The sequence below is a fragment of the Amblyomma maculatum genome, chromosome 6, assembly GCF_055883805.1.
Source record: "Amblyomma maculatum isolate TAMU_Amacu chromosome 6, ASM5588380v1, whole genome shotgun sequence".
NCBI classification, from domain to species: Eukaryota; Metazoa; Arthropoda; class Arachnida; order Ixodida; family Ixodidae; genus Amblyomma; species Amblyomma maculatum.
In genome coordinates, this window is record NC_139349.1 from 12,505,559 (window position 1) to 12,566,506 (window position 60,948).

Sequence of the window (60,948 nt, forward strand, 5' to 3'; positions counted from 1 at the left end):
GAAAGTATAGACATTATTGATATAGTGCACGCATGAGGTGTAAATAAGTCGCTGCTTCGTTTCTATATAGGCTTTGTAATTTGCGCTTTTCGTGAGTCAGTTAAATTTGAAAATTCAATCTCAAAGAATGTAGGTTTACTTATCTCAAGACGCTCCTGTTCATTTTTCATTACCATTTAAACGCAGTCTACCGTTGTCGTAGAAAATAAAGAGTTGGATTATTTCTGCCGTAATTATTATTTTCAGGCACCAAAATGACGTTAGTGAAGACAGAGAGCAATGGAACTGTTAAAATATTACTGAGATGCACTCAAGTCTGCTTAGGTGCAGGTGGGAAAACATTGCGAATTCCGTGCCTATTTCTGTCATGACGTCTGCATTTCGTCGCTCACTTGCCGTTTCTAATGGTAGAATTCGGAGGAATTCAAATTTTGAGGGTTACGGGACATGTTGGAGATGGCCCACCCAAATTTGAGAGTCGTTATTAAGTTTGCCACACAATAATTAGGTCAGGTATCAATTTTGGTAAATTCACAAATAATGCGGCGCGACTGACGAGGACAAAGAAGAGGAGGACTAGCACCTCCTGTCGTTTGTGTGCCTTTGTTCTCGTCCGTCGCGCCGTATTGTACCAACTAGCCTAAACAAGAGTTCTACTTAAAAAAAAAAAAAAAGCAAATGTTAAAATTTGGTCGAAATCCGATTTCGGGGGTCCAGGGGTGTCAGATGTTGGGTGTGCCCCATCTATGTTTGAAGGTCACCACTCAACTGGCCATACACGAATTTCTGCCGATGTCAAATTTCGTAGATTCAGGCGGAAAAATTTTGGGGATGGCCCAGTGAAATCTTGGAGGTCACTACTGGCCATACTCGAATTAAGTAAGGCATCAGTTTTGGTGCAATTCTGACATGGACAAATTTTGGGGGTGGAGAGGTGCACTTTTCGTGGTGATCCGTTCAATTTTGTAGGTCGCCAGAGAGTTGGTCATGCCCTATTTAGACTGGATATCAAATTTGGTGCTATTAAATACAACTGATGACTGGCAGTTCATGCGGAAATTTTTGTCGGCACTTTTGCCGACACGGACTGTTTACTGACTGTCTACGCCACCCGTGAGCCAAGAGAGGCTTTCGCCTTTAAAAAAGAGCAATGCGACGAGCTAAAACAGCGCAACGCTAGATGTGCGGCGTAAATATTTTTAAGGCAAAGCAGGCTGGAATACTAATCAATGTCTCCTACCAGAGGAGAGGGCGGGGACAAGATACCTTCATCATACTAATTTCTTTTTGTAGAAAAGCTTGTCATAAGGCAGGTTTAGCATTTGTCTGGGCTACATATAAATTAGTCCAACTCTTCGTGAGACTATAGGAAAGCGCTAGTAATATTGAAACAAAGTAATTACTGTGCAGGGTGCTTCAAAATGAGCTTTACAACTTTAGTCACGTAGAAATAGGGATATGTAGAAGTGTACAGCTTCAGGCATAAAGTAGCTTTTTTTTTGTTGTCGTTTTTCAGTTTAGTTAGCTGAAATTCACCGCGACAGTTCAAAAGTTGATATTTGGTGTGATTTTCTTGACGACGGTGGGATGGGTCCACTTTTCTTCGCAGAGGCGCGAGTAACTTCGACTCCTTAGCTGGACGTGCTGCAACTGCATGTTTACATTGCCACAGACCCAAGAACTGCAACCTGGCTTCATGTTCCAGCATGCCAGTGCTCCTCCTCACTAGGCCTTGACGCCTTGGACGAAGCATTTCCAAAATGCTGGATTGGTAGAGGAGGACCCATTACTTGACCTTCCGCGTCTCCAGACGTAACCCAGTATTATTTTAGAGCTTTGTAAGAATAAGATCTGTCAGGCACCGGTGCGGGGCCTGCAGGAACTGTGAGAGTTGACGACGATATGATGCGCAGGGACCAAAATATCGCTTAGACACCCTGCGTGCTGCAGATGGGGCACACATCGAACTCTGTTAAACTGCTAGCAAAAGTTTAGGTGTCTGTGAATATATGCTGCAAGTCGCACGACCTTTCTACTTATCCCCATTTGTGAAATATTAATGATAAAAGTTCTAAAGGTCATTATGGGAGAAAACTATTCTTCATAGGGGCGTTTATCGTAGAATTCACAGTACAATAATTTTCGACAACATATAGCTTTACAGGAGTGGGAAGAAAAACAAGCGCAAGCTAACCATGGGAACCGCACGCATGAGCTCGGCACAAGGCGAACGGAGGCCACGGGTTCGGCTTCCATCGGCATAGTTCCACACTTATTCCACAGATTTTTTTTCTAATAAGTTGAACTTCATTCGTGCAGTATTTAATAAACCACAATTATGTTAGCCTGAGTCAGCGTTAGTGCCACCATCAGAAGTAAAAGCTGCCGCGTCTTGGAGTGTCAATTTCGTCTCGAAGAAGCCCCCAGAAAATACGTCCAAAGCGAATTAATGAGTAAGGTCGATGTTTGTCAGGAAAAGGGTCTTCACAAGCCCAGTAATTTCGGTGGAGTACAAATTATATGGACGGCGCGCTAACGCGAAGAGACATATTTACTTGCCACATAGCGCTAAACAGACGGACACAGCGAGACAAACAGAACGGGCGCTAACTTACAACATGGCATATATGTTTCACTCCGGTGCAACATGCGTGCACTGTGTGCGCTGAGGTAAAATGACAACCAAACGCCCGAGCCACAAGGACCACAGTCATTTCGCGGAAGTTGTCCGCGTTTATCCTAATTTTTTTAGAAATCGCGTCCGCACACAACACACGAGGTAGAGTCCTTAATGCAGGTATGCGCTTAAGAGACAACAGAGAAATGTCAAAATCATACATCCGTCGGCCAAGCATCGTGGCCGGTTCATAGTATGGTAAACAGCGGGTGTTTCGCAGTATTTTGGCTTTTTCTTTGCGGTTTCCGGTGCATAGCCCGCTCATCTTTGAGGTTGTAATCACCCGGCCAAGAACAGGTTGACTCGGAGACATGTAGTGAGATAGAGCATGGGCCATTTCGCTTCCTTCAATTCACAAATGACTGGAGTCCTATTACAGCAGGACGAGCTGGTTTTGGTGCTGGTGAAAGCAAATGTTCAGCTGATGAGAGTGAATACGCGTTCGTGAAGGAGGGTTGGAATTTTATCGAACGCAGAAATGTGCCCGGTATGGCCACCTTCTGTGCTAAGGAAGGACGTTTCGAACAAAGGGAAGACATCGAGTCATAAGGAGTATTTTACATCAAGTTAGCACGCGCAAAGCGAGAACATGTACGAGTGCGACCTTTCTTCCTTCGCTCACCCGAGTATGTTGCTAGGCGTGAAGTGCCGAAATAGCTTCGCTTTTGGTATGTTGAACAAGTAGCTTGCAGCCTGCAAGCAAAGAAATTTTCAAACTTACCGTGAGGTGTGAACGTGGCCGCGCTTAAACGGAATTACTAGACAGTGGATGATACTAACCCCAGGAAAGTATATATTTAGTTTAACAACGATACGCACACTTTGTAAAAATACAAACAAAGTCAAACAAATAAAAAACAAAGCTGAGCCCACATTTCAAGTTTGCATCCTTTTCAAAGTGTTGTCCCCCGATTGGTGGAAACGTCACTCGCTGTCACAACCGAAATGACATCAGCTTTTAGCATTTCCACCAGTCAGGTGAGGGCAAAAACGACCCTACTCAAAACGACGCAAACTCAGAATACGGACACTGGTTAAGTATGAAAAACAGTAGTTAATCCCCCACCATGTCACCACGTCATGTTTTATCTCCACCGGTGCAACTGCAGTAAGTATATAAGCAGAGGACAGGTGTTCGCTGTCACAGCGCACCCAAGCATTAGGGAGTACCTACTAGATCTGGCTAGATCGGCAATACTATCCGTATACTAATGCGTATTAAAATTATAGCGTTAAGTCTTCTGTTTAGCGGAGAGCGCGGCGATGTGCCGAGAAAATCTTGATTGGTCGAAAAGTTTTGACAAGTGGTGCGGTAGAATGACTTGCGCTGAAAAGAAATTTTGCGTAGGGTGAGATCGGCATAGAACCCGGGAAACTTGCATTCCGAGTTGACAGGTTATCCCTATGCCGCGTAGGCACGTTAATATGGCTTGGCTAAAGGGTATTACGTTCGTATCGAATGATTAAAGCGGCAGTTCATATTTATCATATTTTTCACATAACATGGTAGTAGTTAACTACCATTTACGAATAAATATGTGCGATATTATTAGAAGCAGTAAGCTGGGGAGTAGTAAGCGCCACTGTGCAAGCGTGTACCAACAAATCACTAAACTGCGGGAAATTTAAACCAATAACTCACGTTATCATTGGGATGCATGGAAGCGCCTTCTCCCAAGTAGACAGCTAAGTGCGAAACGGTGAGAGCCGAAAGCTTAAATGATCACTGGCATGCTTAGAAGCGTGGCATGAGTGCATGTCATGAGCGATGAGTGTATTGAACGCAGATATGCAATAGGAGGCGCTTACGGGAGCCATTATTGACGCCGTTAATTGTGTCATACCTTTAAAGGGGGAGCTTCAGGGCTGCCAAATATTAACGCAAAAGCGTTACAGGTGCAGTTGTCACCGGTTTCGGTGTTGTCAACAAAATGTCCTGAAAATGCCTCTGGGAGGTGGTATTTGACAGATGACAAGGCAGGACACGGATTGACCGGCGATTTGTCACGAGACCACAACACATGGTCGAGTTGGAATGAACTGCCAACCCGCGTAGCTCCTTTGAAATGGCAAGGTGAGAAGAGAACTGAGCCGTCCTGGACGGTGGACAGTGTGCAACTGTCTCTTATTTTGAGAAGTTTTTCCTCCTTGCAAACAAGTGCAACGTAGGCAGTACGTGTTACGACACTCCATACGTATCATCGCTTCTAAGTACGGAAAGCTAGTTGGTAAAAATCGTCGGAAGTTCCGGAATATAACTCCATCTATGCCGCTAGCACGAAATGCTTCAAGATGACCTGAAGTCTTCTGTCCGCTAGTCCTCATTTTAGCCGCTCCGAGTTTTTGAAGCCGAGTTTAATGACGGACACACCGCATTGCTCAGCTCCTGAGCAACGAGATAGTTTCCCTAGAGTGAGAGGAGGGAAGTAGGCTGACCCCGTCTAGGCTAGAACCGTCGTGCTCGTCGTATGGTTGGCAGACGTAAGCTTCCAGGACGGCGGCCAGCGGGAAGCAGAAGGTGAGCAGCAGGGGCAAGAAGGCGCACGTGGCCCACATGAGACCCGCGTTCCTGCACACGTCCACAAGGATTTGCTCCAAATGTCACGCTGTCGACAGGCATGGAAGCAACGAACGTCGTCGTTGCAAGACTCTTTCGCGAGTCTACGATGCCGCAAGAGCAACGTGGTGCTATTGTATCAAGAAAGCAGATAAATGCTTACAAAGGCGGACGGATGTAGTGACACTGGCGAACCTTGTGAAGCCTTACGTGGCTTTATTCTTCGTAACATAGAGCGACAACAAAACTCTGATAATAGAACTTGACCCGATGGCAACTAATTCCTCAAATGACCAAATGTATCCCAATGGTAGAAATGTCCACCGAAAACCGTTTTTAAATCAATCGATTCACCAGCGCTATTCAGCATACCGCGTGATAACTAATGCATTTCTCACTAATCTTATTTTGCCCCTCCTTGCGCCTGGTAAAATCGCTCGATCATTGCGAATTGCTTGCCTTAACCTGGCGCTGCCATCCCTGACTACTGCACCTGCAGTTCTCTTGCAGCCCTTTCCGTTACCGTAACAGGCCAACCGTCATCTTCTCTTCTATTGCACGTAGACCATTAACACCAGGCCTTAACACAACCCATATAGCTCTCTGCAAAGTCTTTCGAACTGTGGCTTACGCTGAACTGCTGGGGGCAGTACTCTTGGCGAGTCGCCCGCGAAGATGCCAAAGAAACTATTAAACATCGTCTTAATTAGATCACCAATGGCACACATTGAATTACAATTTATTTCTTCAGAAAATGCAGAATGCAGATAATCCGTACTAGTTGGCTATCATTCCACGGCTGACAGCAACCTGAGTAGCCCATGCAATGACACGGGTTTGAACTTCCAGGTCTGAGCTCACCAACACGGTCTCCTTGTAGAGTAGGAACTTGTATTAAAGATTCCGGGGGCAGCTCAACTTTACAATTCCACAATATGGGATCATAAGTGGATATTTCATCACATGGTGTACATCCGGGTCGTAATCGCCGGGGTAGAATTTTGACAACAGGTAAGGAGTCAAAAAGGATCGCATCTAGAGTCGGCTCCAGGTGGACTCCTGCCCCTTATCTAAAGCTTCGTCTGAAGGGGGGAATATCCTCCTTTCAAGCTTAAAATAATTAGCAATGTCGTGAATGATGCTAGGCCATCCTTCGAGAAACTCTCACTAACTAAAGCGTCCCCTTCTTGGCTGACGAATCCTCGAGCTTTGATGTGTGCTCTTCGATCGTTACCAGCCACATAGGCGTGATTAGAAACGTAGAAGTTATACATTTAGGGAGTTGTAAAACGTACGAGAGAAACTTTAGACTCCCCTACAGTATATTTCCTGCATTTATCAGAGGTGAAAGTGCCAACATTTGTGTGATTTCTGAGGCATTCGCTCGAAATATGCCGAAGAGAAACTTCAGTGGCTAAGACAACGATCGTTACAAAGATCGGCAGAGCGTTTGGGAGGCAGGTCTCACGAAATGAGCACGATTCCGCCCATGTTGCAGGCGGTGTTCCTCTGGGTTGGTCTGACGTAGGAGCGGTAGTTGGAGACACCCAGGATGAAGCCGAATATGAGGCCCGCCACGATGGTAGCCACCGACACCACCGACACCATTAGGAAGGCCGCTCTGCAAGGAGGTAACACTTCAAGTGGGAATGGACACACCAAGCTCTGTGCCGCAGCCATGTATCAAATCCAGCAGTTCATCTGTTAATCAAAGCTTCATACTTTGCAGGACTCAAACGAATAGAGAAACACATTGAAAGTTCATACAATTCAGCGTGCAAAAGGGGGAATAAGCAGCCTCTTGCTCTGCTTCAAGCAACGGAGTTATCAAAGGAGTGTTATAGGCGGCTTTAGGGCCGGTGGTCACTCTGAATATTTTTCAGGAACAAAAATTTACTGAGGTCCAAAAAACTCTAACTGAATTCACGAAATTGTAGCGCGGCCTTCTCAGAAACCATCGCCGTGCAACTTATTGCTATGGCGGTCAACGTACGGATGTCAAATTTTGCCCTGGCTAGTGGAAAGTTCCGCTTCAGTTAGCGTCAAAGAAGTACTCCGGAGACATCAGTGCCTGACAGCAGTCGAGTAACCAGAGTGTATGTGCGCGTATAACAGAAAATGAGAAACAACGAGTGGCTGTTGCAGAGGATATGCAAAACGAACTTTGAGCCGAATTTTAAAGCGAAAAAAAAAAAAAAAAGTCGAGATCATTGTGGAATCTACACTACAGAAATGTGAAAGCCGAAGCGTTGCTGCCTCACACGGTGCATCACGTTTGCCCTCATTATCCTTACCAGCTAAATGCCCCGTAATTATCATTGCTACAGTCATCGCGGTTATCACTAATTGCAGCGTCATTGTCATCGCTACTATCATCCCCACGATAGACCAGGAGAATTACGATGTGCGTTTCACGATCCCGGGAATGGCTCAGCTGGTTGAAGTGCTCAACTGGGGATCCGAGGGATGGATGTTCGATTCTCGTCGTTGTCCACTTCTCCTCTTTGTCTCGTCTTTTTGCGCAATATACATTACTGTCCATCATAGCTATAGTGTGTCGGAAGTGTGGGACAGAATTGTGGTCGACAGTATGAGCCGTTAAAGGCTTTCGCCTAATATTGCCTTAGTCGAAGAGCCAAACAGAGCATACAACGGCGGAGTGAATGTCATGCCACAGAGCCTCACAAATGAAAAAAAAAAAAAAAGAAGAAAGCGGAGCGTTAGAGTGAAACCTTGGCTAAACCCTCCCGCTCGAGGAGAGAGCGGAGCTTGCAATGGTTGCTATGGCAACAGAGCGGCCATCATATGGCGGGGTACGTAAATACTTCTATAACTTGGGTAGAAACGGCGACGGAGAAGCCGCGAAGGCTCAGCTGCTTGCAAGTAGTAACTACGTTTGATCCGAGCAGAATGGTAGCTCAATGTAAAACCTCAATGTACTCCTCATGTAAACCCGCCCTCCTGTTGTCTTTGAGGTATTGGAAATAAATAAATAAATGCATGGCGCTGATAAAACGAGGGTTCTGCTTGTGTGTTCACATCATATCAGTTGCCTGTTAACGTTCCCAGGACCAAAGTTGGAAAGTCACGCATGCCGCGAGAGGCTGCTAGTTCAGGCAAGGTCCCACAACAAAATCAAGACACAGCCTGCCGCGCTGTTCCAAAGACAAGACGGTATCTTACGATTCTCGAGCATTCGGAATGTCAGCGGGAATGGATTGTGTGTCTGTTCCCTCGTTGCGTACAAACAGTATCTATAAATATGCTTCTACCAGCGCTGCCGTCCTTGTTGCTTGCATCTGCCAGGTCGACCTTACCTGCCCGGGAACGCGACCGAACCGAAGGCCGGAAGCAGATCAGTGCGCCAGTGTGCAAGTTAGCACGGTGACGCCAAAACGAGCCTGTCACTGTAGACCTACCAAATGTTATGCCGAGCAGGTTTCATTGAATAAAGCGCTAAGCTGACAAGCTTAGCTCTAATAACCCAGTCTAAATAAAAACTGGAGAACTGTGTCAAAAAACGACAAAATATTCTGTAGTTCTGTCGTAAACGTCAGATTTTTCTGTAGTTCTGTAGCACTTTTCTGTAGTTCTATAGTTTTTCTGTTGTATATTTTTGTTGTCTGTAGTTCTGTATCACTTTTTCGTTGTAACTACAGAAATTTCTGATGTCACCACAGAACGTTCTGTTGTCACAACAGGTTTCTCGTAAAAACCCGCATAGAAATTTTGTTGTAACAACAGATAATTTTCTGTACATTTTTCGACATTCCCTTTCGCTTAGTTTTGATTTCTAGTAATTTGCATTTCGCGCAAATATAGTCTGTCGCGGCCTACGCCAAAAACAAGCCAAGGCCCAATGGCAGATGACTAAAAGAAAACAAAAATACATCAGACTATTTGGTCCCCCAATGCATTTTTGTAACCACGGTGACTACCTGTAAATTCTCAGGGACTGAGGATTCACGATGCTTCCATCGTGGTTCAGCATGTGAACAGTCCTGGCCAGATGCAAGGTCTGAAATAGTTTACAAAAGAATGTCAGAATTATTGTCACAATTACGGGTCAAGTGTTTATAGTGATTGTGTCCGGACGCAGCACTAGCTTAAATAATGATTAGGTTACTGAGGCGCTGAATCATTGGTATTTTACGGTGTAACTGCAGACTCTCAAAACGATGTAAGTAGATAGTGTAATGCCATCCCATGCACAAGTAATACCTCAATACAAGCCTTACCGCTTCACATACAACAACACATTTCAGTAATTAGTCATACTTTCAAAACTACTAAGTAAAGCTTCCAGTTTTGTCTTCACATCGCTGACCCAAAATAAATGCTTTCCTCGACAACTGACGATCGGGTCAGTCCTTCTCTATAAATATATTTTGGCGTGGTATAGTTGGTTCGTAAAGGCAATGTACAGGGCCGTCCGCTCTTAGCTTGAACACGGTTGCTGTCTTCGAAGCGCCATTGCGCCAAAAGCGGCCGCATATCGAAGTGATGCAAGCACAGAAGGACCTGGAGACGGTGCTTCGCAAGGCCTTCCACCTATAGCTTCAATGTGCAGCAGGGCTCACCGCGACCGTGTTCAAACCAATTGAGTGGACGATCTTGTAGATGGAAACGATGGGACAGCCACTCATCCGGGGCCCAATTTTCTTTCTTCATAAATAGCCTAACTCATGCGTAGAATTAGATATCAATTCGGAGCTAGCCACATCACCAAAACGCTAATGCAATTTTACTTTTCAAAATCGTTGTATGTAATGGAGTCTAGTGCTTTTCAAAACAACATGTGCGCATGTCTGCAATGCGCGCTGTTTCACCAAACAAAGACTTCATTTAACATTAACTTATTTAACCTACGAGTACCAGTGCTACAAGTCACTTTCAGTGATACTGGTCATGATTTGGTAAAGAACAAATGCAGGACATCACCTCTTGAAACTCCTGCTCGTAGTGATCGTGTGCCATCTTGATGCGTTCAGCCGTCTCTGTAAGGCTACGCTGGACATCTGAAAGCACACAAAAAGGCATACACATTTTTTAATACAACACATTAAGACATTGGGCTGTAAAATAACGGTCTCTTTTTTCATTCGTGATAAGGGTCAACATTTTATTACCAACCAAAGTGAACACTGCAGTTCCGGTGACAAGCAGTAACTAACATCTGCCGATTGAGTGGGTGAAGGGGCGCTGTTTGTAGCCGGCGTCACCCGTGGCAGGTTTCTGGACAGATACTTAAGAGAGCACTGCTGGCAAATTCTACTTCGCCAGCGAGGCGGAAACTTGGGAATACTATCTTCCCTTCAATGCTCACCGAAAAAAAAAAAATGAATTCATCCATATTCATCCCTCCAAAAAATGCACAGAAAGATATAATTGCGATTTGGATCAGAACTGATACCTGAGAGACAGGAAATTAGAGCCCTGGGTCTTTTTATTCACCAGCGCAGGCTAGCGACGGCCACGCTCGACAAGCTAAAAAAGGTGGGAGACCAGGTAGGCATAATTGTCCGCAGAGTCTCAAACAAGAAAGAGGAACTGAGAAGCAAAGATGCTCTACGACTGGCCAATGCCTTTGTAACAAGCAGAATACTGTACTCGACCCCTTATCTCCACCTCAAGAAACACGACGAGAACGTCCTCGAGGTGATCACGCGCAAAATAGCGAAGGCCCTCGACCTCCCTATAACCACGCCGAACCTGAGACTCCAAGGTCTGGGTATGACGAACTCGTTCGAGGAGCTGAGAGAAGCCCAGGCTCACAAGCCAATTCACGCGATTATCGCGGACCCCACCGGGGAGTCGCCTATTAACCCGCCTACACGTACAACACACGACTGTAACCGAGGAGACTTCCCCACGAGTGGCGATACGCCCTGAACGTAAAACCACTCCCCACTAACGTGTTCAAGGACGACCACGAGGGTAGGCGCATGGCCAGGGCAGAGGTCTTAGCTCACCACTACGGAGGGAAACCTAGAGCCTACTATGTGGACGCGTCCGGCCCGCACCAAGGAGGTAGGTACCCGGCGGCAGTGATCCACGAGTCCAAAACGGTGAACGGGCTCACATTTAAAGCCCGAAACGTGACACAGGCAGAGGAGGTCGCAATCGCGTTAGCAGCAACACACTCTGATTCCAAAACAATCATAACGGACTCGCGAGGGACGTGTAGGAACGTTTAACAGGGCTGGGTCCCGTACCTGGCCTATCGGCTATTAAAAAACAGCTCGGACCTGGCCTACCGACTACTGAAAATCAGCTCGTACTAAATCCACCCGCCACTTCATAGTCTGGGCTCCGGCCCACTAGGGGCTAGGAGGAAACGAGGCAGCAGATGCCGCCACCCGGGCGCTTTCTAACCGGGTAACCTCGTCCACCTCCTCCTCAGAAGAATTCACACCAGGTACACTTACAGAAAAATTACGCAGCTATACTAAAACAGACACAATCTTTACCCCCACCCGTGTAAAGGGTTAACGAAGGCGGAGAAACGCATATTTCTTCGCCTCCTTACGAACACCACGATGTACCCTGCATCACTTAAACACTTTGACAGTGCCTTCTCCGGGGAGTGCCCGCACTGCGGGGAAATGTCTTCGTGTGGACGTGCCTCTCCAACCCTGCCTTGGCACCTAACCCAAACCCCACCCGGGAGGACTGGGAGGCGACCCTAATCGCCTGCCCGACCTGAAAGTCCAAAAGGCGCTGGTCGAGCAATGGCGGCAGCGGAAGCCACTGAGGTCCCGTACTAGGGACTCCACCTAGTGTTCATCATCATCATCATCATCATTTATTAACCCTTAAAGGTCCCGTTCGGGACATTACATAAGGGGGGGGGGGGTAGTACAGGGTTATTCAGCAGTCATACATGATCATAAAAATATAAAAGTAATATAGAGGTATAGAAATATATATATATATATATATATATATATATATATATATATATATATATATATATATAAAAACAAATAACAAGATAACATAAATACACAAAATAGAAACGGCAGGTAAAAAAAAAAGGTGAAAGAGACAAGAGTAACAAATTCAGATAAGTCATGGCAGAGTGGCAAAAATATAAAAGAAATACAAATAACAGCTATGGAAGTAAAACCGGCTGGTCAGTTTGCAGGGCTTGGTAGCTGACATAAGGCACAGGAAGATTATTTTTTTTTCATTGAGATAGTCGATTAGGAGCTGTCTGAATCTAGAAGGATTAGCCTCAATGACAATGTATTCGGGGAGGTTATTCCAGTTTTCAATCGCGCTGGGAAGGAAGGATTTATTGAAGGAATTGGTGGAGCCGTGCAAACGCTGTAAGCTTGAAGAGTTAAATAAACGGCGAGATGATCGTACCGGAGCTCGTAGAAGATTTTCTCGAAGTTCTGGAAAGTTAAAGTACAGTTTATGAAAAAGACAAAGAATAGAAATTTTCCTGCGGAAAGCTAATGATTTGAGACCGAGAGATGATTTCAAGACTGTGATGCTGAACTGCGATTTGTACTGTGAGGTGATGAAGCGTGCTGCCCGATTCTGAATGGCTTCGAGTGAGTCTATCAAGTAGGTCTGGTGAGGATTCCATATTGATGAGGCGTATTCTAGTTTGGTTCGAATGAACGTTTCATATGCTAGTTGTCTGGTGGCTGCGGTGGACATGGAAAGTGATCTCCTGATGAATCCGAGTGATTTGGAAGCACTAGCACATAGTTTGGTGATGTGGTCAGCCCAAGTTAAGTTGGTTGTTGGAGAGGAAGGGCACTAAGCCTGACCCCCCAGAGCAACCTCCATGTAACTACTTTTAGCAAACGTTTTCACCCCCACCACCCTCTCCTCCGTCCCAAGAGTTCTTATTATTACCAGTTGCGAACCTTCCCATTGGTCCCACGTATAAAAAACATGGTGGTCCGAGTTGGTTTAGTTTCGTTTGGTTTATGGGACCCCCCAGAGCAACCTCCATGTAACTACTTTTAGTAAACGTTTTCACCCCCACCACCCTCTCCTCCGTCCCAAGAGTTCTTATTATTACCAGTTGCGAACCTTCCCATTGGTCCCACGTATAAAAAACATGGTGGTCCGAGTTGGTTTAGTTTCGTTTGGTTTATGGGTGTTAACATCTCAAAGCGACATAGGCTATGAAAGGCTCGTTAGTGGAAGGTTCCGAAAATTTCGACCACCTGTGGTTCTTTAACGTGCACTGACATCTCACAGCCCACCGACGCTTTGCTTTTCGCCTCCATCGAAAACCGGCCGCCGCGGCCGGGATCCAATCCCACATAATCTAGCACAGCGGTCGACTAGCCTAACGAGTGGTGGTCCGAGTTGGTCATAAATTCCGGTGTTTACGGATAGTGGTGGCACCCACGGTCATTGCAGTAAACTGCGTCCAAATTTGCAAACTTGATAAATTTACTTGCACATGACAACAAAAATAAGTTGAAAAGATGCGGCAGTGCGGCACCAAACATTCTTGGACATAACAGCCGTTTAGGTAATTAAAATACAAATAAGCGTTTTTTTTTCTTCAGAAGTCAAGTACAACAACAACAGATAGCTTTGACTGGCCGTTTCTAGATCCGAAAGCCCACAAAAAGTGCTTACTTTACTGTCACTCTCTTAAGCGGAGTTTCCCTCTCTGTATGTACTACTTCTCAGGCTCGCCACCACTAGAGACAATATGTCCCTGCCTCCTCTTCTACCCGACCGTTTCCTGTGCGAGATGCGACGCTCCATTTTAAGTATTAAACATTTACATGTCTTTGCTCCCCCTGTCGACACCTTAAGGCAAGCATTGTCCGAACCTGACATCAACCTCGGGGAAGAGCCTGACAACAATCATAAAGCTGAACAAGAAGCTATACCTGAAGCAGAATTTATATGAGAACCTCCGAACATTTTCTGCTGAATGTCACTCAGCAAAAAGAAAATATCTCCAGCTCGAAGTGGGATTTGAGACATTGCTGCACCTCCGTTCACCGAAGCCTTAGCGCGAGTGTTAGAATCAACGTCCGAAGGGAAGTACCTTCTCTCGTCTTCCCTTGTATAACGGTGCCTCCACTGCCGCTTAAAATTGACGCAGCAACTAGGGCGAGACAAGCAAAGGCTATGAAATTATTTATTAAGGCGAAAGCGAGCTCCCGTGCGCGAGAGTTGCGCGCGTGATCTGTCATATTCCGCGAGATTCCGCGAGATTAGTTGTCTAGTATTCCTGCCATCTGCAATCCCACACTTGAACGCGCGCCAAAACGCCACGCGACAGGAGCGATGGTGTACTGTCCAAACGTACACTTGCCGGAGAGTGTGTGACAAGTACTGAGCCTTTCCTTTCCTGTAAGGCAATTATAATTATATGTAGCACTACAACGAACGCCAATAAGAGACAAACGATGACAGGCGAACGATATAGGCGAGGAATGGTAGGCTTTTGCAATTCTCCTCTTAAGAGACATCTAAAGATAATTTTTGCTGCTTTGTAGCATAATAGTTAAATGCACTGCGGAATTGGCAGGAAATGTGGATCTACGCTTACGGGATGCAGAAGCGAGACGCCACAAGCCTGGTAAAGATATCGCGCCAGTTCTAAGCTTAACTTAAATTTTCCTAAATTTTTACTGCGGTGTTTGCTCTTGAAATGCTATATCTGTATTTATTGTTTTCTCTCTTGTGTGGACATGTGTGTTTGTGTGTGTAGGTGCGTGCGTGCGCTTAAAAACGCGCGCACACACACACACACACACACACACACACACACACACACACACACACACACACACACACACACACACACACACACACACACACACACACACACACGCACGCACACACACACACACACACACACACACACACACACACACACACACACGTGTGTGTGTGTGTGTGTGTGTGTGTGTGTGTGTGTGTGTGTGTGTGTGTGTGTGTGTGTGTGTGTGTGCGCGCGTTTTTAAGCGCACGCACGCACCTACAACAGGACGGGACGAGTGCTGAATGTCAAGCACGCGCGCCGCATGACATTCGGTCACATGACACACACACACACACACACACACACACACACACACACACACACACACACACACACACACACACACACACACACACACACACACACACACACACACACACACACACACACACACACACACACACACACACACACACACACACACACACACACACACACACACACACACACACACACACACACACACACACACACACACGTGTGTGTGTGTGTGTGTGTGTGTGTGTGTGTGTGTGTGTGTGTGTGTGTGTGTGTGTGTGTGTGTGTGTGTGTGTGTGTGTGTGTGTGTGTGTGTGTGTGTGTGTGTGTGTGTGTGTGTGTGTGTGTGTGTGTGTGTGTGTGTGTGTGTGTGTGTGTGTGTGTGTGTGTGTGTGTGTGTGTGTGTGTGTGTGTGTGTGTGTCATGTGACCGAATGTCATGCGGCGCGCGTGCTTGACATTCAGCACTCGTCCCGTCCTGTTCGTTCCTTCCTTACGGCTGCGTCTTCCGTGCACGTTAGTGTTGACCGTGAACCAACCGGCATTGCCTAGTACTTTCGCAGCGAATCGTCTTTAATCCATGCATATTGCGCCGGGAAAACCTGCCTTCCTAAACGAGAAAGGCTTTGAACCTAATTCTTGTCAGTGGAAACCTCAACCACAAACCACAAGGATCCAGTTAATTGTCTAGCACCTGGACACTCATATTGCGCAGCTAGCACAAGGGCATTTATAATTCGGTGCAACGAATGATTTCTGTTGTGTTTTGTTGTGTTGGGTTTAGTGGCGCATAAGCAACTTAGGCTATCATGAGCCAAGCACAGGGTTAGGAGCCTGTTACATTTATGGAATGTAGATATTAAAACTTATATTTTTTAAAGACATTTGCTTCTCTTCAAATGCTAAAAATACAGGGCAGATCAACGAGAGCATTTTCACTTGAAAGCAATGCTGGATGAAGAGGATTGTGTCCTTGGTAAAACAGCGCAAAATGTTTTCTTCTTTGTGTTTCAAGTTGTCTGCATGACAGTAAAATGTGGATGACTGTTAGCTCGTGCTCGCATGAATCACATAAGAGCTTATCCTGTTTTGTTAGTATGAAGTTATGTGTTAAAAATGTGTGTCGTGTGCAAAGACTGCATATAGCCACTTCTTTGGAACGTTCATGGTGGGTACTTCCACTCTTCTACCACACGCTTTACGAGGTGTAGTTTGTTATTTCCTTCAGTGTTCCAAGTGGACTGCCATTTTTGCGTCAGTTTACTATGTGCCAATTTCATGCAGTAATCGCCGGTGAAGGACGCGCGTTTGCGCTTCAAAAATCGAAATGAATGCAAAAAGAGGTACCCCGTCGCGGTGGTGCAGTGGTTAAAATGCCCGACTACTGTGCCGTTGTGCCCGGGTTCGATCCCGACCGCCGGCGACTGCGTTTCGATGGAAGCGAAATGAAGCGGCGTCTGTTTGCTGTGCATTGTCAGTGCATCACGTTAAAAATTCCCAGGTGGTCGAAATTACTGCGCAGCCCACCACTGCGGCTGCTCTTTATCTCTATCCACTTTCACTCCCACCTTCTTCTCTTCCCTTAAGGCGTGGTTCAGGTGTCCACAGAAGCAAGTGTGACAGATACTGGACCTTTTTTCCTTTCCTGTGAACCAAATACTATTGCAATGCAAAGTGAGGCGAAGTAAGTGCCAGTACGATGATAAGAAGCTAAACGCGGATTCCAATAAAACACCCACAGCGACTTGTCTGATTATAGCGCGTAATCTGTGCGGCGCTGTTTAGCTGAGAAACGTGGCTGATGAGGGATGATCCTCAAGACTCGAGTGCGGCTGCTGCATCTGTGAGATGCCCTGTAATGTGCTACCCGCTTCTTGAAATACATTTCATGCCTACATCTATTATACAGACGGAGAGATCAACCATAGTTCTTTTTTTTTTTTCTTTTTTTTTTTTGCAACGCGACAGGGGGCATCAGTTCACCTCCGTTATGCCGCGGCAGCCAGTTGTGAAATGATAGCAGTACGCCCAAAGAAACAAGGAATCCGGAGAACCTCACCGATTCGCGGCGTAGCTTTGTCCAGGTGGAGCATTTCTTTGATCGTCTTTTCGGCATAGGCCATCTGCAAGCAGAGTTCAAGACACTTATTTCTTGCCATAAGTGAACATTTCAGATATCTGGAGAGCGTTTTTTACAGAGCGGTAATAGAAACCGTTGTGAGTCTTTTTCACTTCACAATAAACAAATGCATACGCAGGGTACACTGCCCACTGGACACTGACCACTCAGCCCTAACCCCCAGTGCAGCTTTCGCATGTGTTTTAAGACGCATATTCACGAGTGGCGTTGCACCCGTTTGATAACTCCGAGTCCTTAGACGACGACGAATAGGGCGGTCCCCCCAACTGCCTCCCGATAACGAGGATGGCAGTGCCAGCTTTGCAACTGTCACTTCACGTGTTGATCCTTAAGGCAGCATAGATCCACTTATTAACTAAGCAATTAGCGATATACTGATGACGATTGCTTTTGCACTCATATTAGACAGGATGCATGCACTGACCTGGTTTTTCATTCGTTCCACTGCTTCTCTGAAGTTATGTTCGACTTTCTTCGGGAGTTCCTGCGAATTCCCCTCCGCCGTCTGCGAAAGAATAAAACAAAAATGCTTCCATGTAGACGATATGTTCTTGGATTTCTATGAGACGACAATAAAAAAATTGCGCCGTATACATAAGTTCCGTGTTTGAGGGTACGACGCGATAGCGTAGGCTACCGTAACCTGATACATAGAGCCCCGCTTTAATTAAGTAGTATGAACGTGCCTGCGTGGCTATAGGAGTTAGCGTGCCTAATTACTAGGCATCCAAGCGCCCCGGAAGGCTGATTCTTATTGCCCCTCCCCACCTCAAATGAATAATCCACGCAAACCATCCAAGAATCAGGGCTCGGCCATGTCTCCTATACCAGCTACCGCGTGCCAAAGTTATGCTCGTGATTTTTCGCTGACAACGCCGACACCGATGTCAATTCTGCGTAACGGGACCTTTAGCGCTATCGCGTTATACAGACGAACACTTCGATCTAATGAGAAAGACAAAACCTCAGGTGCGCAATTTACCTAATCCATCCGCAGCTGTTACTAGCGTAGCTGTTACAACGCGCGAGCATTATGAGTCTCGATCCGCAGCTAAAAAATATAATATAAATGGCTGCGCAAGTGAGAGGCCAGAGGGAGCAGCACGGATGCAGTGCACATTACATAGTCATACAATGTGAGCGAAGTTTTAGCTTAAGCAGTACTATAAATACTGTGCTTGCTTTTTAGCTTTGTGCGCACGTGCTAAGAGAAGCGAAGCGTGATTAAGATCTAAGAGGACATACTTTCTAGCATAATCGCAAATGGTGATTGTGCTCCGTATTGAGTTGTTATGCGAAGTAATGGTATGCGGCCCCTTACGCCGTTGCTGTCAATCTGCAATCTTTTGCGGGGATATGAGTAAATGAAGCAAACAAGCGAAATGGATGGCGATCCACTCTCCGGCTCTGTTGGTCAGCAGTATAACGAATGCAAACCTGGAAACTTTTCGGTTCAAGGAATTCGTCAAGAAAAATCGGTGAATTGGCCGGCGACACTTACCAATGCATTCACCATCTTGTCATAATCTGAAAGGCAATTTACATTGAATGAAAACAACGCGAATCGTGTGGCTACGCGTGATCAACACGAAAAGTGGGCCCCAATCTGCGCCAGGCAGTTCGAAATCACTAGCGCTGATACAGAACAAAATGCCCCGCACGCAAGAGCACCCCGTGCACGGCATATTCACGAAGTGCTAAATAGCTGAGACAGCCGGTTTTGCCGATAGATACAGTTTCAGTCATTTTGCCGGTATTGCTTTTGCTGGCTTTTGGAAGGCGTTTTCCAACTTTGTGCCTGTCTGAATTAGTTCCGGAACCTTTGACGTCTTTGACATTTATGCCCATGTCACAAAACTCTCTCGGATGTCTCCATCGAAACGTTCTCTAAACTCTTCAGACAGTCATGCTCTTTCCAAACACCTGCAAAGGGTGCAACCTCCCTTTAAAAATAAGATTTGGTCGCTGCTCGTTTTTAGATTCACCCGCCTTTTTGATGATGCATCATTAAGGTGTTAATGCATCAATCCTTGACAGACCGCGCATACATTACAAGGTACATCTGTCTTTAGTGGCGTTCGAACAAAACGAACATATTCTGGAGTCTACGGGCCAGTGGAAAGTGTCTGGAATAAGAGAGCTTTGAATTTTCATTGTCTAAGTCTGCTTTCGTCTCCCAGTCGCCAAATGTAACTACTGCGTATCCCATATGTTTCCAATCTTGATTTACCTATATGCATTCTACTATGTATGTAATGCGGCTGTATATAGGTATATGTGTCATACAATCTCGTTGCATAAGTTTCAAGGCACAGAGACCTAAGCGCAAAGCATGGAGATAGCTCGCAGAGAAAACTGTTCAGCCTATGGCCGGAAAAGTATATCCTGATTAACGCTGACAAAGCGAACATTTCTGCACGTCTGAAGAGAGCAGCACAGCTCATACGAGTCGGATGTCGTATATGTGGGCTTACTGGGCATTTCGCGGCACCTATATGGCATTGTATTTTCTTGTGTTTGTGTTTGTTGCGCCACATATCTGAATACGATGCAGCACCAACTAGCCCCTCAAGCCGTTATTTTGAGATACCTATATGGCAATGCGCACTTACTTTGAGTCACAGGTATGCTGTGGTCTCTGTTGAATTTACTTGGCTGCGCGTGTGTGCCGAGTTCCTCCTGGTTCCTTAACGTTGCAGCTACAATTTCTCATTCCTTAGCTCTCTGCACGGTCATCAATTCAAGTTGAACCCTTTTCGTTAGCCTCTATGTTTATGCCCCATATAGGCGAGCACCAGTAAACTACGTTTTTTATGTACTTTCTTCTTGTTAACCTATCATTCACAATCTGAGAGTACTTGCCAAATGCGCCCTGCCCAATCTGATTCGTCAACTTAATTTCCTTTTTATGATTCCAACCTGCGGCTATTACCTGTCCTAAGTACACCTTATTACTTCCAGCAACTCGCTGCATATCTCAAATTGCTGTTCCTTTCCGAGGATATCGAACATTAGCCTCCTGCACACTAATTTTTAGTCCTTTCGGTCTTCTTTGGCCGCATATGTCACCAATGCTCCTTTGTAATTTGTCGTCTGAGCTACTATTTAGCAAGGCTAAGCCATTAATGCATCGCATATTTATTTATTTATTTATTTGTTTACCCTCACGCCCTTCTGGCGTCACAGATTACTGAACTATTCTCCATATTAGACAACAACTGCGGCGAAATGAAGACAACACAAAAAGAGAACACAACACAGGCGCTCACTAAAAACTGTTATGTCGAGCACAAAAACCCAAACTTCCTCCTTCACATTTCAGCACACAACCCAAACTTCCTCACTCAGAGCCGAGCACATGGCCTACATTAATCTCGCACACTCCACGATCGTCCGTGAATACAGCAAAACTCAAAAAGTGTCCAACCAACAAACTAAGTCAGAGTCAAACATAAGCAGCGACCAACAAACGAATCCAAGTCAGAGTCAATCACACGCGTCAAAAGCAGCCGCATACTGAGACCAAAAACACTCACAAATCCCTGGAAGATGCGTGTGTTCGACTCTGACTTGCTTTGTTTGTAGGGCAGGCCTTGTGCATAAGACGTTTGGTAATTTCTTTTTTTTTTCTTTTTTGGTAAGGAAAAAAAAAATGCACTGCTGTGGAGCCTTAATCTTTCACGGGCGATAGAAGGGTGTGCGGGATTGATGTAGGTTGTGTGCTTGGGTGTGAAGTAAGAAGCTCGGATCTTTGTGTTCGCATTAACAGCTGATAGTGTGCGCCTGTGTTATCTCTTTGCGCTGTCTTCACTGCGTCGCTGCTCCTGGGTATCAAACATCTTATTCTCATGATAAACCCCATCCAAAACTGTCCCCAATCCATATCTCTGAATACTTCCTCTAAGCAAGCGGCAAGTAGTACTGGCAAGATCGCGACTGCTTGCCTAACACTTTGGGACTTTGGTTGCGGTGCGTCCATCGTAAATACATTCCAGTACTTTCGCGTACGACTAATTTACACCTTGATTTCGCAATACGTGCACGACATCTGAGTTTTCGATTGAGTCAGATATGTTCTTGTAATCAATGCTACGTACAGGAGTCGGCCATATTCCGAACATTTTTCTATCATCTGGTTGATAGTACAAATAGGAATGATATATGGTGGTATGATGGTATGATCTATTGTATTGGCCTTTATGAAAGCCTGTCTGATCCTTTGGTTGAAGTCTAAGGGCCAAATTTTTAAACGCTCTATGTGAGTGAGGACGTCGTATTAGCGGCTCGCCTTTCTTCGTGCAATTTTTAAACATGAGGGGCACGTTTAGTGCGGCCTCCCTTGAAACGCCTTTTCCCTTAGATAGGCACTACGCTACGTTCATATGCTCCCTTTCATCGCTCGTTCACCGGAATGCACGCTTCCCTGCACAACAACTGGCTCTGCGCTTGCGCAGTTAGGAGTCTCTGGCAGCTAGGGCGACGCCCATTGCGAGTGGAAAACGCGCAGTGTGAACATTCGGTTATTCGGTGCTGCTCCTGCTATAACTCCTGCAGAGCCCCTCCGCTGTAAACATTTGCATGTTGCCAAGCTAACGATGTTTCTCTATCAAGCCAAATATAGCTTTGAAACAAAGCATGTCAAATTGAAAACGAGAGCACATAGCAGCCCCTTCTAAAGAAACACAACGTTATAAATGTGTATACTTGCTTTTTTTTTTTTTTTTTTTTTCAATTTCAATCATTACACCTCAAAGCTTAAGCGCATATTCCAGACTCCAGACGAATGCAAGTGGCTCCTCGTTGCTCTGAGTGCCTCCTCAGCCAAGGAGCCGGTAAGGATGGATCGAAAATTAGACGCCTGCCTTAAACGCCTCACTGAGTCTAGAAAGCGTGGAGGGCTCCTGTGGAAGGTAAGAAAATAGCAAAGGCCAAGGAGCATTCCGAAATTTGGCCCTAAGGTTGCCCTGATACTACTGGCTATTTATTACATTAGTAAATGCATTGTACATAACGAATAATTAATAAATACGTAATGAATAGTACGCTGATCAACCTGCAATTTTCAAGTCATTGAAGTCCCCCTTCTTATATACTATACATAATGTTAGCTTTCTTCCAGGATTTCGGTACCGTCGAGGTTATGAGGTATTGCGTATACAGGGTGGCCAGTTTTTCTAACACGATATCGCCACCGTCTTTCAACATATATCTGCAGTTACCTGATCTTCCTTGCTGCTTTCCACCTTCCCATAGCTTAAAATCTTTCTTCATTTACTTTTTTACTGGAGGAAAGCCTGATTGCTCTGCACTACTGCAATTTGTTTACATCTTTCAAAAGGTAGCCACCTTTTTTAAGGCGTAAAACTATAGGATAGAAGGGTTCTCCACGCGAAGCTGCGGCGTTCTCGTTTTTCAAGACTACATGCAAATTCGAGGCTCTTCACATTTCACCAATTCAGGGAGAAGCACCCGGGGGTTATTTTAAGAGCTTTATTATATGTTCCGAGAATCCGGAACTCCTAATCTTACCCTTGAGCTGTTCCACAACACGCTACTGGGTCTTCAGATAACAAAGCATGAACACACGACACGGCCCTCTGGGGAGTCACAAAGCTGTGGACGTGTTAAATTCCTCAGTGAGACGACTAGCCAGGATCAAAATACTGATATCAAAGCCGGTGGATCTACATAGCATTTATGAATGCAGAAAACAATAAATCAAGCAAAGAATAATGAAGATGGCGGCTTTATGTAATCCTTGGGCCCACGAGCTCAGTTTCTCTTTTTTTCTTTTTTTTTTTGCGTGTTTTGCTTCTTAAATTTATTGCGCGGCATGTTTTTTTTTTTTTTTTTTGCTGGGCTTTCTATTTTCGTACAAGGCGCACGTAGATCCAGGAGAAGCTTTGCGAGCTATAATTACGCGTTGGTACTCACAGGTAAAAGCTTTCTCCACCGAGGTGAATAAAGAAGAGGACGAGTAGGATTCCTTGTTTTTGTATCTCGCCAAGACCTTGTCCGCCATAAGGTCTGAAATCGAAAAAGCCTCGCGTGAGACGCTTAAGACACTATGAAATCGTGTACTCCCCTCTCTACACTTGTTACTCACTGCAATAACACGATTTCATACATATAACATATATACATATTATATATATATATATATATATATATATATATATATATATATATATATATATATATATATATATATATATATATATATATGTATATATATATATATTGACAGCATTTATTGTTTGAGATGTGCAGCGTCTTACAGTGCTAGCTGTCAAAGTGGGTTCTCGTTGCTACAAGCGTTGTCGCACTCGTGAGCCAGCGAACATTTTGGCAGAAAAGGGTGGAGTAGCGGTCGTAATTCTCGATGAACACCTCAACGGCCCGGGGGATGGGTTGAAGGGCGGTATTGAAGAAACATATAGTATGGGAGGATGCCCTAAATCATAACAAATAGTATGCCTCTGCCCGTGCCACTAAGTATAACGGGCTTGGGATTGAAGGAACATGAGAGAAAGGGGCACAGTGATCAAGGACTACGAATTTATTTCGTTCACCTGGGGTTCTTTAACCTGAGCACAAGCGCTAACATCGCGGAGCACAAGGGCGTCTTTTGTGTTTCTCCTCCACCAAAAAAGAAAAAAAAAAGCATCCTACATCACTTCGGGAAGTCTCGGCATCTTGGCAAATATCAGAGCGTGCACCGTGGATCAGATGGTAGGACAGAGGCATAAACGCTGGTGTAGAGCGCATGCACCGCAAGAAAAGAAGCAAGGAAAAAACAGAACGCCAGCGATGTAGCAATATGAAAAGGCCTGACATCCCCATGTCATCGCAGTAAACCTCCATCATATTCTTTTATATTTCCAACAAAAACGTTTCATTCTGCTCTTCAATATTCCCATTCAATATTTAAAGGATTAATAACAGGCTCATCTCCTTATATTATAACGATAAAAAGCGTTCAGAGAAATGTAGAAATAAACTTAATTCAGTAGTTTTTCGCTTACACCCGTTATACCAATTGAAATATCTTGTTTTCAAAAGGCCTGTAAACGCATTTCAAGAAATGGAGCATATGCATTTGATACTGATATTTCAAACGCGGTTTGTGGAAGCGCAGCAATCTGAAATTCTTATTTACTCCTCACCTCTACACCAGCGCCCCTCCTCTCATTTAAAAGTCAGCGTTGACCTAATCACATCAAAAATATCTTAGATGCTATGAGAAAGCAGGCAGTAAGAGGTGCCGTTGTGACCGAAGCTTTATACGAGATGAAAAGCAAAACCCTTCCCCACTTCGTGCAGCAGAATGAACCCGCACCAATGACGATGCAAAGTCTACACCATGCGGTATATGTGCCGCGGAAACAAAAACAGGGAAACTTCAGATCCAGGATCCCGCGAGTGCCCGCCACACTTGAGCGAGGCGTCAGATACAAGCGAAAACTGAGGGAGAAAAGAAAGCACTGGCACGAGTGTTTCCTCGATTACAGGCGCTATGTGTGTGTAATCATTTGCGCTTGCGCATCGGCCACAAAGGATTTAACGTCGGCTTGCCACTCAGCAACAGATTCCGACCTCAACAGATTGCAGTTGTGCACCATCTGTCGCTGAATTTCCATTCACGTTACAGCTGTAATTGTGGCCACGGGATTGCCTCTTTCATTTATTTATTTACTTCTCTAGGCACCTATCGAGCGAATGCATCGCGCTCTGTCCACGCGCTCGTTCTGTTTTGGGTGCATCTGCTGCCTGGAGGCATCCGACGATCAAATGGCTGTTCTGCAACCTGAACGCGCAATTTTATTCAGGTGGATTCTTTGCTGCAGCTTTCCGTATTCCTTGGTCGATCATCGTGGCGCGACATGGTTGGTTCTTTTACAGTGCAGTTGGCAATGACAAGCTTCCCGGTAGTGCGGCGCTGGCGTAGCACCACTTCAATCTGAACATTTCGAATGCAGTGATGTCATCGGTGGAGGCATAGTTACGTGCGCGCACTCTACGGGAGAACAGTGGAAAATATAATGGATAAACAATAATATGTACACCGCTCACCAAAGACAGATTTCGCTGAACCTTGGGTTACATAGCGGTGCCTGCCCTGTGAGTTATTTCATTTCGACTGCACAGCATGAAAACCGAGGGAACGATAACTAATGCACTACTTTTCCAATGACTCAATTTAGGCTACAGCTGATATATCTTCCGCAAGACAGCACTAAAATTGGGATGAGGGTGTAAGTTCGTATAATAAAACTTCCGCATAAAAAGTATTACACGTATGCCGTTTTGTTGCAGTTAACTTCGTTGAGGAGAAAACATTGTTCGACCAAGGCGCGCTATGTTCAAAACCGTCGAACAATATGTCAGCACGGCTCCATGCTTCCCTGCACGTCACTGATCACCAGGTGCATAAAGACGGTACTCTTACCGCTGTCTCCAACGTCCGCGGCGATTGCGTTAAGCACCGGATAGGCAGTGTTGAAGATGTCGTTGAAAGCCTGCGCAACGTCGATGATAACATCAGAAATGACAAAGAATTCGAAACAAAGGGAGGGAAGTTATAGCACGATGAGTAGCGCGGTGACGGTATACGAGCCAAGGGAAGAACGAAACACTCGTCGCCACATTGACGACCTCTTGCATAATTGCAACCATCCGGTGCCGTTTAGAAAGCGCTGACTTCGCACAGAACACGGTCATTTTTGCATTTTGTCGTGGTAAAAGTATACGGCCGCAGAAAACGGGATACGATCCCGGGACCGCCGTAAGTTCCACTGAGCCACGGCAGTGGGCGAAGCGCTGGAAGTAGTGGCGATAGCCACAACGCAAGAGACCGGTTGGACAGGGTGCATTGAAGACACGCACGAGAAAGAGTGCGTGGAACGTCGTGCATACTCTATTAGCCGCACACAAGCATGTGTGGATGCTGTCCGCTTTTCACAAATGCATGCGCTCTGCTTAGCTGCATATTACGGTGAATACGTGAAAGTATAAAGGTTTTCAGATAGCAGCGCCGACATGTGCACCTCAACCAGCATCCTTTATCCACCATTCTGTTATCTACGGCACAGCTCTATATAGTTATATTACAGTGTCCCAGCTAAGATGGACCGAGCTTTAAAATGCTAAGCGCCCTTCGAAACTGAAATCAAGTAAGTGTTGTTAGAAGTCATGTAATGTGCCCGCTAATATGTTTTTATCCGCCTATTTAAATAATTAGTGGATGTTAGAAATGAAATGGTCTTTTTATTTTATTTGATTTTATGTTTTTAAATTTAGCTCTAAATGATCAAATGTGTACTGCAAAGTTGTCGAACACCATGAAAATAGTCCAATCAAGGTGTTTTCGACGAGGCCTTAGTATAGCACTTCTTATTCGGCAAAAATAAACGTCCAATTAAAAAAAAAAAAAAGAATTGAGTGACACTTGAGCTCCGGCTTTAAGGGTACGACGCGATAGCGTACCAGCCCACATACTAATCCCCGCTTTAACCAAGCCGTATGAACGTGCCTGCGTATCCTAGGAGTGGCGTGCTTACTCATCATCCATGAGCACTGGAAGGTTGATTCCACCTTCTCACCTCAAATGAGCAAAACCAAGATAGCAGCCCATTTTAACATTCTAATATCGTGTAGTATCACTATGCCACACAAGCCATTGAAGAATCAGTACTCGGCCACGCCAGCTGCCATGCTCGTGATGTTTTGCTCATGACGCCAACGCCGGATTCTCGGCGTTAGTATACCATGCTACAGAGCGCTACGTGTGCCCGCGTACGCCGCGATAGCAGTGCTCATATACCCGACTGGATAAAGCACTGCCAGATTCGCGCCGTGCGAGAGTACGCGCGATTCAGTCTCTGTGCGAGAGTATAGCGTATTCTGGTATATAGGCAACGTAATGCATAGGATGCCGTGCCAGTTGAACTCTCCTCGGTATATTTAGAAAAGTGTGGCGCATATTAATTTTCAACTTTCGCCATTACAGTCGAGGCCACTTATAATGTCCGCAGTTGTAACGACCGCTCGTTTATTACGAACAAAGGTGAAACTTTACCGTTAAAATATGTATTAGGGCTATGGCATTGCTTTTCAGATTAAACGAACAATCGTGGTCGCACCAATCACTCGGTTATTAAACGATGACGTCACTCTAGGTAGTTAATAATCACTGACAAAGCGTGTCTCAGCAGGTTACAGAAGTACAGGCAGTTGGTACATGCTTGTATGCCAGCTGGAAAGAGAATAAGGTAGAATGACAAATCCAGTAAGCGCGAAACAGGGGCATCGCTCAAAACTATAATTTAGTGCACATTGCCGGTGATAAGCTAATGACAGTGCTCCAAAGTTTGAATACCAGTCACGAGGTGCGCATTGACGGCCCACCCAATTAAGTGGGAATTGCGTCGCCTGCACGATCAGCTGCACTGCCTCCATATGTAGACAGCAGAGTGTCTGCGTTACACTGGTGTATAGCAGGCAGCGCGCACCAGTTTGTGAAGGCTGAACTCGGACATTAGCTGATGGGTTTCCGGTGATTTGCTAGTTGCCACTTGGTTAGGTCTTAGCGACTCTACGTACTTCCGTGCAAATGCTGAAGCAAGATCTTAGTAGCTGTGCGCGTATATGTACCATAATTGGAAGGCTGGAGCCGGTAACAGAAAGGTGACTCGCACTCAACGTTCTCCGTGCACATGCATTACGCCAGCTTCGTTGCCTGTTCCTCACAACTATGCCGGGATTACAGAAGTTTTATACCCTCCACCAGAGGCCGTGAATGCTTAAAACGCTCATTGCGCCCCTAAAGTGGGTCGTCAAACACTTAAGTTTTTGGCAAGAGGCACATGACTGAGCTTGAGTACTGAGAAGGCAGTTTTATGGGCTCTGCTTTTGAGGAACAAACGTGAACAAAGCATTCTTCAAAGGAAAAAAAAAAAAATGCCACGTTTTGTGACACTATGTTTTTGGCTGTAATAGGCTAACTCATCTCACTGCGAAACTCGGATACATTGAACTCATCCCACCTGACCGTCAGGTTCGTTGTAAGCAAATCACTATGTTAAAGGAAACAACGCTCGCAAGTATATATCTTTACTTTCATCTCGCCCACACTTTCGCTCTGCTGCCGCGGCATTGAGGATTTATGAGCACGCAACACTGCCTGTATACCCTCATGAAGCGTGCTCTGTCGATTGCGTCGCCGATTTTTAGACAGTTTGGACATAACTGTTAGGACTCTAAAGTATGAGTAGATTATATTTTGCTTCCTTCGAGCTTTCGGACTGTTCAGTACCGGAAAAATTACTCAATTATTGAAGTAGAGGTAAGAATCAGTGCTTTATTTGTGCAAAAATGTCCGTGTTTGTGTTTCTTTCACAGCTACAAGCGTATAACTGCATAGCTGTAATAATAGGTACTGCTGCCATTCACCATTGTTAGCTGCAAACGATGGATGATAATACCAATTTCAAACGCTTACGCGCCTTCTAGAAAGCTAGTTTATTTTCTCATTGTTTTTTTTTTTTTTTTTCTCGCTTGGCGGCATATTTTAAAAGTCGAGCGAGAACAGGGGAGTATAGAAAATGAGAACGGGGACACCTTCGTCAACGTGGTCAGTGGCTGGTGGCGTGGACTCAAGATTGATTTCGTTGACGATATACATTGCAGTGGCTCTGAGGATAATGCATGCCACATCATTCTACGTTTCGGTGCAGAATACCAGAGGACCGGCCCAGAAAATCGTTGGCAGTGGCTCAGTTTTCTCATTCGGGCTCGTTCTGCACGACTCGGCGACTTATCTGAAAATGGTTTGACGTTTTAAATGTTATCTTTTTCATTATTTAGGATTTCTAAGTCATGAATACAGGTTTTGATACCGCCCGCACTGTGTGCTCACTCGGCTGTTTAGTTCAGTGCCGTGCCTAACAGTACGACCTAAATGGGTCGTACAGTTGGGCACGACACTGCTAGAACTAAGCTAGAACTTACATGTTTCCGGTTTGGTTTGGTTTGTGGGGTTTAACGTCCCAAAGCAACTCAGGCTATGAGAGAGGCCGAAGTGGAGGACAACGGAAATTTCGACCACCTGGGGTTCTTTAACGTGCACTGACATCGCACAGCACACGGGCGCCTTGCTTTTCGCCCCTATCGAAAAGCGGCCGCCGAGGCCGCGATTCGATCCCGCACTCTTGGGAACAGTAGTCGAGCGCCGTAACCACTGCGCCACCCCGGCGGGAGTTCCTGCTGTTAAATAAGCAGAAATGTTTTGCATTTAGAAGTTTTTAAAACGTTTTCCCTTTCAAATAAAAGCGCATTAATGTAAGTTTTCTTGAAATTTTATCTAAAAATGTTCGTTTCGCAAATACAGTTAGATAAAAAAATGAAACGTGTTAACGACGCTGATAGCACCTAAAATAGTTTAATTGCTGTATTTCTGATGTGTTGTGTTCACTTTTACATGCCATACTTCTATAATCACACAAAACAAAAATCTACAAAATGAGGTCGTTTATTCGGTCTTGTGCACGTTCCAGAAAACAAAAAACCTACTACAGTTACGCTGACTTCATCTGAAATACATGCCTGACTCACTGGCCATTTACAGCCCATGAAATGGGTCTGAGCAATAACTGTAAAGCAAATGATTACTATTGCTATTTTTAATCCGTCTTATATCACCATAGCACAAATATAGGTGCAGACGAGAATTAACAGGTGCGGCTTTCATGGACTCTTTTCTATTTCAGTATACATATACGTTGGTTATTTCGCCTGAATACGTTTTTAGAAATTTCCTTCGGCTCTTTTTTCGTGTTTCCTTCTAAACACAACGTATTCTAATTTATGAGTGTCATGACGCACGCTCCAGGGCCGACTACGACTTAGTGCACTGCCTTAACATAAGAAGGCCTTGTTCACTACCTCGACATTAAGGCGAAGGGCGGAGCATTGCTGTCGTTCGCGCTATAAGGGTAAAATGCAACTCACTAAGCGTGTCACGCTCCTTTTGTGTCGCCATGGTGAAGTGAGATTCGTGGAACAAGTAGCTAGCAAGAAGTAGGCCGCTCTGGATCGGATGTGCTGAGATCCTCGTGCGAGCGTCTTCTTCATAGTGTCACGTAGCCGTTCAGGCCCGTAACCAGAAGGTTGGTTTTAATAGGGGGTTGACCTAGCAAGCACAGAAGAGCAGGTCCAGAGAGCACTGAGTGACAGCAGCAGACTTCAGCTTCTTCTCGAACGCCACGGGGCCACTTCTTCGAGTCCGCGCACGAGACTCTCGATGAGCAGCCGCCTAGCGGATGCTGTTGCACACGCTACATTACCCCCCTCTCTAAAAAAAAAAAAAATAAAAATAAATGTCAACTTGATGAATTCGAAAGCAGAGAGAAAAAAATAAAGCAAGAAACATGCGTTAGGCGGTGCGCTAATTTTCTCGCGAAAAGTACGGCTTCATGCGCACGATATGGACAACTTCGGATTTCTGCTGGCGACGAGTAGAAGAAAAGCCGTCCGGAAGCACTTCGTACGTGACGTCGCTCAGCTGACGGAGCACTTTGTATCTTTGTATGGCCCAAAGTACTGCTTCAAAAGTTTTTCGGATAGCCCCCACGTCGAATCGGAGTCCAGAGCCACACTCTGTCGCCCGGTGCGAAAGTCACTACACGGTGGCGGTGATCGTAACGCTGGGCGTCTCGGCCTAGCTGGTTCCGGATGCGTGTCCTCGCCAGCTGTCGTGCTTCTTCTGCGCGTTGAGTGAACTCCTCGGCGCCAACTTCGAGGTCACGGCCGTCGTGGGGCAACATGGCTTCGAGCATTGTCGAAACTTCGCGGCCATACAACAAGGAGAACGGCGTCATTTGCGTTGTTTCCTGCTGCGCCGTGTTGTACGCAAACGTGACGTACGGGAGGACGTCATCCCAAGACCGCGATGTTCAACATCCACGTACATGGACATCATGTCGGCGAGAGTTTTGTTCAGACGTTCTGTCAAGCCATTAATTTGTGGAGTGTAGGCGGTTGACCTGCGATGGGTAGTGCCGCTTAGCTGCATGACAGATTCCAGTAGCTTGGCAGTGAAAGCAGTGCCTCGGTCCGTTATTATAACTGTCGGGGCGCCGTGCCTCAGGACTATGCGTTCGATGAAAAATTTCGCTGCCTCGATTGCCGTACCACGCTGGAGGGCCTTCGTTTCAGCGTAACGCATGAGGTAATCTGTAGCGACAATTATCCACCTGTTGCCGGAATCAGAAATTGGAAAAGGACCCAACAGATCCATGAAACTTGTTCGAATGGGCATCCTGGCACTTGAACAGGATGCTGTAAACCGGCCGGTTTCACAGGCGGTGTTTTCCTTCGCTGGCAATCATGGCATGTTCTCACGTAATGTCGTACTGCGGCCGCAAGGTTTGGCCAGTAATAACTCTTAATTCGGGCCAGAGTTTGAGCATACCCCAGGTGACCCGCGGTGGGCTCGTCATGACATGCCTGTAAGATTTCTTCGCAAAGAGACTGTGGTACGACAAGGAGGTAATCTCTTCCCGTCGCAGCGAAGTTGATCTTGTATAAGACATTGTTTCGCATGCAGAACGATGAATGCGTTCTGGCGAAGAGACGGGGAACTTCTGTAGTGTGCGCTTCCAGAAAATCGATAAGTGGTGCGAGAGCCGGATCGTTACGTTGCTGCTGCGAAACAGTGAGCGCGTCGACGGCTGCGATAAGGGGAAAGTCTGGTTCTTCGTCTTCCCGCGCAGCCTCGACAGGTGAACGGGACAAGCAGTCAGCGTCGTTGTGCTGACGTCCAGACTTATACACGATGGTCATGTCGAACTTCTAGCTCCATCGTGCAAGGCGTCCGGAGGGGTCTCGCAAGTTCGTTAACCAGCACAGAGAGTGGTGGTCACTCACAACCCGAAAGTGCCGGCCATAAAGATAGGGTCGAAATTTCATCACCGCCCATACAACAGCCAGACATTCTTTTTCTGTGGTGGAATAGTTCGATTCGGCACGGGACAAAGTCCGGCTGGCGTATGCGATAACTCGCTCGGCACCGTCTTGCCACTGGACGAGTACAGCGCCTAGACCCACGTTGCTGGCATCTGTGTGGACCAGAGTCTCGGCATTCGCATCGAAATGGGCAAGCACAGGTGTTGTCTGCAAGCGGTGCCGTAACTCGTCGAATGCCTTTTGCTGTTCGTCCGTCCAGGTGAAGGTGACATCATCCCGGGTGAGACGTGTCAACGGAGCGGCAATGCGTGAAAAGTTTTCAATAAATCTGCGGTAAGAGGCCCAAGAAACGGCGAACTGTCTTCTTGTTACATGGAGTAGGGAATTTGGTGACGGCTGTTGTTTTAGCGGGGTCGGGACGAACTCCTCGATGGCTGACGACGTGGCCCAAGAACAGGAGCTCTTCATAGCCAAAGTGACACTTTTGTGGTTTTAACGTGTGGCCGGCAGATCTGATAGCCCGTAGCACAGCGGAGAGACGTTGGAGATGTTCTTCGAACGTTGGTGAAAACACAACAACGTCGTCCAGGTAGACTAGACACATCTGCCATTTAAGACCAGATAGAACTGCATCCATCATTCGCTGAAATGTCGCTGGAGCGGAGCACAATCCGAAAGGTAGGACTTTGAATTCATAAAGTCCATCGGGTGTGACAAACGCTGTCTTCTCGCGATCACGTTCATCGACTTCGATCTGCCGGTAACCGCTCTGAAGATCAAGCGATGAAAAGTAGCGCGCGTGGCGCAGCAATGCGTGGCAGCGGGTAGATGTCTTTTTTGTGACCTGATTGAGCTTACGGTAGTCCACACAGAACCTTAAACTTCCGTCTTTCTTCTTAACGAGGACAACAGGCGAAGCCCAGGGACTCCTCGATGGCTGTATGACACCGTCATTTAACATCTCGTCGACCTGTTGAGCAATGACTTCGCGTTCCCGCGGTGACACTCAGTAGGGGCTCTGTCGGACTGGTCGGGTGCGGTCGTCGGTTATTATGCGGTGCTTGGTCAAGGGCGTCTGTTTAACCGCGGAGGCGGATGAGAAGCAGTCTTGGAACTGAAAGAGTAGCCCGACGAGTCTTTCCTTCTCTGCCAGTGATAGAGCGGGATTCACATCAGGGTCGAAGTTGGGCGTTTGGCTGGCAGACGTGTTGGTCTCAAGAACAAAGCAGTCGTGGGCAGCTTCTGCGACAACTTCAAAGTAAGCTACCGTGGTGCCTTTAGCGATGCGTTGCCGTTCGTTTCCGAAGTTCGTAATCAGCACGTGAGCTAGGCCATTAGTCAGATGAACTATACCGCGTGCAACACAGACTCCATGATGTAACAGAAGCTCTGTGTTCTGTTCGGCAACACCGGCAGCACAGGACTGGTCGTCGCACCTGACTGTGACGAGAGCAGACGAACGTGGCGGCATGGATACATCCGCGTCAACGATGCTTAAAGGTGCGTGGCGTCGTTCTGTGTCAGCGGTCATTGTTGCAGGCGTCGAAAACGTTACAGTACGGCGAGGAACATTAATAATGGCCCCATGCTCACGTAAAAAGTCCATGCCGAGTATGAGGTCCTTGCAGCAGTGCGGCAGGATACAAAAACGGCTACAAAGGCTGAATCGGCGATGGTTACTCGGGCAGTGCATCGTCCGATCGGCGTCATGAGGTGACCGCCAGCAGTGCGAATTTGCGGCCCCAGCCATTCAGTTTTCACCTTGGAGAGCCGATCTGCGAAATTCTTGCTTATTATTGAAAAGTCTGCTCCGGTGTCTACCAAAGCGGTTGTTGGGTGTCCGCCGACGAGAGCGGAAAGGTCGGCGCTAACAACGTGATCGGCTTGATGTTGATTGGGAGTTTCGGGTTCATGGGGCGGCGGAGGCATCGTAGTCACAGCATCGGGCTGAGTCGTCACGGGAGGGTCTTCGAGACATCGATTCCGTTCGTCAGCAACCTGCCCCCCTGAGGTCGCCGCCTTCAGTTTCCCCGGTGTGGACTTGGCGACCGGCGCCTCGGCACATGATTAAACTCACGGCGGCCGGGTGACGAGTAGCGCACGGGGGAAGACTGTACTGTCGCTCGAAGAGGTTGCCCGGGTTGCCAGATATTCTTCGATTTCTGGAGGGCGTTCGCCGACCCGGGGACGCGGGGAATCACGAGCAAAACCCCGAAGACCGAGTTCACGGTATGGACAACGACGGTACAAGTGGCCTGGTTCTCTGCAGTGGTAGCACAGCGGCCGTTGGCGAGGAGTGCGCCAGACGTCTGCCTTCCGAACTGGTTGCTGCATGACGGGGCTCTGCTGGGATGGCGGCTGGTAGGGAGGCTGGTAGGATAGTGGCTGAGGAGCGGACGGCTGCATGACGAGGCTCTGCTGGGTTGGCGGCTGGTAGGAAGGTTGGTAGAACGGTGACTGCAGAGCGTGCGGCGGCTGTGCTTCGAAACGAAGCTGTTGCGCAGGAGGCACTGCAGGCCGACGAAGAGCCGCTGCGTAGTTCATAGAACGTGGCTGCAACAGTGACTCAGGCGGTGAAAATGTCTGACGGATTTCTTCACGCACGGCTTCGGTGACAGCCGCGGCAGTCGGGTTAGGCGATCCAAGATTGAACTTGAGGAGCTCCTCGCGAACTATCTCGCGGATCAGCTCACGCAGAGAGTGATCTTCAGTGGACCCAGGGTTGACGACAGGCAGACTCCGTGCGCCGGTATCGTTGCTGCAGGGCTCGCTCAATGAGGGTAGCTTCATTGATGAAGTCCGCGACGGTTTGGGGTGGACTGCGAACCAGACCAGCGAAAAGGGGTTCTTTTACGCCCTGCATCAGGTGGCGCAACTTCGCTGATTCTGTCATGTCGGGATCAGCCCGTCGGCAGAGACGGGTCATGTCCTCAGCGAACATGGCCACGCTCTCGTTAGGTAGTTGCACACGAGCGTCTAGGAGGCGACGTGCGCGATCACGGCGGTCATGGCTGGCAAAAGTGTCCCGCAGCTGCTGGCGAAAGGAATCCCAGCTTTGAAGACTGGCTTCCCTATTCTCATACCACGTTTTTGCGCAGTCTTCAAAGGCGAAATATACATTGCGCAGCTTCTGAGCAGGGCTCCACTGATTGAATTGCGCCACTCGCTCGAACTGTTCGATCCAGTCGTCGACATCTTCCACGGTAGCGCCATGGAAACTGGGGGGCGTACGAGGCTGCAGCTGAAGCAGCAACTGATGCTGACTTGCCTGTGCCATCACAGAAGTCTCCTCACCTCCACCAGTGTCACGTAGCCGTTCAGGCCCGTAACCAGAAGGTTGGTTTTAATAGGGGGTTGACCTAGTAAGCACAGAAGAGCAGGTCCAGAGAGCACTGAGTGACAGCAGCAGACGTCAGCTTCTTCTCGAACGCCACGGGGCCACTTCTTCGAGTCCGCGCACGAGACTCTCGATGAGCAGCAGCCTAGCGGCTGCTGTTGCACACGCTACAATAGCTTGATCATTGTTTTAACGGACTCTGTAGCCGTTACAAATGGAGCTCAGACTTATTTGAACGTGACCATAATCCCACTGCGACTGGCGTGTATTGAACGAGCCCACGCATATACCGGCTCAAGGCACGGGATACAAGAAAGCCATGAAAGCCAAATTACAAGTACACATAGCAAACAAGCCAGTACATAGCCAATTAATAAAATCTAAACGAGAACAAAAATTCACTATATAACAAGTTCCGTGCTTTAACAGTGTTTGCCAGCGAGCTGAAGGTTCCACAATTCGTACCATTGGCTAAAACTTGTTCCTAGTAAAGAAAGTACAAGAGGTAATTTTTAACCAATTATTATTGAAAAACATATTAGGTTATCAGAAAGCTAACCGCACGAAAAGTAAACAGTACAATATAAAATTCGAATAATTACAGGGCCGCTAAACAGTAATTATTCAATGAGAATGCGTTAGAATCAGGTCTCCACTTTGCTTTCATTGTTTTTTATTTTGCTGAATCATTCGTAGCTATCTTCATTTTTTCTGAATTATTCTTAGTCGTTTTCAATTTCACTAAATCATTCGTAGTCATATCGCAGTTGAAAACAACGACAGAACTGAGTCAAAAATATGATGGAATATTCTGTGGTGGACTTCGTAACGTTAGACTTTTCTGTTTTTCTTAGTCATCATCATCAACCTGATTATACCCACTGCAGGGCGGGATTATACCCACTGCAGGGCGGGATTTCTCCACTTAACCCGGTTCTGTGTTAGCTGCATCCACTTGACACCTGCGAACTTCTTAATCTCATCCGCCCACCTAACTTTCTGCCGCCCCCTGCTACGCTTTCCTTCCCTTGGAATCCAGTTTGTTACCCTCAGCGACCATCGGTTATCCTCTCTTCGCACTAAATGGCCTGCCATGTCCATTTCTTCTTAATTTCTACTAGAATGTCGGTATACCTTGAGTTATTTCTCTGACCCACTCTGCACTCTTTCTATCTCTTAATGTTACCCCTACCATTTTTCGTTCCATAGCCCTCTGGGTTGTCCTCAACTTAAGTAGAACTCTCTCGGTTAGCCTCCACGTTTCAGCCCCATAAGTGAGTACAGGCAAGATGCAACTGTTGTATACTTTCCTCTTGAGCGATACCGGTAAGCTGCTAGTCATAATCTGCGAGTGCTTGCCAAATGCGCTCCATCCCAATCTTATTCTTCTTATTTCCTTTTCATGGTCCGGATCTGCGGTTACTACCTGTCCTAAGTAGATATATTCGCCTACTACTTCCAGTATTTCGCTACTTAATGTAAACTGCTGTTCCTTCCCGAGGCTGTTGAACATTACCTTAGTCTTCTGCATATTGATTTTCAAGCCTACCTTTCTACTTTTCCTGTACTTTCCTGTAGTTCTTTTGACTGTAGTACTTTTTGTAGTGTGTTGTTCTGTAGTACTTTTCAGCTGTAACAACACAAAATTCTGGTTGTCAGCAATAGGATGGAGTAGTACTCTTTATGTTGTAACGTCAAACTTTTTCATGGTATGTAGTACATTTTTGTAGTTCTGTAGTACTTTTCTGGTGTGTGTAGTTCGGTATATAGTAATTCTCTGTTGTAAGATTAATACACAAATTTCTGTTCTCACAACAAATTTGTGGTTAAAAACCGCGCAGAATTTTTGTTGTAGCAACAAAAAGAATCTCTTGTAGTTTCTTCCTGCTGGTATTTTTATTTCTGGGTTCTTCACTTGGAAGCTGCCTTCTGGCATCGTTTTTCCTTTCTTCCAGAAAGAGATAAGGGCTCTTCTCCCTCTCCGGTTCTTCTCCCTCTCCGTTTGTTAACCTGTGAAGGTTGACAAGTGGACAAGGGACATCACACTGGACGCCGGCCTTTCTTCGCTATCGGTCTCTAACGGCTAACGAGCTAAAGTGCAATTTACTACAATGATCGATAAATTCACATTACGTGCAAGAAGGCTGCATGCCTTTAAAGGGTAAGGAAATGATTAAAAGTGATTTAGCGCCTGCTGAAATTTTCGTGAACCCACTCGTTCTTTTCTCGTATTTTTTTTTTTTTTCACAGCTGGATTTTTTTACATCTGGAGATCTTTTAGGGGCCTCGTGAAGAGGGAGAGAATGATACAACTTCAGCTATAGACTCACTACGCCGAACCACAAGCACTACATGTAGCTGCGAAGGAGCTTTCTACTGAAGTTATCTCCGCACTGCATCGCCCAATTTTATGGCCAATATAACTTCTTCCTTGGCAAGTTGGTGCATATTCTGCATTATAGAGTAGAGCGTGACACACACACACACACACACACACACACACACACACACACACACACACACACACACACACACACACACACACACACACACACACACACACACACACACACACACACACACACACACACACACACACACACACACACACACACACACACACACACACACACACACACACACACACACACACACACACACACACACACACACACACACACACACACACACACACACACACACACACACACACACACACACACACACACACACACACACACACACACACACACACACACACACACACACACACACACACACACACACACACACACACACACACACACACACACACACACACACACACACACACACACACACACACACACGCACACGCCCCCCCCCCCACATACACACACACAGACAGATAGACAAACTAACGACACAGCACTGCATAATTCTGTTTCCTAACATGAGTTTTCCATTGCTGAGTATCCAGAAGGTATATAGCTGACAGCTAAAATGATAACGAATATGCAGTCACCCACCTTGATCACGTAACCACAGATGCCATACTTTTGTTGATATCGGGTGAACACGACAGTGCTCCCACTTCCTTGGTCACAAGAGCATCACGTTATTCCTGGGTGGCGATGTCATCCAACCTTCTTTTCTGACATCCTACACTTTGGCTATGTCGATTTAATTAAGCCCATGGTAGCTTTTCGTTATGGCGAAGAACCTAAAAGCACTGAATTTGTAATCAGCCACAACGAGTAATCGTTCGTTGCGCCGCGATTCACGATAAAGTGCAATTTCCCGTTGAGCCGCAATATTTGTGAGCGCTATTTGAGCACACACTTGAAAAAAGTTCCGTTTCGGTACCGAGGGACGCAAGCAGCCTGATATCAATAGTGTGACCACTCTCCAATTGAGATCTCGAGTTATGGGAACTCAAGAATGATACAATCCAAAAAGATAGCGAAACCTCAATCGGGAACTTGTCGTCGTGGCTTATCTTATGTCCAACTGGAAAGTGGTCGCAACGCCTCAACTCTGAAGCCAAGATACTAAAGGGCGAAGCGGTCAGTTGCTACCTTATTTCAACGTCGACTGAAAAAGCAGTGAACAGAAGTAGTTATCAGCAGCATGTAGATCGCAGGGTTAGGGACGGCAGAACATTCCCTGTCTGAATACAACAGCAGCTCTTTCTAACTGCATCTTATGCACCATACGCGGAACATAATTTGAGAGTACGTTATCTCTTCTGTGTTTCTTGGCATGCAGCTGTGCCTTTTGCAACATTGAAAAGATAGCTGTGTAGCACCGAGATATTCGCAATGCGACGCTGACGCCGTCGACAATTCCCACACTCCAACTTGCTGGTCAGCGCGAACGTCGTGCAATGACTTGCCTGTCGCATCTGTGTGAAGAACCCGTAGCTGTCGATCTGCATGCTCCGGTCCGCAGCGTCCATGTCCGCCAGGCCAGCTCGAATGCCACCATTGCACAGGTACAACGCCAACAGCCATGTCCTGCAGGGTAAGAAGAAGCAACAGCGGCACCTAATAGCCTCTTCTTGGCACAGATTTCATGACCGGGCAGGTCATCAGCAGCGCGAAAGAATGGCTTTAAGTAGCTTTTAACGCGATAGAGTGAAAGGTCCCATTCGGCAAAAACTTAGCCGTCGGCGTTGCGAGCGAAACATCCTGGGCATTACTATGGCAGGTGGTAGTGGGCAGGTGACATGGTCATGCACTGACTGCTGATTGGGCTGTGTGATACCCCATGATATGAACAAGTCGACAGGCGCTGCCAGCTCTGGCTTCGCCTTTGAGATGCGCAAATAAGGTTAGATCGGTATCCAGCCCTCAACGATCATTAGATCCCGACTTAGACACGTTCCCCTAGGCTGCACAAGCACGTCCGCACAGTGCGGTTAAAGACTGATTGTATATCTATGTCAGGTGGCCTTTCATACCATATACTAGATTACGACTTTATGCTACTGAGTATATGTGATGGATAATAGAGGACATATACACGAACGAGGATTTGCAAAGGGAGCCGGAAAATGGAACCCCTCACCACTTTTCCGTCATGCCATTATGGGTGTACCAGTGTCCCCCCTCCCCCTCCACCCCTTTTTTTATCGGTCAGCCTTGAAAAATAAATAAAATTCAACATTTTTGACAATTAAGTAACTTCCTTCTAACGGAAGAAAAGCGGTTCAATGCAGATTACAGGCTTTAGGACATATACAGGGTCTTCCAGCGTATATCTAGCACTGTCACTGCTTTCAAAGCGTCCCTGCGTCCGACCCGGCTACGCAATGAGGCGTCAGGTCATGCCACGACCGGTCTCGAGGGAGAGCGCGCGCTCGCAGAAGCGCGCTCTCCCTCGAGACCGGCCGTGGTCATGCGAAGCACCATCTCCTGGCCCCATTGTGCTTGTATCCCTTTGCTTCAATATGCGCCTGTGTAGGACGTAATGTTGGTAAGGGACACTGAAGACAACTATAATCCCAGTCGATCTTACCGTCCAGGGTAGATGTAAGCAGGAAATCAACTGAAGGAAAAGCGTGTCCCGCTCAGAGGCGTCTCACTCCTGCTTCAATACGAGTCTCCTTGAAGGTATATTTGAAATGTCCAAGTGAAATAGCTCACGCTGACGTCCCAAAGCGACTCAGGCTATGAGAGACGCGGTAGTACAAGGCTCCGAAAATTTCCACCACCTGGGGTTCTTTAACATGCGCTGACATCGCACAGCACAAGGGCCTCCCTCTTCGCCTCCCTCGAAATGCGACGGCTCGGTGGAATTGCACGGACCCATAGATAAAGCTGCCGATCGCCCTAACCACTAAGCCATCGCAGAGGGGCCAGTGCGGAGTGAAGGAAAGCGCAAGAAAAAAGATATAACGAGTTGGCTCACGGAACTTAGTTTAGTTCCCCATTCGTGTTCGGTTCTCTTCGCACCCACAACGGGTGCCAAAACACTTCTGCGCAAAATCGATTCCCTGGCTATTTCCGGATGTGTAGGGATGGGTTATTCTTCCCGCCATTTGATTCAAGCTCGCAATGCATTTGCATAAAAGGACTGGTCCGACCGGTTCGAGGTGAATGCAGCTGTATTGCTGCCTCCGGGATCCTCGCACAAACAAAAAATTACAAGATTGCGCCAAAGTATGCTGAAGAGCGGAAATGCGAAAACCTTTCTATTTTTTCTCAAACCTACAAAATTAGGCTATCACTATCATCATCGTCATCACTATCACTGTTAACTGTCGCGATCACCAATATATATATATATATATATATATATATATATATATATATATATATATATATATATATATAGTGAAGAGGAAGAAGCTGGAAGAAGTACACGAGGAACATTCTAGGCAGTGGCATCGTGATCGCTGCGCGTGTTGGACCTGACGGTGTTCGCTGTCGCTGTGCTCGCCGCTGATCTGCCCAGTCCCGCTGATCAAGTCCTGCTGATCTGATCAATAAACCCCCATCTTACAATATATATATTGTAACACTCTTGTCTCTGTGTAACACAACCTTTCTGATCCCAAGATATGGTGCACACGAAACAGACGGCACTTCCACTCCCTTCTTCTTCGTCCAACTACCCCCGAGTTCCTCATTTTCATTTATCACATGGACTAACATTTACCCCCCTTTCGCAAACGAAGCCTTCGGGCGAGTCAGGTGTTGTCATGAGAGTGGCATTTCTTCAAACGGGCAACATGTGTAATCTCAGTTTTTGCCGAACGTTGTCGTCCACTGGCCGTAAGGCGTGCAATCCGGTAGTTAAGTTCGCAGAGTTTCTAAGATCACGTATGGTCCAGTGTAGCGAGCCAGCATTTTCTGGTGTAAGCCGCGCTTTCTAATTGTTTTCCGAAGCCAGACTCGGTCACCGGTGAAATAGATGATCTGGCGATGGTGGTCGTCATAGCTAGCTTTCGATCTCTCTTGTGTTGCCATATAGTCCTCAGTCGGGCTATCGCCGCGCTTCTTCGGCCAAGAAAAGGGTTTCGGCTAAGCACGGGTCGTCTTCAGTGGAAAATGGGAGGGGGGTGTCGAGGGTGTGTCGAGGGGAGCGGGCGTACAGGTCGAAGGCGTATGTGATGAACGGAAGAACACAGTCCCAGTTTTTATGGTCCGATGCGACGTACATTGAAAGCATATTTGTGAGAGTTCTGTTCGTGCGTTCAGTTAAACCATTTGTCTGAGGGTGATAAGAGGTCGAATGTCTGAAATCAGATGCACATAAACGGAGAAGTTCTTCAATTACATCGGCAGTAAACTGGCGACCTCTGTCACTAATTACAACTCTCGGGGGGCCATGTTGCAAGATCACTGAATGCAGCATAAACAGGGAAACTCGGTACTATATAGAACGTACACTGGATTCGCAATGCAGCAAAGACGTACCTCTAACCAATGAAGAGAACAGAGGAGATTCAAAGGGGAAGGGTCGAGAAGGAGCGGTCTAACGCGCTTGCGAAACTAACCCGCTTCTACTGGCGACGTTGCCTCATAACTGCCTGCTACCCTCCCCTCTCCACTTCATTTCCCCCAAAATTTAGCCTGAATGCATTGCGGCAGCTGCGTGGTGCTTACCATCTTGGTAGGTATTTCATACCTATAGCTATTTCGCAGTACCGACTCTCTTCTCTAAGGTAAAATGAAATTGGCCATTGCCCTTTTCTCAGCTCACTATAGTTAACAACGCCAGTTTCTATGGTTAGAAAAGCCCGAACTAAAAAAAAGAAAAAAGAAAATGATTACTGTTCATTGGTACTGACTTTATTGCAATTTTATTATTTGCAATAACGTTTGATAAAAGTAGTTCTGCGCCAGATAACTCGCAAGAATATCCTACTATAAATACTTCAAACGTGATAACAACTCAAAAGATGGGTATCAAAGGAAAGACAATACAGGTATCGATTTCAGCCAGAGTTCATGACGAAACCACCAAAGATGTATACTTCGTCTCACAAAATGTTTTTAGTACTGCGAAAGGCCGGGGCGCCATGGACCAAGAGCACTTCGACACTTGCGCGCGAGCGAGGCGAACGCGTCCCCCCCCCCCCCCCCCCCCCTTTTTTTTTTGTACTTTGTAAATAACGTACAAAGCTCCCCTTGTACTTTCTTGCTATAGCTCTCCTCTGCACTTCCCCTCGCTATCCTCTCCCCATCATTTTGCTTTCCCGCCGGCTGCAGCTTGGGCGCTTCAGATTTTAGATAGCAGTTGAAGCGGCCGGCAGCACTCTTTTCCTTCCTTTTGTTTGAATAACCACTACCCACACCACCTATAATAGTCAGTTGTGCTCCCACTGTCGCCCTTGCAGATTCGAGCGGTGCGTCGGAGCACAATTACCTATTACAGTGCGCATTTGAATGGGCCAGGGAGCCCCTGCCTTTCGCAGTGGTGTAAATCTCTTGTGAGTCAAAGTATAGTATACAAGGGCCACATAAATATCTTCCATCATATCGCACCTTTCCATTTTTGGTATCCACTTGAGCTATCGTGAACGTATGTCGACGATGTATCATCAACTCGCTCAAGCTTCCATTCTATCCAGAACAGTGAACAACAACAAAACGAGGTGGTACTTTTCATTTACGTTACGCACATTCGGTCATGGCCGAATCGAGCGGCGGCGGTGTGCGTCGCCGCTCAAGTTCAGCCGTGGTAAGGCAAGCTAGCACACCGCAGTCCTGCTATCTGCTTTAGTCAAGCTAAGAACAGGTGAACGCTTCCCCCTGCGCACGGCGGGGAGAAGAATGGGGCTTTGAAAACCCACCCTCCAACAAAAGAAAGCTTCTCTACAAAGCAAAGGTTGGGTCGCTCGGCCAACTGGGGGCAAGGCCAGTAGGCACTTTCTCAGTCTGAATCAGTGGCGTAGCCTGGTGGCAGAATTTGAACTAATACCAAGATGGCCACTGTGGGACCCCTGCCTTAACCCGAATGCTCGACATCGCGTGGCTGGATGAGCGTTTTTGCGGCTGAAGATAATCGGAGCGCAGTTTGAAATAGCTTGTCATTTGCCGTCGAAGCGAGCGCTGCCTTGATGAACCTGTGTCTCGCACGCCTTTTGACTTTAAGCTATGCCTCAAAGATACCACTTTAAAAAAAAAAAAATTGGAAAAACAGAGCAAAGGCGGGTTAATGGTTTGTGCATTCTTGGATGGCGAATAAATATGCCGGTTAGAGTAGTTCGGCCTCTTGAGGCCAATATATTTGGTTTCTGAGTTTTGAGGCCGAACTTAAAAGGCGCTCGAGCAGTCGCACGTCCTATCGAGTTGTCGAGATAAGAATGCAAAATGTTTTCTGTGAGCTTGTGTTTGACTTTAGCCACGAGCGAAAGGCGGCGACACGGGCCTATCACGAAAGAGAAGTCATATCAAACTGCTGTTCAGCTACCGTCAGTCGCCGCAAACACACCGAGGCAATTGTACGATGCCATAACAATATTGCCTCAGCACCAGCAGCCAACGCTTTGCGGCCTGGCCTCAGTCCAGGCCATGCTGTCGAGCATTCGGGCTAAGCATGCTGACGGCTGTACATGCATTGTTACGGGCTTTCAGGAGATATTTTCGCTATTGCCTCGCCGCGGTGGTGCAGTGGTAAACGCCCGACTACTAGCCGGAGTATCCGGGTTCGAACCCAACTTCTGGCGGCTGCATTTCGGTGGAGGTGAAACGGAGTGGCGTCCGTGTGCGGTGCAATGTCAGTGCCCGTTATTCTTTCGGTGGTAGAAATTTCCGCAGTCCTCTACTACGGCGTCTCTCAGAGCCTTACTTGCTTTGGGACGTTAAACCCTAAAAGCCAACCATATTTTCGCTATTCTTCACGGTCGCCACATCTGCTTGATCCTTTTCAGCCGCTTGTGTGAAACGAGTGCAGGTCACGATAAGCCACTATAAAAGGAAAGCCGCACTCGTATCGACACATGGTCTTGTTTACTGGAACACGTGACAGGGTAATTGAATTCATTATTTCGACCCCTGTGGCGCAAAGTATGAATTTGTTCGGTTACGTGCGGCTAAAGAAGCGGAATTCTGAGCCGAATAAACGGCCAAACAATTGCGAACCAAAAAAAAAAAAAAAAAGCGCTGCGCTCACCCGAGGCCACCGATGCAGACGAGCTGCATCTTGACAAGCGTGCCATAACGCTTCCGGTACTCTTCATTGACGTCCACGAAGCGCCGTGCGCCGCAGCGGTTGTACATGCGCAACACGATGAACACGAGACCAGACAGTACCGCCACCACGGAGAACACGCTAAGCAGGAGGCTCAGCGCGTACACCGCCGGCTGATGGGAGTGTAACTGCGTGTACACAAAGTGCGGTAATTCCAGAGACTGGAGGGCCTTTAAGGTAAATGCATTGCGAAGTCGCAGATCGAAAATATGCAGTGGGGCTAAAGAGAATCCTTGTATCGAATTTTTTGTTCCGAGAGCTACAATGAGCTATAGTCAGCAGCACATTTCGCCGTGTAAGACAGGCCACTAGTGCGCATACGCAGAAACCGGAGAGAAGCAACAGGCTGGTTGGTAGATAAGTTTCTTCATGACACCAGGCTTGTTGCGGACTCTTCCGCCAGGTGGACGGTGAGTCCTGGATCACAGGGACCGCGCTTCGCAGCTGGGTATCCCAGGCTTATCTACTTGTTATATTTTGTCCCGTACCTTGGGATTGTGGGCACTGCCAAATTATATGGTCGAGGGTGCCTCTCGCCCCACAGTGTTTGCACTGATCGTTGTCCCTGGCAGCGCGTGAAACACCCAGACCGGCTTCATGATGGTATTAGTTTGTAGCCGCCTCCACGCGATAGCTTCTCTTTATTTAGGCTAACATCTGGCGAGGGTACCAGTCTACGTCCCAATCTATAATGGTTGTTGATTTACCCGTCATTTTGCAGACACTCGTCGTATGCCCAGTGTGCGGCGGGGGGCTCGACGGCTACTTTTCGATATAGTTTGTAAGATTCGGTGACCTCATTGTATGAAGGGCTCCTTTTCGGTGGAAACAAAGTTTCATTCATTCATTCACACTTGCACTCCAAGCTTGACATGCGAAAATAAGCTTGCTACATGAACATCCATTGGATACCGCGTGTACGAGAGTAAATTGGAAGCGTCTGCTTACCAGGTTTATGTACGCCATGGCTGACTTCCGTTCGAATGTAGCATGCAGATCTTTGTAGAAGCCTGTGTGTCAGCAATATAAGGAAAAAAGTGCAGTGATGGTACAATGAAAAAAAAAAAAAAAAGAACATGAACAACAGAAGGCGGATCCGTAACTATAGACTGACGCCCACAAGTCCACCAATCCGCGACTGCATTTTCCTTGTTAGACGATAGTGCACGCGGGAAGGTGAAAGCGGTCAGCATGTAATCCTCATCCATTGCTCCTTGCAGCGTATACCACGCAAATGAACTTAGTTTTCTAAATGTGTGTTTAATGTGCGTTGAGGGCATTTTAAAGTAATTTTATATCGTTCCTTCGCAAAAAACTTTCTGGTATGGCAACATTTGCGTATACTGTCGTCACAAATACAATACACGTAGTCTGCTGCACGCTGTTTGCTGCGTTCGTGTGGTGGCTGTTATAGATGATGGGTTTATTTATTTTTATTTTTGAAAAATAAAAATTTATTTTTATTTCTACCTCTTGCGGCGTCCTTTCCAAGATTTAGTTTTCTAAGCGCATAACAATTGTGCTAATGCAGGCAACGGTGCGCAAACTGAGAAGGTAATGCGCAGAGAGCGCCAAAGATTGGAAAAAGCTGCAGATGCCTTCCTCCGCTCCGTCTCAGACTATAGTCACGTGTGGCGCAAGTGGGAGATTAGGGCGCCACTCCAACACAATCTAGCTGCGTGCTTGCGTTGATGCGAATCAGCTCAGAAGCATAGCTGGAGACGAAGCATCGCGGCCACGCTTTATACGATCCTCAACACTAAATATCGGGCTGCAGCACGCAGAAAGATTATGCATTCTGCAGCGGATGCGCAGGTATTGTGTTGCGAATGTTTCGGAGCTTTTTCACAGGTCCTATATGCAAACTGCCACACGGCCATCATTGGCGCATTAATCGCAGTTCATGCTGAGCGCCACTGTACATATTACACACCTATATATAAACACGGAGGCGACAGTGCGAAACATGACCCAATAAACACGCATTAAAAAACAACAGCCCACGCAAGGTGATGAATGCGAATTTTGGCAACAGACCGGTCGCTGAGTAAGGTTGGGGAGGCGGCGATCGGTGGAACGGTGTAGTGGCCAGCCCGCAAGGGGCGAACTGGCACGATGAATTTCGCGTGCAAGTCACGCCGGCATTCGACTGCAGTTCTGGCCAATCAGCGTGGCGCGCGTTGTCATGACACCACTCGATTCTGATCAGCCATCTTGACGCGCTGCTAACCGCCGCCCCAACGACAACGAAGTCGCATGATAATTTGCATAAACTTGGAGTTAACAATTGTCGCAAAAATAGTTTTACACTGCAGAGACACCCTCGGCTCCAACGGAAGTCATAGCAACGTGGTAAATGTTCGCAAGTGAGCCTGCGTACTAACTGGGCGTAGGCTTGAGGGCGATTGCGTGCACCAGGGACTTGGCGGCGCCGTTCCAGGCCGCCATGACGCCCGTGCGAATGACGAGAGCCGTGGCATTGCGTCGCCGCCGCCGCCGTCGGTTATGTGCCATCAGCTGAACGAGGTCACCTGCTCGCGGCGAGAAAGGAAAATAGTAGTGTCGCCCACTCTGGTCGCGCCAAGTGGACACTGTGGACAAACTAAGGTTGGCCTGAATTCGTTGATTGCGGCGTTCTAGCGGCGCAAACGGCAGATTGTCTGCAGAACGCGGAGCTTTAATGACAAGACGTACCTTCTGTCCACTTTCCGGATTCAATCACGCAATCATTGGCGCCTCTACCCTCTGCCCCATCGCTCGACCTTGGTTAACAACAGTGATTTCCCGCTTGCTATTCGTCGCTATCGTCGCCTTCCACCGTCTTCCCTCCGCCTCTTTCCCTTCTGCTGAATTAAGAGTTCCGTCTACGCCGAGGCTTCACACGTTGCTGTGAACGCAGCACACTTTTTTGTGATAATGGGCATACTAATGCGAATGCCCTAAAAAAATGGCTGCCGCCACTGCTAACCCCTATTGTGAACAGACCACGGTGCGCCAAGACATTTTGGTGGCCTGGGTCCTTGAGGCTAGGCGACACCATTATTCACTTCTAAATAATATTTAGAGAATCATTTTTTTCTTGGTGTCACGATGCCAACAATTCAGTACAAAATACAGATGAATGACAAAAGGGAGGACACATGGACGTTCACCAGAGCTACTAGCTGCCGTTTACCCATTATGTGTACAGAACACATGAGAAGGGAAAGGCGACCATGTGCGGAGAGAATACTGAAAAGGCACTGAAATCAATCAACAGGTTATTGAAACAAAAAATACAAGAATCTAAAAACTAGCACTCAGCAGCAGGCTGTCAAACGGAATTTTTTATATTTTTTTTCGGGTTCGGTTCGGGTTCGGTTCAGGGGACACATTCCGTTCCGGTTCAACTCGGTTCAACCCTGCTCGAAAAGTTCAAACGGGTTCATAAAAAAAGACAAAAACAAAGAAAGCTTCTGCTGTATTTTTTACTTTACTTTTTAACACTAAGGTTTTTTTTCTTTTCTGTTCCAGTATATAATAAAAGCTATATAATAAAACCGACATTAATACAAAGACAAGCTTTATACAAACCGCCCGAATATCCTTGCGTAACCTATAGGGGTCGTATATGTCTGACTCGGGATCCAATCCCGAGTTCGATTCCCATCTCGCCTTCCTAGTTGACATCTTACAAACAGCGCCGACAACACGGACGCCGGGTTTTCCGCTGTACTATATTCTATAGGTACTACAGCTGTACGGTCCTATCAGCTGGCCAAAGGCTGAGCGCGACTGTCCTTGTCCACCGCCACTCCGAACCTCCTTTGCCACTTTCCGTCTTTCACATTTCCATCTTTCACAATTGCCCTTCTCACTTACAAGCCGCGTCCCCTTTCTTAATCCTTTCATTCTCGCTCTCCTGCGGTGTGTAATCCTGTGCTCTGGCTACCTTCTCTCAAGGTAGTCACCCTAGCCCTGTTTACATGGACTCCACAGTGGAGGGTCGAGTTAGGCAGTTGAGTAAACTCGACTCTACCGAGTGTACATGAATCCAACCCGACGAGCGCAGAACCGGGTCTAGACGAGCGGCGATTACGGCGGCCGGTACCTGGCAGACGGCACCTGATTCCGTTTTTTTTTCTTTCGCGCATCTCTAGGATTTTCCGTACTGTTCTCTCCCACTGTGCCCCGACTCGACCTGACAGCGTTTACATGCTTCCTGCAGTGGGAAAAAGTCCAGTCAACCCACCCCCTGCCCGAGAGTTGACTGGACTCAACCCACCCCCTTTTCGACCCGATCCGACAGGGTTTACATGAACCCGGTAACCGGTTCTCGACCCGATAACTAAACTCAATCCGCTTCTTTCGGGTTCATGTAAACGCCGCTTTGGTTGTACAGATTTCAGTAAAATGTTTATAATAAGTGACCGACGACTAGAGCAAGAGGGAAAATGACTATCTTCACTGGCACACAACCAACTAAAGCTCTCATGCGCTGAAAGAAAATAAAAAAAAAATCGATAATGTTTCCTTCTGTGCTTTTCAGGTACACAAAATTTCATATAAATTTCAGTCTATAGCGAAGCATCTACTACTACATGCACAATAATGTTTCGTCCGGCTCCCACTAAAGGGCTATGAAATCAGATCAAGGTCGAACAAAGCACACACCCTAACACTAAAGATGTATAAACCATATGTGTCACTATATCCAGCAAAGCATGCAGACGCTTTTACATTTCGCGTTTTTATGGAGGTGAAACGCAAAGGAAAAGGTGTTTTGTGGCCCGAAAAGCGCTGACAAAAGTCCCCTTCATGACTTCTTCCAAGTATATTAATTTTGTTATGTGCTCAGTACATGCTGCCACCTTCTTTTATTTGCCAGCGTAGACGGAAGAAAGAGGACATTGTTCGAGGGAATTGTTGAATTTATCTGGGTTCGATGACAAGAGATGATATACTTTAATCCAGAAAATGCTCTCTCGACGCTGACTTGTGTAATGGCAAAGCAAGCGCTGCTGTAGCTAGTGAATACAGTCCTGGGCGTCGCAACTTCTCCCATAATTTCATAACACTCAAGTCTGTTTATTCTGGGCATCTTTTCAAAAGCATAGAACAGGCTCTGTACTTCTTCAATTGTAAGAGAACTGCTTCTGTCTCCGAGTCTTTGCAGGCAGTCTTCTTCTCTTTAAACGCGTCCAGCTCATCCTCAGTTTGTAAGCTCTTAGGGGAAGATTGTGCTGCCGCCATCACCGCCGGCGATCCTACGAAGCCGCTTCCACGTGGAGACCAAACGGTTTTGCTCAGCACTTTGCCTCGCTGGTCAACGTAATATGATATCGATGATATTACAGTGCAGTTCACCGAGTGCATAATTACTGCCATTCCCTCTTCAATTGTTTTTTTTTGTTTTTTGCTTAGGGCCTAGTCGCAAGTTCCATCGGTCCGCTTGACCTCGTCCCTGTCCCTTCCCTGCTTTTCAAGGTTTTTGTCCTGACACTATAACACTTGGCAGACGCAGCGTAACCCCACAGGGGTCCGTGCTGTCTCCCTTTCTCTTTAACTTGTCACTCTTACCACTCCCAGACAATCTCAACCGTATACCAAATCTGTCCCATACGTTATACGCCGATGATATAACACTCTGGGTGTCATCCGGTAATGACGGAGAAATTGAAAAAACTTTACAACTAGCTGTGGACACTGTCGTAGAGAGTGCGTAGAGAGTGCGGGCCTCTCCTGCTCCCCCACAAAATCTGAACTTCTTCTCAAGCGTGGAAAACCAGGCGCTGGGGGTTATCCCCAAATCCGGGTGTACGCTAGGGGACAACCTATACCAGAGGTATCTTCTATACGGGTTCTTGGAATTAACATCCAGAACAACGGCCGAAACACAGAGTCCCTCAATCGCCTCAAGGGCACTGTCTCTCAGACAGTGCGCCTTATACGCCGAATCGCCAACCGATACTCGGGCATGAAAGAAACAGATCTCCTCCGTCTGGTCCAGGCATTCGTTAGTAGAATTACTTACACACTACCCTACCTTAAACTTAGCGCAGCAGAAACACAACGTGTCGATTCCCTAATCAGACAGGCGTAAAAGTCCGCACTCGGCCTCCCCATAAATACCCCAACGGAGCGCTTCAACGCGCTGGGAGTACACAACACTCTCAGTGAGCTAGTAGAGGCCCACCTCACTTCTCAGTACGAACGGCTAACCCACACACCGTCAGGACGCTTTATTCTTAACACCCTCTCAATTGGTTACCCCGCAGCAAGGCAGGGCAAAACATCCCTGCCTAAGAACCTGCGAGCCCAATTGAAGATTCCACCTCTCCCGAAGAATATGCACCCTGAATTTCATTCAGGCAGGCGAGTACAGAGAGCCAAAAACCTACACAAGCAATACCACTCCAAACAAGACACTGTCTATGTCGATGCAGCCGAACATGCGGACCGCAGTTCCTTCACGATTGTGGCTGTAAATTTCCAAGGTCAACTGCTCACTGCCGGCTCGGTCGTTACAAATGACCCGGAGGAAGCGGAGGAAGCGGCAATCGCCCTTGCGGTAAGCTCGACCTCAGCCCTACATATTATTAGCGACTCAAAAACCGCAATAATTGGAACTACAGCAAAGGCAGAATATCCTCTCTATCACTAAAATTGCTGCTTGCCTCTCAGACGACAAACCGTCCCATTCAGCTGATCTGGACACCAGCACATTCCTGCCTTCCGGGAAATGAGGCTGCCCACAATTTCGCCCGAGGACTCGTCAGCCGGGCAGTGGGACAACCCCTCATGAGATCGGCGAGAGACCGTATGGCCTCATATCAAGAAATTACCCAATACTTTCGACAAACACGTAGTTTATACCCTCCGGGACACAAATTGCTCTCGAAGGCGCAGGAGGTCACCTGGCGAAAATTAGACACATTCCTTCCCAAATCCTGTCACCTACGCCCATGCATATCCTGCATTATACACCCCATATTGTAAATTATGCCAACAGAGGGCCAACCTAGACCACATACTGTGGGCCTGTCCACGAGATAGCCCTCCGCGGGATCTGCAGCTCTCCACATGCGTGCAGTGGGAGGCCGCTATGCTCAGCTCTGACCCGCAAATCCAACTCCGGGCCATCCAGCGTGCAACCCAGGTCGCCAGAGCCCAAGGACTCCTGGCCACCTAGAGCGGTAGCCCCTTCTGCCTGACTTCTTCCTCGTCAAATAAATGTTTATCCTCCTCCTCCTCCTGTCCTGACCTCCCTCGTCACCGCGCAACCCGTAGAACAGGTTATTCATTAGTTACATTTTCTCTCAATAATTCGCTTTATAGTGTCGAAACACAGTAATGCACTTGTAGCTTTCAGTGCCACCTTTCCAGATTGTCTTAGATATTCGCATCAGTGATGGCAGATAAAGATATGAAATGAATTCTTTTTTTTGACACCGTAGTTGTACGGGCCGAAACGATAGCAAACCAAATAGGGCTTGTGAATTATTACTCCTACTAGTAATTTCACTCAGTTCCTTGCTCCATAGTCTTCACATCTGAACATCGGACCTACACTCCTGGCACAGTTTAACTTGCCAAGGGAAATAAAACATCGCTAGGGACAAAAGAAAGAGAATACAAAAGAGGAAATCGAGTTATGGAATCATCTTTGAGCTAAGTTAAGATAAAGTACGAGAACAGACCGGTAAATAATTACTGCCCAAAGCGGTCTTCCCACCATCAGCGTCGGCTTATCATTCTGAGGACTTGGTCAACCAAATTTTTGGTTGACCACCGGAGGAGCGACGCATTGTCGCTCCTCCGGTGGGGCGACAAAGCGTCGAGGTCCATAGTAATACCGACGGTCAGCGTTGTAATAGAAGCGGGGGGTGGGGAAAGTACGGCTAAGGCAATACCGCGAAGTGTGGCCGGCTCGACAGCAAATGAAGCAGATTGGCCTGTCGTCTGAGGTGCGCCACTCTGCAGGGTTGTGACCAAGGTAGCGACATGGGGAGGCTGTGCTGGTAGTTGTAGCAGCCACTAAAGGAACAGGGTGCGATGGTGGCGGGGGCGGCACGGAGCTAGAGGAGAGGCCAAGAGGACAACGGCCTGTATCATGGCAACGGTATCGGGCAGCGGAGACGAGAGTGGTGCAGGAGTTAGGGCCTCAAATTCTCTGCGGATGATCCGAGTCGCGGTCGTGGGTTGGGAGGGTTGGTGCAAAGGGGGCAGGATTGTAGAATGAGGTAGCCGACGTATTCGGAAGACGCTCAAAGCGATGTTCGAGACGTCTTTGTTTAGCCTGCTCGAATTTTCGGCAGACTTGGAGCACCGAGTCGACGGTAGAGCAATTCATGCAGAATAGGATGTGGAACGCATCATCCGCGATACCCTTGAGGATATGCCCTACCTTGTCACTTTCCGGCATGGAGGTGTTAATCTTGCGACCAACGCAAGCACATCCTGAATGTAGGCGAGGTAGGACTCCGTGGGGGATTGAACACGAGAAGAAAGTTCCGTTTTTGCAGCCAGAGCGCGTCCAATTGGTTTCCCGAACATGTCCTTAAGCTTGCGCTTGCAGGGATCCCAGGTAACGAGCTTTTGTTCGTGGTTTTGAAACCATGTTCGAGCTGTTCCCGCCAAATAAAAGATGATGTTAGCGAGCATGATGGTGTCGTCCCAGTGGTTGTTCCGGCTGCAGCGCTCATACTCATCAAGCCAACCCCGCACCTCCACCAAGATGATACGTGGCAAGGTTAGTCCACGAAGGTTAGTCCAGGCTGGCACAGCACATAAAACACAGAAACACAGCAGCGTCGACCTTATTCTAGCATCAATCATTGCTACCACTTTGTCTTCTTCTGTGTCACTGTTGCTGATCGTTGTGATCTTCAACTTCCAGCGATGCAAGGCATATATATCACAATATGGTGAGCCTCTAACAGAAGCCTAGCCTTATTAATACCCTGCTTGCCCAGAATTATCTTCTCAAAGCTTTCCCTACACATGCTGTCACACGAAACAAGGTGCCGCAGGAAATATACATTAGTGTCATTATTTCGCTAACATTTGCCGGTTTCTCGTCCGTTTCTCCGTCGCTCAGGTTCAAGATGGCGGCAAAGTCACGTGGTCGTAGCTACAGCACTGCAGATTTCTTACCTACAATGTTACCACCCACACAATGGTGTCCTTAGTGTTCCCGGAGACTGTGATGGGGTTCGATTGATTAGATTGGACGAGACACTGATGAAGCGAGCCTGTTAAGCCGACATGTTTTTATTCCATAGTGGCCAACAGAGTGGTGACATTCGGCTAGATGCCGATTACAAACACTACAGTGTTCACCACCTGATCCACCATGTGTGACGTCATTTGTTTCTTCGTCTTATTCGTTTTGACAGTATTTCCGCTATTTGTCGTCAGATGACGCTGCTCAGAGGACCACCGGAAAGCAACTTTGATTTTAAAGCAGGAGGAAAGCAACCTTGGTTTTTATCTCTCGTATAAGCTAGGTGGAACGGACATCTTCCAGGATTAATCTGCGCGGACGATATTGTTCTATTAGCCAATAGCCAGGAAGATTTACAAGCGTTGGTTAATATATGTGAATACGAAGGTGATGCAGTCGGTTTTACCTGGTATTCAAGGATTTCAGTGATGAAAAGCTAACAGTACAAATGAGTGAGATACCAAGACTGGCAGAATATAAGTACCTCGGGGTATGGATAAACGAAGGACAGGTATACATGTAAAAACATGAACAGGCCACCGGGCCGATGAGGCGAATGGATGCCGCGATAATGATACACAGGGCATTATTAGAGTACAACAGATATGAAGTACTTAAAGGTATTTGAAAAGGAATAATGGTACCAGGGCTTACCTTCGGGAAAGCGGTTATGCGCTTAAGGGCTGAAGTCTAATCGAGGTTAGAAATAAATCAGAGATCTGTGGGAAAATTAAGGTTAGCACTCGGAGCCCAGAGCAAAGCGACAAACAAAATAGTACAGGAAGAAATAGGCTGGGCGTCTTTCGAGGCACGAGAGGCTCAGAACAAAATATTGTACGAAGAACGCCCCAGGAAAACGGACAATAGGTGGGCAGCTAAAGTATTTAAATAGTTATACCGAGAGCGCATTGACTCACAGTGGCGGAAAAGGACCACAAAACTAACCTGTAAGTATATGTAGGAAGGCAGGACGGAGAAATAAGGAACATTAAACGACAGGTAAAGAACACAGAGGCGAACCCTACCGAAAAAGCTATAATAAAGCTTTGAGATATCCACATCCTCATACGAGGTTTTCATACTAGACTTATGCTAAATTCATACTGAACTCGTACAAACCTCATATAATATCATAAAAATATCATTAAACGCATGATAAATACATGACATTATATAAAATTTGAATTTGGTATGAAAAACCCCGTATGAGGTTATTGTGACTCATTTTTTTTTTTTTTTCACTAGGGAAAAAACTGGATTAACATGCACGACACACGATGGATGCAGTAGAACTCTTGTAGCATGAGTGGAAGCCCGAACGTTTCTGAAGGAACAACCTTAGCTGTTCTTATCTTCGAGAGGTTTGGAACGCTCGGAAGGCAAAACAAGCTACATGGTATGGCCAAGAAGCGTACCCCCCCCCCATCCCTAGCTCCCTTCAACCAGCCTCTAACTTCCGACCACGGTAGAAGATAGCCTATTCCATCGTGCTTTTGACAAATTCTTTCCCATGCCATCAGCTTCTCGGTGCTTGTGACAAGTAAATCATTTGATTAGCAGATGTCTTACTTCATGTTATCTGCAAATCTTAATGGTAACAAGCGCAGCACTGGAATATTTGACTGTCTGTTAAAGGTAACAGTATACATCCTTTCTATTTACCAATCATTTTTTCAGCGAAAGCAATATCTAGAGCACTATCTCAAAGTAGCAAATAATTTAACTGGCACTGCGGCATCTGCAATTCAGAAAAGAAAACATGATGCGTAAATCATATGCCACTGCAGAGTGAACTCAAAGGTCACCATAACATTTCAGCTGGAAACGAACAGGAATTTTAACATGGAACGGAGCTGGACAACTTGATAATCCTTCTTCATTGCAGAGAGCGGTAATCCTTTTTCATTGCCCGGCCAACTGTGACTGCATAGTGTTCTTTCTGTGCCCTTCTGTCAACGAAAGCTAGATTATTTAGGTAAGTCTGAAATCGAGAAAATTGCCATTGCTCTACAAAGAGGCTGTATGCATTACGAGAGAAATGCAGAAAGAGCTTCGAAATAAATGTGATAGAACGGACCAAACATCTGCCAACTTTCAAGCCGCTGCTAAGAACGCATTCATGAAATAAATGTAGTTTCAACGGTGACTGCACGCTCACCTTGCTCGTACATGTGCTAAGGCTGTACACGAGAGCCGGAGTGCAAGGTGTTCTTTCAAATCACAAGCCACTTCTTCTTCGCCCGCTAAATGTAAGACATTGAACGGAACTGTGGGTCAGCTGAGGATGCGTTCCATTTGTGATGCTGATGCTGATGAGGTACGACAAGGCGTTGATGATGATGATGATTTATTGACCATTCCTTTTCTATCGGGTGGGCACCGTGTTGGTGCCCCAGTCGTAAAAGAAAAGAAAACAACATACGAAAAGAAAAGAAAAAACAACGGAGCAAATAGTACACAACAACACAAATCTAACACTTGAACAAATTCTTTCGAGTCACTCTTTGGCTGTCTTCACAGCGGCTGTTCTTGCAGCGGCACTCGCGCCACCACCGGGAGGATCGTCAGCTGAGTGAAAATCTAGCGCCTGTGCGAGTGTGGTGTCCTCTGGAAGCATTGGCCGGATCACGTGGGCCGGATATTCGCGCACCGCACTACAATATGTTCGATTGCACGGTGTTCGATTACATGGAGGAAGGATGTTCGATTGTTTCGACTTCGCCACCGCACAACCGACACAGTGTTAACAGTGTGCACGAGATCGTTTCGTTGTACCGGCTTCGGTATGACAGCGCGTCTGAGAACTCCCGCTCTAGACAAAAAGCAAGACGCTGCTGACGCTATTGTCGTAAAGATGGCCTTGACCGATGTTTTGCTTGTGGCTTCGGTACAAAGTCAGGGTGGCCTTCTCTTCCATGCTTGCGCACCATAGGACGCGTTCAGCCTTGGCTACCCATTCGCGCACCTCGGTCTGCCGTGTCTGCAGCGATTGGGTTCTTGAAAAACCCGAACCTCTTTTCCAGTTGGTAAATTCTGGCCATCTAGCTCATCCTGAGGCAGATCGCCATAAGATAATCAGACACGACGTGACCATCGCTCGCGTGCTATAAACAGAGGTCGGCCGCGATACCATAACTTGCTGGAGGCTTTGCGTGCTTCGAAGGTGGACCACCCTGCTGAGCCTCATTGGCAACTCTTCCATGGCAGCCAAGTGCGATGCGCCGGACCTCCCGTTGGCGGCGTTCCAACCAAGCGCGCGTCCTGTCTACTGATTGCGCCTCCTCGCGTCATAAGAAACAAACTAAGGCAAAAAGGCACTTTTGCTGTTATTTTGTGAAGCTAATTGATAATAACGGGTAAACCTCATTTCAACCGTTCGTACTTTTTATGCAATAATATTGCGTGCTTCATCGCCGCATTGTTTAAACCAGATGATTAGTGACAAGTAGACCCTTCTGTTCGCGAAGCGGGCCCACCCTCAATGACGCAGACGATCAACGCTATAATTATGAATGTGTAAGTATCAAGTGGCTGTTTGTGTAGTTTGTCACCAGAACTTTATCGACAGGATTGCGACGACGTGAGGGCAGGTAGAAAAATGCTAATGTTTGTAGTGGATAGAGGATGAAAAAATGTCACCCGGGAGAACATTTGGTGTCTGTGGACTCAGTAGCTAATTAATTAGGGCAATTAAGTAAACGAGATGTCGAAATAGCTAAACAGGGTAATTCCGACGTCCAAAATGATCGCATGGTACGTCACTTCCGGCTACGTGATCTATGAGGACATAGCATGGACATAGGAATAGTGACGTATTTATGTCGAATGGAGCAGCCCTCTCGCATAGACATGAAAGATAGCTTAATTGATTTCATACAACGACATCACGGAACATTATAACCTAAGCAGGAGGGTCTGTCCGCCGCGCGACCGTTCCCTCGGAAACGAGGAGGCAATTGCGTGGAGAAAATTGCAAGGGGGAAATCATATTAAGTCCCTTCTGGGTATACGTGACCATTTCTAAAGAGGAGAAAGACCAGTATTGCATAACATGCGGGGAGAGGGGCACTCTAGACCACATAATTTGGGAATGTGCTGGCAGCCCGGGCGCCGAGCAAAATATAGATAGAGAAGCCTGGGAGGGAGACCTTGCTGCGGAGCGAGGACCGCGCTCAACAGCAACAAACCATCCGCCTGGCGGCTGAGGCCGTGAAGCAACAATGTGTCTTTACCAGACCTTAGTTAAAGTGACCTTAGTTTGCGAGGCTCCTGAGCAGGGCTCCCTTAGGCCTGCGTGCCGGGGGGTCCAAAAAGGAGTCTCATTTCGGTGGAAATAAAAGCATAGAGCCTGCATAGAGCTAATAAAACGTTTTGATGATGATGAATGTGACTTCATAAAACCAGAAATGGATGTCTTTGGACATGATTTGGCAGAATAAACGAGTGAAAGTGATCAGAAAGTGTATAACAAGTGTTAATTAATGAAATGAATTATAAATAAGCATAAATAAAGAGAAAAGACGTCCAAAATACGTAACGAGTATATGACGTACGTCCGTCGTGTCGTCATGGCGCGGCCTAGCAACCCGTGACGTGCTTACGAATTCCTCTAATGCGTGTAACCGCAGTGATCTCAAACGTTTTTATAACGTTGGAGCCAAACTGCACATGCTCCTCGAATGTGCTGGGCGATGGGTGGCTGCTCCTGGCCCTACGGGGCTGAGACTGTTAGGTCATCGCCGCTTAATTGAGGCAGCGGCTAGCCTGCCATCGGATTTGTATCTGTTGTAGGCCGTCATTGCACCCGGCACCGCTTTGGTAGTGGACGATGGCAGTTGCAACGCGCGTCTTTCTCTCCCTCTTCTTTTTTTTTTCTTTTCCATTTTCTGAAATTACTAACTAATAATTAAGCAAGAATAAATGCTTTCCTCTGAGATTACCCTGGCACCTTCAGGATTGGGGCACCTGCATGCAGTGTATTATGTACTGCTCTAATGGAGTGCCGCGGACAGAATGCGCCACTTTGAAAATTTCGCTATTAAGACATCGTGTCCACATTTGTGACGCGAAACTCTGAAAGTCCGCAGGAAGCACTTTTTTTATGTCTAAGATAATGAAAATTGGCATGCAACTTCTACATTACCTTAATGACACATTATCGGTTTAGAAAGAGGCGTGCAAAAATAAGGGCTCCTCACTCGTCCCGCCATAAAACGTTGCGACATATCCACTTTTACTTGTTGTTTACAAACACACTTTGCTGTAGCTACAAGAGATGACATCACATACTGGACAGGGTGTGTCCAAATATTACAGGCACCAAATTCAAAGGCAAAAATTCATCCTTCGTGGGAATGCATAACACCTGGGAAGAGATAGCTAAAGCGGCCAGGGAGGCCCAGATTTGACGGCTCAACTCCACTGTGTGGGCCGAAAAATACTGCAAGAGCTACAGCTTCAGTCAGGTGAGCCACCCTATGTCGCTGAACTCCTGGAGCTTGAGACGCGAAAACTATTCAAAATTGCACCGATCCCTAAGAATATGCACCCGATTCATGACAACGAACGAAGACAGCATAGAGCAACATTTATTCAAAGCAAACTAATCAACGACCCTCCTGAGGAATCAGCCTATTGCGATGCTGCCTGCGGGCTAGAAGGGGCCGCGGTCACAGCAGTGGTAGATGGGAACCACTCCCAGGAAGTAATTGGATCAATTAATGCGCGTAACGCGTTAATAGCTGAAGAGGCTGTGATAGCGCTAGCATGTACAGGCACTAAAGCCAGAACTATCCTCTCAGATAATAAGGCGGCTGTTAGGAACTTCGGCAAAGGCATAATTTCCAAGCAGGCTGCCAGTCTACTGAGAAACCACCCGCTAAACCGGGAGGTTTGTCATCTGGGTTCCAGCTCACGAGGGTGTACCAGGCAATGAGGCTGCCCATCGCCTCGCTCGAGATGTATATACCCGAGCGGCCATAGAGACCCCGCTACCCGAAGACAAAGCCCCCTCATCACCTACAAGGAGATCTCTCAGACTCCCAGACTAAACAGAAGGATCTATACACCACCAGATAGGTCCCTAATACCCTCAGAATGCAGGGTCTGGCGAAAAATTCAGGCCAATCGTTTCTTTCCTCATGTTACTCTGCATAATGAGTTGACAGGGGAGCCAGAGGCTTGCAATCTCTGCAATGTACCTCTGAGTCAAAAGCACCTAATCTGGCAATGCCCCGATTCTCCGGGAGCTAAAGAAACTGATCCCCTTGATCAAATTACCTGGGAGTCCTACATCCGCAGCCCAAATGTGGATGAACAAAAATCGTCCTACGCCTCGCGGAGGAGGCTTACTCCAACACCTTCTCCGCGGCCA

The 60,948-nt window shown here is 46.9% G+C and overlaps 1 protein-coding gene and 2 long non-coding RNA genes across 3 annotated transcripts in view; all 3 read right to left on the bottom strand.

Moving 5' to 3' along the window:
- The window catches only part of LOC146185094 (uncharacterized), a 49,917-nt gene extending 24,008 nt beyond the window's left edge, over positions 1 to 25,909 (bottom strand). Inside the window, exons 1-10 of the mRNA XM_084605469.1 lie at positions 25,838 to 25,909; positions 23,323 to 23,415; positions 18,890 to 18,915; positions 17,813 to 17,893; positions 17,308 to 17,371; positions 10,176 to 10,252; positions 9,173 to 9,252; positions 6,703 to 6,855; positions 5,114 to 5,246; positions 3,300 to 3,370 (exon numbers count right to left, since the gene is read on the bottom strand). Coding sequence (XP_084461595.1) covers positions 3,300 to 3,370; positions 5,114 to 5,246; positions 6,703 to 6,855; positions 9,173 to 9,252; positions 10,176 to 10,252; positions 17,308 to 17,371; positions 17,813 to 17,893; positions 18,890 to 18,915; positions 23,323 to 23,410 — 773 coding nt within the window. The 5' untranslated portion in view covers positions 23,411 to 23,415; positions 25,838 to 25,909. The remainder of the gene's footprint in view (positions 1 to 3,299; positions 3,371 to 5,113; positions 5,247 to 6,702; positions 6,856 to 9,172; positions 9,253 to 10,175; positions 10,253 to 17,307; positions 17,372 to 17,812; positions 17,894 to 18,889; positions 18,916 to 23,322; positions 23,416 to 25,837) is intronic.
- An 11,651-nt stretch (positions 25,910 to 37,560) lies between these two features.
- On the bottom strand, positions 37,561 to 38,965 carry LOC146185095 (uncharacterized). Its single transcript, XR_014707774.1, has 2 exons — positions 38,698 to 38,965; positions 37,561 to 37,699 (listed from the first exon to the last, which is right to left on the bottom strand). It is a non-coding gene; the product is annotated as an uncharacterized LOC146185095 (long non-coding RNA).
- Positions 38,966 to 39,247: 282 nt separating this feature from the next.
- LOC146185096 (uncharacterized) lies at positions 39,248 to 45,845 on the bottom strand. Its single transcript, XR_014707949.1, has 3 exons — positions 45,293 to 45,845; positions 39,564 to 39,684; positions 39,248 to 39,262 (listed from the first exon to the last, which is right to left on the bottom strand). It is a non-coding gene; the product is annotated as an uncharacterized LOC146185096 (long non-coding RNA).
- Positions 45,846 to 60,948: the final 15,103 nt, after the last annotated feature.